The sequence below is a fragment of the Centruroides vittatus genome, unplaced genomic scaffold (assembly GCF_030686945.1).
Source record: "Centruroides vittatus isolate TY-2023 unplaced genomic scaffold, ASM3068694v2 contig_6, whole genome shotgun sequence".
Taxonomy (NCBI): domain Eukaryota; kingdom Metazoa; phylum Arthropoda; class Arachnida; order Scorpiones; family Buthidae; genus Centruroides; species Centruroides vittatus.
In genome coordinates this window covers 19212-69784 of record NW_027122364.1, presented here as the reverse complement: position 1 = coordinate 69784, position 50573 = coordinate 19212, and the positions used below count along the sequence as shown (strand labels likewise).

The 50573-nt window shown below is 34.1% G+C and overlaps 2 protein-coding genes and 1 long non-coding RNA gene across 3 annotated transcripts; 1 reads left to right on the top strand and 2 right to left on the bottom strand.

The window, feature by feature from the left end:
* Positions 1-7171: 7171 nt before the first annotated feature.
* Positions 7172-8469, top strand: LOC136979244 (U1-hexatoxin-Iw1e-like). Its single transcript, XM_067275188.1, has 4 exons — positions 7172-7259; positions 7816-7915; positions 8061-8170; positions 8248-8469. The coding sequence occupies exons 1-4, from the start codon at positions 7212-7214 to the stop codon at positions 8326-8328; spliced, it is 339 nt and encodes a 112-aa protein (XP_067131289.1). The 5' UTR covers positions 7172-7211; the 3' UTR covers positions 8329-8469.
* Positions 8470-16442: 7973 nt separating this feature from the next.
* LOC136979238 (patched domain-containing protein 3-like) lies at positions 16443-17438 on the bottom strand. Its single transcript, XM_067275180.1, has one exon. It carries the CDS (start codon positions 17436-17438, stop codon positions 16443-16445), a length of 996 nt encoding a protein of 331 aa, XP_067131281.1.
* A 7516-nt stretch (positions 17439-24954) lies between these two features.
* Positions 24955-26501, bottom strand: LOC136979243 (uncharacterized). The gene is made up of 2 exons (XR_010881362.1): positions 26029-26501; positions 24955-25032 (listed from the first exon to the last, which is right to left on the bottom strand). It is a non-coding gene; the product is annotated as an uncharacterized lncRNA (long non-coding RNA).
* Between the last annotated feature and the right edge of the window lie 24072 nt (positions 26502-50573).

The window sequence follows — 50573 nt, the reverse complement described above, 5'->3', positions numbered from 1 at the left end:
GCATCAGTGATGGTCTAAGGTCGATAGGGTATTCATTTGTTCGATAAGCCAGTAAAAACTGTAGACTTAATTACATTCTGAATCGCTAGCCACGATATAAGGGCTAAAATTAAAAATAAATTATAAAAATTTACTTGGTGAAGTAAAATGTGCGGTGGATATACATACCTGGTACAATATATTGTTCAGTTGTATTAATATACTTTTAAAGAAAATTATAAATGTAGCTTTGTAAAGAAACGTACATAAAAATAATATAAAATATTCTTTACTTTTTAAAGTTTAAAACAATCCGCTTAGTCAAATAGCTCGATACGAGTGGCCAATGGATGGAATCAGAGACGGTCCAGGTAGGTGTGCAGTGTGTGCATGCCAAATCCCGAGAGTGCCGATACCAGTTAATGTCAAATGCCTCTTGTCGCATCACTAGTGTACCTCAAAGAACGTGACAGGGCTGTTGTAGATTTTAAACGTTTCTCACCATAGCTGTAAAAATGTAAATACTGTATATCTCGGCGGATAAGACGATAGTTGAATCATTAAAAAAGGCCCCGAAAATCCGGGGTCGTCTTATAGGACAGATACAAAAAATTAGATTGAAATTTATATAAATTAAAACCATTATAAAAAACTGACAAACCGTAATTATTTACTAATAGAGAGTAGGGTATGTGCACAAAATAGAATAGCCCATACAACGTTTTTGTGAATAGTCAAGGTTATTACAATCGCAAGGCAGTGCTGCCAGATGCAAAAAATAAATTTGTTTATTTGAAAAATTACATATAGGACATAATTCCGTATACGCTATACACTATTGTTATTCAGATGATGATCGCTGATCTAAACTAAATTCATAGGCCGTTGATAGTTTGGGGTCGTCTTATAGGACAGATATAAGCTAAAACTATAAAACTTCGACGAAAATTTATACCTCGTCTTATCTGAAAGTCGTTTTATCCGCCGAGATATACGGTATGTTAAACTTAATACTAAGTAGATTGTCTCTCATTTGTTTTCTAACTAATTCGTTTTACAACCAGTGTCCACGAAAATTTCCAAAATTTACAATTTTTTAGACACTCATCGAACTGGAAAAATTTTTGTCTTTGTTATCTAATATTACGAAGAAATCAGTCTCCACTGTACTGGGCTAGAGATTAGTTCGGTTAAGCTTTTATTTAAGTAAAATTCTGGCTCTTTCAGCAGGGTTTTATTTATGTCCCCAATTCCCTAATTTCTTAATTATTTAATTACTTCTTAAGCAGAAATAAGTCGAAACCGGTTACTTTGTACCTGAATATTTGTAGTCTTGGGAAAAAGTGGAAAGACAAATTTTTATGACAACGGATGTATAAATCGTAAATTTAAGGAAAATAAATTCTGGACCTTTTTTGTACTTTGTGCATCTCATTCATTAAATTTGGTTGTAAATGATGCTGCCAAAGTAACAGTTAATTTTTTAACATTGTACAAGAATTGTACACGTTTTTTTCCTTAATCCGTGGATCTCACACCACCAACCCAATTTCAGTAGAACATTTATTTTCCGCTCTTAAAATTATAAAATCTGATTTAAGAGCTTCAACGAATGCAAACTTTATAGAAGTGATGTGTTTTTGTAAGAAGTAATTCAGATTATAACAGAGATGAAAAATAATAAATTAATCAACATGACAAAATAAGCAACCTTTTTCTTTACCAGTCTAAATGTTATATTTCTCATTCTTGACTTAGTTTAATGTATCTGTATACTTATATATTACCCAATATACTCGTATATTAAGTACTGTATACCTACAAACATTTTTATTAAACTAATTTGTTTGTATACGAATGTATTTACTATTTTTATTCATACATGTTTACCAAATACCAATGCCATCATCAAACAAGTTCAATAAATGTGAATTTATATATTCGGTAGACATGTCAAATTTTAATGTTTAATTAATTTTTTAAAATCGTTTTATTTTGTATTTTTAAAAAATAATCAGAATCGTCGTCATTATTACTTTCCCGGCTGTTATACAGTATAGGCCTATAACAAAGGAAAAAGAATGACGATCAGTCAAAAAATGACTTTCCCAAATTTTACTCTTTTGGAGTCGGGAAGCCTCGAAACGTAGAGAAGTGCAAAAACATTCGGGGTATTTTTCTGTATGCACGGAGGTTAGAATGTGTACCGACCGATTTAGTTCAACCGTTTTGAAGTTTAATAACTCCTGTGTTGACTCCGATTCAAGATCGTGCCTCCCATATAGTCTAACATTCGTACTGTACATACAGAAAAAGATCCGAATCTTTTGCATATCTCGACATTTCGAGGTGTCCTGAGTGCAAAAATGCAAAAATTTGGGGTGGGATCAATTTTTTGACCGATCGCTACACTTTTTGTCCGTTATACATAACAGCCGGAAAAGTAAGAATTATCGAATACATATTTATATATTGACTACGTCATTACTTAGAGGAGTATTTTAGCTTTGGAATAAATAAATTTCTACGTTCTATCTTTATTAGAACTACAGTATATTTATTAAAGCTTATATTCTGAGGTCACGCGATGACATTAGAATTTTCGGGCCTACTTTGTTAACAAGTCCCCCATGGTCGGAGTCGGAGTCGTGTAAAAATCTAACGACTACACAGCCCTGGTTTATTTGGTTAAGGCAACGCGAAACTTGAGCGATCTGCATCCCGGGAAGACTATTATGAGAAGCTGGTCTCTATTTAGATGTCACTAACGTGAAGAAAACCTGGAAGACTCCACGTAATATAGCAGTATGCAATTTATAAACTAATATATTTAATAACAGTATGGAAATAAATTACATACTGTTATAGTAGTTTTTATAATTTAAGTGATCAAGATAAAATTATTTTGAATGGCAGCTTAATTAGATTTGCTCAAGCTTCGGGCCTTATACCAAGATCTAAATGGCGGACTGCTGAAGACTACTTTAAGGCAAAGCAACAGGTAGTCGATCTTCCCTATCTGACGATACCTGTATACATATACAAGTATTTGTAGAACTAGATATTTAAAATTCAATTAGAGCCCAGGAAAAGTTTAGTTCATATATAACACATAGTCTTTTACTATTCAATTATTTTATTGTATTTTAAAATAAGTTACTTTTAATGTTTTAATTTAAATAAAGAATAAATAAATTAATAATGAAAATAACATTAGAAACAATAATTAGAACATATTAAACGTAAAAACACGTAAACAGATAATAAAAATATCTTCTTTACTCGCCTGGTGATTGGACATGGCGAGTAAAGAAGATATTTTTATTATCTGTTTACGTGTTTTTACGTTTAATACTGTATTTCCGCCAGCCCTATTTTACAAATAATTAGAACAGTTTACAATTTTAGTTAAAAGTAGACTTTCAAATAATTTTCCATTAATTTTAAGTATTAATTTTTACCTATTTTAAGGGAAACTAATTAAAAGATTTATTAGAGAGCGCATCAGACTTATTTAAGAGTAATAAATGAGAATTTATTTTAAATATCGCCGTATGTATTATGCATTAATTACAAGAGTTCCTGAATCAACGCTAATCTATGTAAAATCGAATGATTCTTACCTCGAAATATTTTGTATATAGGCCTAAGCGTATAGTTATGGCGCTAATACGAAGGTCGAATGTTAACAAATGACAAGTTTCCACTTAAAGATTTATTTATGTTACATCTAGAACCTGTTAAAGTTTCCTGAAATTGTTTCCTCGAAATTGGAATTTCCAGAACTTTTTATCGGATATTCTCATGATGAGAATATATTATTAGGTAAGATCGAAGTTATTTAAAGTAAAATTGCGTAAATTATCCTCCTCAAGTAAAGCTCCCTGTAGTCTGTATAATGTTTTGTTGATTTTATTAAAATACATTATGTAAATTACATTATATAGTTATATTAGAATATTGTATCAATTTAGGCAAATTAGTAATAATGTGCACTACACGCACTGTACTGTACATACTGATACAGCTATATTGATATATATATATATATATATACATATACATCAATACAGCGCCTTGTAATTGCGTGTTTCATGATTCCCTGAACGGGAATCATGAAACACGCAATTACACACACAATTCCCAATTGGGAAGTAATGGAAGTAATTGTTCCATTACTTCCCAATTGTAAACGCAAAACAAAAAAAAAATCTAATTTTGATTTAAATTGAAAATATAATAGAATAATTTTGTTTGTTTAGGTAAAAAATTATTTTTGGTAGAATACGTTAAATAACATGATTTTTTAATTTTTAAACTCACCACCTTATGAGCATTGAGTTCTTATTATTCTATAACAAAGATCGGCCAGATCCACAATTGGGTGAAGGTCTGCATAGCTCGGGCCTTATAATGGAACCCAAGTTACGCAGAAAAGATCACTTATGAACATTCTTGGTGATGCTTGTCTGAATTCGATCTGCGGTCATTTAGAGCACTAAACAGATCCGTTGGCCACGCGCAATCCCACGACAGACTACCTGTGTTTGAGGGTTTTATCTACTCGGCTACTGGATTTTTGGCTACTCGGCTACCAATTTGTTGGGCTACATTTATAAAAAAAAATTGTAGACCTATACATTCTCACTGAAGTCTGCTGTCTATCTATTCCTGATTTCGAGTGGAGTGGAGTTAAATAGATGACAATCGAAATTAGATTTGGAAAGTATACGTGCGGAAGGTCTAGATTAATTATATAAGAACTTGCGCTTTGAAACGGAAGTGACGTTTTTCAATTTTAAAATTTGACTTTGAACGGAGTTACATACATAACCGGCACGACTCAGTTGCTAACAGGAAAAGTATGATTTTATGATCTATATATTAACTGTTTACTATAATTTTTGATTTCATCTTAGGTGTGATATAGTATAATTACGTTATACAAATTAATTACTGTATCTACATTGAAATCTCTATATTTACATGTAGCACCATCTATTGGCAAAAGTTTTTAAAAATAAGAAGCTAAATATATAATTCATTGAAAACGGATACAATTAAAAAAAAAAGAAAATAAATATTATATTCACTTAATTACTGCGACAATGATATAGTAGACTCGCTATATTATTACTTTGATGAGTATCACACTTATATGGAGTCGAAACACATTGGCATTGGTCATGGATTCGCGTATGGACAATGCGCTTGCCACGTAGAAATTTCCGGGTTTTTTTTAAATCATTTTTGTGAGGAATAACAATCTCGCTCGTTTAAACGGTTTATTACCAGGAGTTGCAGAAGGTGACTTAAGTTACCATGCATTTACAACATGAGTGTACCTTGAGTGTACCTTGAGCATTTACAATATGAGTGTATTTGATTTTGTGATAGTGTCACAAAATCAAATACGGTACACTCATATTGTAAATGATTTGTGTTTGTTATCAGAGATAGGTTCAGATTACTCACCAGTTCTATTTGTACTTTCAATGATCCCATTTGTATTATTTGGAGTTTCTAATAGACAATTTTTTTTTTTTTTTTTTTTTTTTTTTGTAAATGTACAATATGGAGAGTTGAACTTAAATTTTCACTTGCTTGTTAGATTAGATAACGTTTTATCATATGAGAATCGAGGAACCCTTATATGTAATTGTCTAATGCAGGGGTGACTAACTTTTGTGTATATAAGATCTACTTTTTATCTTAAAAATATGTCGCGATCGACTTGTTGTCATAGGCATAGTCTAAGTGGGGAGAGAAAAGTGTGAAATACGTACTATGTTTATACACTGTGTTTCAGTACGAGGTACACTCCGGCGGGCTATGGGTAGATAAGCAAAATATATGTTTAAAACTATTTTTTATTTTTTAAATCACTTATTAAGTTGTCGAGATATAGGCTCATAATGAAAATAAATTTCCAGACCCAACTTTTGATATTTGCACCTACGAGTTCATTCCGTACAGGCGGTACCTAAAAAATTCGATTTTTCGACTCTTTTACAAAATTGATTTTTAGTAACTCTAAATATAATTTAATTCTTTTTATCAATTGCAATGTATAAGTTGTGATACTAGTTGTTCGTAAATATGAAAAAGTTGTTATAAAAATGCACACTACAGTTGATAATTTGATTATAAGATTTCAGTTTCGCGATTTTTTTGGCCAGGAAAATTTATTATTTTTAGACTTATTTTTTGCTAATCTACAATAGCTCGCGGGAGTGCAACTCGTATTGAAACACCCTGTATATCTACCTACGTAAAAAACAACATAATTATTTAACGGACCAATAAACTCACGTCCAGGGAAATTAAAACAACATGAGTAATTTTATCTTGAGGAAACCGTGTTTTATGTTTTCTTTCTTGCGTAGACACAACGCAATGACAGTTGATTTAAAACACTGGGCAAATTTTCATCCTTTATTCGGTTGCCCGAATAAAGGATGAAAATTTGCCCAGTGTTTTAAATCAACTGTCATTGCGTTGTGTCTACGCAAGAAAGGAAAAAAAACATGAGTAATTATTAACAATATTTATTAATTCAAATTAGCTAATTAGCTACACACACACACACACACACACACACACACACACACACACACACACGAGGGTCAAATTTGACACGATTTCCATACTTTCCCTTGTTATGTATACATAGGTCTAATAGCCGAAAAAGTAAAAATAAGGGTGCTGCTATAAAAGTTGACTTGAAAACTCAAAGAAGACCACGACAGAAGAAAGATTGAGACTGATTATTAAAATATAAAATAGGTATGTAATACGGATTTTAAAACAAATATATTTTGCATAAATTTATCTCTTAATGCAAACTAAAGTTATAATTTGATCAAAACATCTGCTATTTATTGTAGATAAAATTTAAAATGAACTCAGTAATTATCTTGGATATTTCATTATTCTATACGTTAATTTATTTTTTCGTTAATACAGATTATATAATATATTAAACAGTAACATAAAATTTTAATTTTAAGATAATTTAATACTTAATTATCCGTTGTTCTAACAAGTCTTACACAAAATATATCAAATAAAAGCATTTAAAACGTTAATAATCATAGTTTTTAATCTCGAAAGAACAATTTGTAAATGCTTATCGCATTACAAAAGATATTTTAGACGTGTCATCTGGGAAAATCCCAGGAGATGAAATATAAAAGAGGAGAAAAAAATTGAGATAAAATTAATAAACTATTATGTTCTATTTATTCCTATTGTTATTCATCATTTTGTTTCCATCACAGGTGAGAACTTCAATTATATATATATAATTCGAATATTTTCGAGAATTTTTACTATAATCGCTTGCCGATATTTTTAAATTACCATAATTCATTTTAATTATTTTGCATTATGGTAAAACACATTAAATTAAACTTAATAATGGCTGTGATCAATGGCTGAAAGGTCAATTTCATGTACACTGCTGGCCATTAAAATTGTTACACCAGGAAGGAAAGTAAATAGCAGAATCATGTTTATTGTACACATAAAGTGTAACGGACGTGATTAAATTGAAAGGTAATCTTGAGGTACAGAGCACCCAGCATGTACTGTATAGTACCTTTCACGCAAATTTTGCGTTTGTTGCGTGCAGCCTTCACAGTGTAGCAATTTTAATGGCTAGCAGTGTATATTATTTTCAGTTTGTTTTCGTATAAGATATTGTATAAAATATTTCTTTGTGAACATAATGGAGTTTAAACGAAATTATACTTAATTAAAATCAAAATTGAATTGATTAAAGTTAATTCTATTTATTGGTTACGCTATGACAATTTATCTATTTATTATTTGTAGGAAGCAAATAGTGAATGCAGGGAGGATAAAGATTGTGGGGAGGGAAGGTGTTGTATTTCTACGTACTGGGGAGGAGTCTGTCATACGTATGGAAAACTAGGTTTGTAGAATAAACTAGTTTTTTATCTTTTATATTATATATTATATTTTATTAACACTGGCATACAAATTATTCTCAGTGTCCGATAACGTGAAAGCATAAACGAATCATAATGAATATATACAAAACTTCAATTTTTTAATAGGCGACTTGTGTTTGCCGTTTTCATCTTTAGAAGACGAAAGACATATATATTTTTGTCCTTGCATAGAAGGATTAAAATGCGTACCGGAAGAAATTAGACGTAAAAATGGAGTATGTTTTAAAAATTTCGCTATTGTTAAAAAAGTTTATTTAATATATAACATTTTTATTTTAATATTTTATTTCAGAAAGTACAATATGTCAATGCTACATGCGCACATCCAAATGCCAAACCGATTAAAAATGGTGCTATTAATTTAAAATTATAAAAAACATTCAGTACTAATGTTTCTTATGATGAAATCTTAACATTAATTAAAAATTTTTTTATGATTTCATGACTCATGACGCGTATTAAAAAACTGTAGATAAATAATGAAATAATTTAAAATAAGAATAAAATAAGTTTAAAAAATACAGTAATATTTTTAATAAAATAATTTATTTTTCACGATTCGCGATGATATCAGCACTTCTTTAATATCCTCTTCTTCATCCGCTTAAGTGGAGGAAGGATGAACTAATACAATCGATTTTGTCGGAAGGTGCAGGAACTCGAAATCGATGGGAAGAGCAGAGGAATTTGGAGGATAGTTGTTCTCTCTCTGTCAGACTCTATCCCTTACGAGCGGCCATCCCATTTTGGATTTGGCTGAATACATGATGGGTTATGATAAAAGGATTTCTTAATGCCCACAAGGTGCTAAACATCACATATAATAGCAGAAAAATAGAAATTCTGCTTCTTATAAATGAACTGTTACACATTGGAACTATTGAAAAATAAGTCATAATTTGTCCTCAAGGTTATTGTATTTTGACACGCCATAAGTCCAAAAATAATATAAAAAAAAAAGACTCATAACATTCTATAAGCGTATGTGTACAAAGCAAAACACTTGCTACATTTGTCACATTTAACTTTTTCTTATTTTCAGATTCTAAAATTTACTTAAACTTTTCTGTTAGCAAACATATATTTTTATAAAACACATAGAAAATGAAATTATTTACTTTGCAGCTTATAGGAACAGAGAAAATTTCATTTGAATAATCATCATCCACTCTCACAAGCCCCACATAGGCCTATGTGGGGCTTGTGAGAGTGGATGATACGGTAATTCTGAAATAAGATTAGGCCTAATCTTATTTCAGAATTACCGTAAAAAAACTGATACTCCACTTAACAGCTTTTTTCTATATATATAATCGAGACGAGTTGATGGTGATGATAATAATAATAACTCTGCCGTGGTCACCACCTGGTCGTGGTGGAGAGCCCAGTAATTTTACTGATCCATAGGGTAATGCAGGCTGGAGCACAAGCTCCTGGTAGGGACACCCATGCCAGTAAGGTCTATGGGGAGAAATGAAGCTAAGAGTGACCACACCCACATTCTGTGGAGATATTTATTATGGTAATAACCAGATCAAAGTGTGATACCGGCTCGGACGTCGCCCGGGTTAACAAGGTCCGCGTTCGTGGGTTAGGCAGAGGCTCACGTTCGAAAAATAGGCCACAGTCTCCCCTGGTTACCGGTGGCGAAAGCAGCACCGGCCCAAGCATGGCTACTGCAATGCCCTCAACAGATGTGAGGAACCAACACAGCCTTGGTGTTTCTGTGGCAATGCATCCACAGACCACAAAGGCTGGAAAACCACGCCAACGGATGAAATGGACAGTAGAAATGAACGAGTTTATCATCCGTACTTATTACACGATCACAAAACTCGAAACAAACATGACAGCATACAGACAACAACTACACCATAAATTCACACAACAATATCCTCCCCTCACTGTTACCGAACAAAGGGTTGTTGATCAAAAAAGAACAATTATACACAACAACCTTATCTCACAAACAACACTTGAACTTATCAACAACAGGTTGCTGATCAAATACATCAACAGACAGAAACATCTAACATTAATGAAGATCATGTAACCTGTCAGGATAATCCAGCAACAAGCATTGATAATAACACACATACAACAATTACCACTAATGATACTACAGACACTTCCTCGTCCATCACTGATAACATAGACATGGATTTAGTTAATACGCTCTCACTTATATTTCAGGAAACACTCACTAAATATACAGGCACAGATCCCACACAACGACCACGAATACCAAAATTCAACACGTCAAAGGAAGTAGGAAAAACACTAAATTATGTAAACACTCACTTAATACCACACTACATTCATTCAATTTCTACACTCGCAGACATTCATACATTAGTTTATGCTGGGGCAGTCACAGTAGTGACACACCATGGACTGAAAGTACAGTCACAGACAAATACACAGAAAACACAATACTATCACAAGCCTGCCTGGCAGAGAAGAATAGAAACACAAATAAATGACATTAGACAGCAATTAGGCAGGCTGACACAATACACTAAAAGCAACATAACACCCAAATTAAGGAAACAGCTCAAAAACATTTTCAAGAAAATAAAAACACATACAAAACATGAACATCACAACACACACATTACAGAATACATTGATACACTAAAACAAAAACTTGCTGCCAAAGCACGTAGACTCAAACGATACAAAACATGTACACTACGAAAACAACAAAATAAATTATTTACAAACAATGAAAAACTCTTTTACAGACAAATTAATAACAAAGCAAACACTGATACACAGCACAGTGGCACACCAACAGAAGAAGAACTCACAACATATTGGTCTTCTCTTTGGTCCAGTGCTGTCACGCACAATGCTGATGCAGGCTGGATCGAGGAGGAGAACAGAAACTTGCACAACATACCAACTATGCCCTGTGCTGAAATAAACATACATGATTTCCAATACACTGTTAACAGAACACACAACTGGAAGACACCTGGTGTAGACAACATTCACAATTTCTGGTACAAAAAGTTTACATCACTGCACCAGGAACTAGCTAAACATCTAACACACATCATCATCAATCCACAAGACATGCCAAATTTTCTTACTCAGGGCATCACCTACATGAAACCTAAAAACAACAATACCACAGACCCCACACAATACAGACCAATTACATGTCTTCCAACACTCTACAAATTATTGACATCCTGTATCGCAAACAAAATATACAAACATGTTGAAGAACACGACATTCTAACGGAACAACAAAAAGGTTGCCGTAGAAATCACAGGGGATGCAAAGAACAGTTACTCATAGATTCAGTCATTCTACGGCAAGCACACAAACAACACAGAAACATACACATGGCATATATAGACTACAGAAAAGCATTTGACAGTGTTCCACACAGTTGGCTGCTACATATTCTACACATGTACAAAATACATCCATCACTCATTGCATTCTTTCAAAACACTATGCAGCACTGGAGAACACTACATCTCAGGATTAGTAACACTTCTATACAAACAAACCAAATTTTTATTAGGCGAGGAATTTTTCAAGGAGATTCCTTGAGTCCTCTCTGGTTCTGCTTAGCCTTGAACCCATTATCCAACATGTTAAACAACACGCAATATGGCTACAATATCAGATACGAAAAAAACAACACAGTATACACTGTCACATCTCATGTACATTGGATGACATAAAACTTTATGCATCCACACAAAAACAACTTTATCAACTCCTACAAATCACACATTCATACACCAAGGACATACAAATGGAATTTGGCCTAGATAAATGCAAAACACTTCACATAGAAAAAGGAATCCTGAAGAAAGAAGATTTTGCGCTTGGAAATGGAGACGTTATTGAATCCATGGAAGAGGGCGAGTTCTACAAGTATTTAGGATTCCAACAGGCCAAACTAACAGAACATACACAAATAAAGCAAAGATTAATTAAAGAATACCAAAGTAGGTTAAATGCTATTCTCAGAACACAGTTAAATGCAAAACACACAGTTAAAGCAATAAACACATATGTCATCCCAGTACTCACATATTCTTTTGGAGTTATACATTGGACTCACACTGATCTTGAGCAACTCCAAAGGAAAACAAGAACAACACTTACTAAGCATAAACAACATCATCCTAAATCCGCCACAGAAAGATTAACCCTTCCACGTAAAGATGGCGGACGTGGCCTGATTGACATAGTTAACCTTCACTACAAACAAATACAGTCACTGCGAGAGTTTTTCTACAAAAAACAAGAAACATCACAATTACATAAAGCAGTAACTCTAGCAGACTTGAACAACACACCATTAAACTTACACTCACATCATATGGACACAACACAACATATAAAAAGCATAGACACCATTAAGCAATCGTGGGCTCGAAAGGCACTCCATGGCAGGCATCCTTATGATCTGGTCCAGGATTTTGTTGACAAAACTGCGTCAAACAGCTGGTTAGCACGGGGATGCCTCTTTGGGGAGACGGAAGGATTCATGATTGCCATACAGGATCAGGTCATAAATACTAAAAACTACAGAAAACACGGTTAATGTTACCTTAGGTTCCGAGATGGCGGCAGTGGGAATTTTTCCCTATCTTGGCGACTGCGGCGGGGAAAAATTTTTTCCGTAGAGTCGTGACGTCGACGCCGTTGAGAATTTTTCCCCGTTCGGTTTCAACCCCGAGTTCGACGTTGCCGAGTATCCTCTAACCTCGAAACGGCGACGGTCGTGTGTAAATTTGCGACGGTAGAGGGAGCCTTTTCGTGACGTCGTGCGAGAGTAATATCGGCGGGAAATTCGTAGTGGTGTTACGAACGAATATGCAAATGCTCGATCTGTGACGTGTTTTTGTTCATTTCAATGCAATTTTATGCAAATCGACTAGTTTCCAGTTGGAATCGTTTACTGCAGTGTTGCGACGAATTGCGTATTGGAATAATTGCTGTGGTTTTTTTCTGGTTACGATATTTCATTTTTTTTCCTCACCACCTCCCCGCGTTTAGTTTATTGCCGATTATTCGATAATGAGTAGTTTTGCCGATTTGAGTTTCAACGACGAATTTCGGTCGAGTTGCACCACCCGTGATTTCTACAAGTCAATGGAAGACGACTTTTTGGAGCTATGTTTGCCTCCCCGTATCGATAACGCATTGAAATTACCGAAATTTGCTGTAAAATAGGCATACAGCCGACCAAGTCCGTTTGCATTCCGTGCGATTCTAAATGCAAATTATATCATCGGAGTAATAGAGAAAGCTGTTTCTTGCGATGTAGTAAGTGCGGAACGAAGACTTCTGCCTTTGAAGGAACATTTAAAAGTAAATTAGGCCACATTTCTTGGGGTTGCATTCTGTCGTTTATATGGCCAAGTAGTAATAAATCGAACACAGGGAAACGCCACTCGACCAATAAAAGAGCAGCCGAATCGAAAAAGAACAGGGAAGAAAAGAGCCGCACCAAGAGAAAAGGAAAGTATCCAAGCTGGCAAAACCGAAAAAAGAATGGATCGGAAAGGGGAAAAAAGTAGGAAAAAGTAGGCAACCACCATCGAAAAGTGAGTAAAAAAATTTTTTTTTTCTTTCGGTTATTTCGGTTAACGTCCGCGGAGTCTGCACAGAAATTCAAGATGGCGGCCGGAAACGCGGCCATCTTGAATCGAGGGAAAAATTTTTTCCCCGTCGCAGTCTCCAACGTAGGGAAAAAATTCCCCTGTCTCCATCTCGGAACCTAGGGTAACATTAACTGAAAACACATACTCAAAGATACAACACTCACAAATGACACATGCAGAAAATGTCATGTCATGCCAGAAACTATACAACACATCACTTCTGGTTGCAAGCTCTTGGCACAGACAGATTATCTACGCAGACATAATCAATCAGCAAATATAATACACCAAGAGCTTGCAAAGAAACACAAATTATTAGACATCCACGAGCTATACTACAAGTACATACATTCCAGACAGTATTGGAAAACAACACGCACAAAATGTATTACGACAGAGCCATAATCACAGATAAAACAATTTACCACGACAGACCAGACATCACACTCATTGACAAAGACAGTAAAATCACATACATTATAGACATAGCCATTCCAAACACTCACAATATACAAAATTCATGCACTGAAAAAAATAGCAAGTACACAGAACTCGCCCAGGAAATAAGGCATCTGTGGAGGATGGATAGAGTGATTATTGTACCTGTCATTCTCTCCTGTACAAGTGTCATACCACACAAACTACACAAAATCCTGGAAACATTACAATTGAATAGAAATACATACATCATACTACAGAAGGCCACTATATTGAATACATGCCACATTGTTAGGAAATTCCTGAATACAGACACTGATACACTTATTTAATTTTAGTTTTGGTTTGGTTGCTATGCCTTGACTTTGGTCCGGCATAGTACACAGTCACCGGTGTCAACTGAGTATAACCCACTAAACCCAACATAATAATAAGCCAGAGCCCATACGGTTAGGAGTTGAAAGTTGAAATTTGGTACACAGTTAGGGTACGTCATGAAATGTACACTAAGAAGGAATTTGTGGAAATTCCTCCTTGCGGGGAGAAGGAGACGGTTAAGAATTTTCCTGAAGAACTCGGATTCTATTGTACTGTTTTAGATGCAACTTTTTTGTGGAAAATCGAACATACGGGGTTGCAAGGCGTTTTGAACATGTAATTGATGCAAATGGATTGCACATTGAGCAAATGTTGTGAATAAAAACCTTTTGCGTATTTTCGTTTTGTGTTTCTTGTTATTCATGCGCCATTTTTTAACCTAGTGGTAAAAATTCGAACTAAGTATTTTTTTGAATTTTCCTTTTCTCATGGCCCATATAACATATATACCAAGTTTAATCAAAATACGTCGACGAGAACGGGCTCTAGACAGGTCTGAGTAGGGCAGCTTTAATTATAACCACATATTTTAGACCCATCTAAAAATTCTCTAATTAGTCTCGGAAGAGGGGGCCTAATTCTTGCACCCGGTGAAAACGGGTAAAATCGGCTATAATCTAATAAACTTAATCTTTGCTACTGTTACTTTTTGCTCGAGCAACGCCATGCTCATCTGCTAGTGTATATATATATTAATTAACTAAATATTCACTATAAAATAATCTCTAGCAGTTTATTAATTTTTAAATAATTACCTAAATTATAATTTAAATATTAATAACTTGTAATTATGACAATTGCTACTGCTGGAAAAAGTGCACGAGAGGACCTGTCTAGAATGTTTAAAAATAATAAATTAGAATTTCCGATTAATGTTGCTGAGTATATTTTAGATTAATAACAGGAACTCCCGAAAAATCTCTAAGGTCTATGCAAATTTAACGATTCTTACCTCAAAATATTTTTGTAGAGCAGATTTTTTATTATGTACTTATACGAAGATTAAATGACAAAAACGAATGAGTTTCAATCTTAAAGCCATATTTTTCTAAAGTATATTTTAGAACCGGTATATAATTTTCGAAAACTTTTTACTCTAAATTAAAACTTTAAAAATGCCATTATTTTATTATTATACTGTATTACTAAAAATATAAATACAGCTGTGTACTGAAATCCTGTCGAATGAGCCAATTTGTAATATTACAAATTTTTATAACACAACAATTGAACTAAACTGAAAGGCAATCACAAGCACAGATGAATTCAACGTCCCTTCCACATATGTCCAGTCTGAAAGGTGGTGACCTTTCTCTTTTCTATCCCCTGACCAAGCTCTTCGTTTTTCTTCGTGACCCCTCAGTTCTCCGAATTCTCGACAATCGCAGATGTGAAGTTAATGGGGAGGATTGCTAATGAGTAGCAGATTTAAAACTCTGCTTACAACTTCTTTCGAAAATACCTAACATATTTTGTAGTTTTGGTAATTTCAAGAAAATTAAATCGAAGATTAAAGCACTGAATTGTACATTTTTTGTTGCATTAAAATTAGTACTTATTTCATAATTTTTAAATACAGTACAATGAAGCATTGGTAAATTAAACAATATAGAGTATGAATTAAAATTTGACCAATTAAAATTCACTTATAAAATGTTAACTGCTTACAAGCAAATTATGTTAGAAAAACTTTTCAGTTTACTAAACACAATAATTGTTGTAAATGTCTTCGGTTTGGTCTAAAATTCGACTTGAACATGCGAAGATCTAAAGCACTCAACTGTACTTAAACATACGATAAATTTATAAATGGAATTTCAAAACTGGTCGTCCTTATTTATTCAAAATGTTGCCAAGTTATTCAATTCTACACAATGATAAAGATATACAGAATTATTAAATTGCAATGTTAAATTGAGTAATTATATTAGTATTAAGTACAGTACATGTGATTAACTACCATAAATTTTAACTTCATATACAAATATTTTCAACAATTCAATAATAGAAACAGCAATAATATATCCAAAGTGATCAGACAATATTAATTTGCTTCTTCCAAGGAATATGAACGGAATCGACGATACTAAGAGGAATGGGTAATACAATTAAACCGTTAAACACTGAGAATATCACAACTAAAACAATTACCTTAAAAAATACAATAAACAAATAAGACGGTCCGAAAATACAAAGTATTGCTCTCATGAGAGTAGATAAACATCCTTGAACAATCGGATATCCTATGCATTGCAAGGATGCTTTTATTTTCTCACTAGGATCTGTTTCTTTGCAATTTTTGTAAGCGTGAGCAATGTGCACCGAGTAATCAACACAAAATCCCGCGCTCATTATTAAAAACATCACAGAAATTAGATCTAAACCCATATTCCATGCACTTCCGTAACCCAAAGTTTGCACTTGAATACAAATAACAGTAAATAAAACAACAATACTGTAAGGTATGTCAGAAATAAATAAAAGAAATATTACAAATACCGACAAAACAGCAATTCCTACGGCTTTTAAGTACATTACAGGCATATTTAAATACTGATCGTAGAATACAAACCAGAAGTTATAAACAAACACATCATATTTGCTGTCAGCTGCAATTTTACGTAATTCTTCTAATAAAAATTTTTCATCACTTCCGCTTCTGACGTTGCGATATGCAAACAAACATCTCGATGCTATAATTTGATCACGTTCCTTATTCCACACGATATCACTTTCAAATATTCCATTGTGAAATTTTAAAAACACTTTTTTTAGTCCTTCTAGAAATCCCTGCGTTGTGTTTACATCAAAATCTTTAATCAAGTAATTTATTCTAGAATCACGAATATAAGACAAATATTCTCTCAACCAACATTCAGTATAATTGGGTCCAGTCGTGAAGGGAGCACTTTCGAATGTTTTTAAAATGTTTTCTATATCAATTTGAACGGTTGCATTTGAATAATCTAGAGTTGCATTAAACACTAGCATTACTCTCTGAAGATAATCGGTAAAATATTGATAATGCATTTTCATACATTTCTCACCATAAGAATGGAATGGAAAAACATTAGTATAATCCATTCCTTGTTTTATGGAATTAATATTATAAATTGCTCCTGCTAATAGACAAGTGAATGAAAATATTATTAATACTTTTATAATGTTATGACTCAAAAAACCACCCAATTTTTCGGGGAATTTTTTCATTTTCTTGATGACTTTTAGAATTTTTTCGATCTTTGATGTTTTTCTTTCTTCAATAGAAAAAGTATAAATTAAATATATTTGTAAAATTGTAATAAACCTATATTTAATTTATCGTATGTCTTTAAATATACTGTTTAATTTTAATGCAAAAAATTCTGCTAATGGATTCAAAAATGAGTAATCTAATGGATTCAAAGATAAAACGAGTATTACCCGGTGCAGTAGATATTTGCACAATTTATGTAATATTAGACTATTATTTAATAGTAATGTTTATACTTAAAATAATGAATGTTGCAAAAACTTAAGGAATTTATTTTAATATTTAAACACAAATAGTAATAGCAAATATTAGCGTTATTTCATACTTTTTAAATGTTCCTTAAAGTTTTTCTCTATTTATAACGTTCAAAACATTTAAAGTAATAATGTATTTACAGTCAAACCTGTTTTTATGCGGGGGGATAGGGACCGCATTAAAAAAACGCATTAAAAAAAACGCACGAAACTTCACGAGGGGCTATAAAAATAGTTTTCGCAACACAATTAAAAAATATTTTTTATGCGGTCAATAGGGACCGCATAAAAAAAGTCTCACATAGAAAATAACTCAAAACCGTACGAAATAGAATTTATTGACAACAGATGTCAGCACTTGACTGCATCGTCTGGTCTATCGTCTGTTTTACATATTTTTGTCCAGGTGGTGTTTTGTTGACTTAAAAAGTAAATAATTTCATTTTTCGCATATTCATGCAATAATATTACTATAATAAGTGCATTTATGGTATAATAAGTTTATTTAGCTATAATAAGTCAACGTGAGACATGACGTATCGCACGAGACTAGTCGCCAACTATACCGCACAAATTAAAAATCGCACGAAAAAAAACCGCACAAATTAAAAATTCGCATTAAAAAAATCGCACATAAAAAGAGCGCATAAAAACAGGTTTGACTGTATTTTTATTTGTTCATCTTTATATAAATAATGTATCATTCTCGTATAGGTAAAATATTTTGTATTATACAGTTCATGTGCTTTCTGAAAATAGGAGAACACAATCATTAAATGTTAGATACTATTGCATTAATAAAATGCTTGTGTTACAGATAGATTGTCCACAGGATTTTCTTTTAATTTTTTATTGAATTTTATCGTAAATGTTTTTATAGCACATTTTTCATTACTATTTTTTATCTTTCTTTTTCTGTACGTTTTTCAGCCGTAAAAGCAATATAAAAACGAATCAAAACAAGCAAGTTCTTTAAAAATTCAAATGATAAATAATTCATTTTATTGTCAATTATTTAATTTTTTCCTATTTTCAAACAATCGGCTGTTATTTCTAAACGTGATCTTACATAATTGCTATGCAAATAAGAAAAACTATTTACTGATATGTTTGTTCTCTTCATAACATTAATTCCTTTCAAATTCACGAAATATTAGATATGAGACGTAACATTTCCTCTTTGTAGAATATAAATAAACAGATATTGAAGATTTTTCATATCTTGCATAACTTTTTATAAATAAAATATAAAAATCTTACCTGACACATCTGTACGAACGTGATATAAAAAGAGAGAATGAAAGTTATGCTTTTCTCTGTATCCGTCGATTGCCATCACCGCACCAAAGAAAAATATCTGATAAATGTGGGAGGCGGGGCGCCATCGGACGGCGAGGGACGAAGGCGAGAGTGGGACGGGGCGAGACTTGGGTGTAGCCAGACGACGTTTGAGAGGAAAGGCGGGAAGAAGACGGAAGACGAGTCCAGACGGGACTTCATTTTTCTTTTCCACTAAGACGAGACGATTCAAATTTAGTGTTCAATGTTTATGTCGTTAATTGTAATGTCTAGTGTCACAATTAAATGTTAGTTTAGTAAGCAATTAAGTGTCTTTACTGGACTAAACACAAGCGAAGTTACAAAAGTAGGAGACAAGACGAAAAGAAAGTCCTACAAAAGTGGGGGCTCGTCCGGGATAGGAATAGGCTTGGATGTGGATTAGGCTCAACTCGAGAAGATTCGACGAACTGTGCTTTGGTTTTGTAGGTACACTGGACATTTACGGACATTTCTGTTTTGTTAAAATTTCGACGGTGGACAGTCCGAAGACCTCCGGAAGAACTTCGACTTACATTTCGGCAAACCGTGAGTAATTCTAAAATTCTATTTTAAGATGGCGACGCTCGTAGAAATTATCGGCGAAACGCTAAAGTCGGCCTCGACAAATTCGATAAAATTGTTGCATCAACTTGTATTCGAAGAGATTGGAGATAGAAATAACAGAAAAAGATTGAGAACCTTTGGTGGATTCAATTTTCCATCCAAAGAGGACGAAAACCTAAAAAAGAAAGTGCAATATATTAATGAGAACTTTCGATTAAACGATCTGGTTGTTTTGTGCAACTTGTTAAATGTTAAATATGACGGTACTAAAGACGAAATCGTCGAAAGGCTTGTTCTTTCTCTTTCTGACTTAAGATCATTGCAATCAAATCGGATCTTGGCAGACGTTGATACCGAAGACGAAGATGTATTAGAAGTTCAGTCTGTCGATGATTCACCTGGCAATAATTGTCCGCGCGTTTCGGATATGAGCAAACTTTCCATTAACTTTCATGACGTGAAAAACGTAATCAAACCTTTCGATGGTAGTGAGTATTGTTCTATCGATAAATGGCTGGTTGCATTCGAAGACTTTGCTAAAATGATGACTTGGTCCGATTTACATAAATTTATATTTGCAAAACAATCCTTAACAGGGTTAGCGAAATTATTTGTCGAAAGTCAAAGCGGTATTAATTCCTGGGATAAATTGAAATCGGAATTAAAAGCGGAATTTGGTAGTAAATATAACTCAGCGCGATTGCACGGTATGTTGGCTAAACGCCAAATGCTCTCCAATGAATCTGTGCAAGAATATTTCTTTAAAATGCAAGAACTCGCTAGTCATGGAAAAATTGAACCTGACGGGTTGATCGAATATGTTATTTCTGGTATACGTGACATACCCAGCAACAAAGCGATGCTATACGGAACAGATAATTTAACAGAATTTCGTGAAAAGTTGAGAGTGTATGAGAAGATCCGGTCTGCGTATTCTCGTTCGGTTCAGTCTAAACCGAATCTACCTACAGAGCATCGAAAACCCCAGCCTTATCGGAGTAAGCATGACGGTAAAACTGTCAAATGTTTTAATTGTAACGAAATTGGTCACATTTCGAGTAATTGCTCGTATAAATCTGAAGGTACTAGATGTTTTAAGTGCCAAAGATTCGGCCATAAAGCTAACGCTTGTCCTCAAAAAGAAGTAAACAAAATGGGACTAAGCCATTTCTCTGGATGTAACAACAAGATTGAAACGGATGCTGAAATCCTAGGTGCAAGAACAAAAGGACTCGTCGACACCGGGTCGGAAGTAACGATGATATCGAGGCATTTTTATGAAAAAGTAGGAACTCCGAAATTAAACTCAGATAATGCATCTTTAATTGGATTAGATGGGAATAGTGTTTCTCCGTTAGGTTTCTTCGAAAGCGAAATAAAGATCGACGAATACTCTCTTCCTGCAAATATTTACGTGGTAGAAGGTGATCTATGTAATTCTATGATAATAGGAACAGATATTCTGAATAAACTGAACTTCTCTATAACAAACTACGGATTCAAAGTCATGGGAAAGCGAAGTCAAAATACTATTCGTGTTAACTATACTCGAATTTTTGTTCCCGATGGAAAGTCTGCAGCTGAATCAACACTCGTTAGATCAGATGACGCCCCTAGAAAGGAGCAGATGTCCCTTTCGCATTCCTCTGAGAAGGGAGAGGGAAACGGTTTTCAAAACATTAAATCACTTGGCGAGCGACCACCCCTTGTGGTCAGTGACACAAACGACTTCGGCGCAAATAAACAAGAAAAGTTGACTTCCAAATCTGATACATTTTCGATGCCTTACGATAGAAGCAAAAAAATACAATCAAGTGCAGATATGGGCAGATTGAACCGTTTTAACCATGTTTCGTTCACCGACGACAGGGAGTATGATTTAACTGATCCTTCAGAAGCTGAGAGCGAAAAAACATGCTTTTTGAGTCAATTGGCAGATGCGACCGATTGTCAGATAGACTTAAGTCACATTCTGGACACAGAACAACGACAGGATTTGATGAAACTAATTACAACCTATGAGCCAAATAAGGTTAAGGATACCGGGTTGAAGATGCAAATTATTTTAACTGACGAAATCCCCATTAGTCATCGCCCACGTAGAATGTCATTCGAAGAACAAAAAATAGTAGAAGACCAAATCCAAGAATGGCTAGACGGTGGCATAATCAAACCTAGTTGTTCGGATTACGCTGCGCCAGTAGTTTTATGCAAGAAGAAAAACGGAAAAATTAGATTGTGCGTCGACTTTAGAAAGTTGAATCGGAAAACGGTCAGAGATCACTTCCCCTTGCCTTTGATTGAGGATGTGATAGATCGTTTGGAACAATCAAAAGTGTTCACGTCGCTCGATTTAAAAAATGGATTTTTCCATGTTGACATTGATGAGAAATGTAGAAAGTATACCTCTTTCGTTACACACGAGGGCCAGTACGAATTTTTAAAGGTTCCTTTTGGCTTGTGTAATAGCCCAAGCGTATTTCAACGTTATATTTACCATGTGTTTAGACCGTTGTTACAAGATAGAACTGTAGTAATTTATATGGATGATATCCTAATACCGTCATCAAACGCACAGGAAGGGTTAGAAAAGTTGAAGCGTGTACTGGAAGTAGCTTCAGAATATGGGTTGGAACTTAATTTCGAGAAATGTCAATTCTTAAAGAACGAAGTAGAATTTCTCGGTTATGTCATCAAAGACGGAACAATTAGACCTTCTCCGACTAAAACAGCAGCCGTTCAAAAGTTTCCACAACCCAAAACCGTAAAACATGTTCAAAGCTTTCTAGGACTCACGGGTTATTTTAGGAAATTCATTCCCCACTATTCGAAGATAGCAAAACCCTTAAGTGATTTACTTAGGGATGGAGTAAAATTCAGATTTGGTTCAGAGCAACTAGAAGCGTTCCAAAAATTAAAGGACATGCTATCACAAAGTCCAGTTCTCCATATTTTCAAGCGTGGTGCTCCATTAGAATTGCATACAGATGCAAGTTGCCTTGGGTTCGGAGCAGTTTTGCTACAGCAAGCTGACAACGGAAAGTATTACCCGATTAATTATATGAGTAGGAAAACATCACCTCAGCAAGAAAAATATAACAGTTACGAGTTAGAAGTACTCGCGATAATCGAGGGCTTGAAAAAATTTCGAAACTATTTGTTGGGTTCCAAATTTAAAATAATTACGGACTGTGCTGCGTTCCAACGAACACTCGGAAAGAAGGAGCTTACCCCAAAATTAGCAAGATGGTCTTTATTACTTGACGAATTTGACTATGAAGTTGTCCATAGGAAAGGCAGTCAGATGAAACATGTAGATGCACTAAGCCGCAATACAGTTTTACTAGTTACGCGCTCTTCCGACGAAATAACGACAAGGATTGTGTCTGCGCAGGATACTGACGAGGATATAAAAGTTCTTAAAGATTCAGTGGGAAAAGGAGAGACAAATGACTACGTGCTGAAAAATGACGTTCTATACAAATACGAAAACGGACTAGAACTGTACGTTGTACCCAAGTCGATGCAGACTGACTTAATCAAACACGTACATCGGAAAGGTCATTTCGCAGCGGCGAAGACGGAGGATCTTCTAAAATGCAATTTTTATATCCCAAACGCTAGAAAACACATAGAAAACGTCATACTGAACTGCGTTGACTGCATACTATATAATAGGAAAAGGGGGAAAGGTGAAGGCTTATTAAATCCTATACCAAAGGGAGACAGTCCTTTGAGCACATACCATGTAGATTTTCTCGGACCACTACCCTCAACGAACAAAAACTACCAGCACATATTCACGGTAGTAGATAGTTTTACTAAGTTTGTGTGGTTTTACCCCGTTAAGTCAACAACTACACGAGATGCTTTGGATAAGTTGAGGATCCAACAAGCGGTATTTGGAAACCCGTCTCGTATTGTCACGGATCGTGGAACTGCTTTTACCTCCAAAGAATTTAGCGATTATTGCACCAACGAGATGATTGAGCACATTACGATCGCCACAGGTATCCCTAGAGGAAATGGACAGATAGAGCGTATGCATAGCATCTTGATCCCCGTTTTGGCGAAACTCGCGCAAGAAGACGCTACAAAGTGGTACAAATATGTTTCAGACGTCCAAAGAATCATCAATAGTACACCAACGCGTAGTACCAGATATACACCTTTCGAAATTTTGATCGGTACCAAAATGAAAAATAAAGAAGACCTAAGAATAAAAGAGATCTTGGAGGAAGAATTTTTAAATTTTACGATGCAAGATAGAGACAAGATCCGAGAAGATGCCAAACAAAACATCCTGAAACTACAGGAGGAAAATCGTAAATCTTACAATAAGAAGAGAAAACCAGCTCCCAAATATCAGGTTAACGACCTTGTTGCCATTCAAAGAACTCAGTATGGGACAGGACTCAAACTAAGACCTAAGTTTTTTGGGCCTTACAAGGTTACCTCGACGATGCCTAGGGATAGATATGCGGTTGAGAAAATTGGTCATCATGAGGGGCCTAATGCGACTGTTACTGCAGCTGACCACATGAAGCCATGGCCCATTGACCTTGACTGACATCAAGAACTTTTTCTTATGTTTTTGTGTGTGTGTGTGTGTGTGTGTGTGTGTTGTTTTTTTCTTTTTCTTAATTTTCCAGTCGTCTCTCCGAGGACGGAGAAAATTGCAGGATGGCCGAGTTGTGGGAGGCGGGGCGCCATCGGACGGCGAGGGACGAAGGCGAGAGTGGGACGGGGCGAGACTTGGGTGTAGCCAGACGACGTTTGAGAGGAAAGGCGGGAAGAAGACGGAAGACGAGTCCAGACGGGACTTCATTTTTCTTTTCCACTAAGACGAGACGATTCAAATTTAGTGTTCAATGTTTATGTCGTTAATTGTAATGTCTAGTGTCACAATTAAATGTTAGTTTAGTAAGCAATTAAGTGTCTTTACTGGACTAAACACAAGCGAAGTTACAAAAGTAGGAGACAAGACGAAAAGAAAGTCCTACATAAATATAGTCGAATAACACGGATATGGCGCTGTATATACTGAAGATACGAATGTTTCTATAAGGAGTTATAACTCCTAAAATGAATGATATAAAGTTGGTTAATGAGGTTATCGTTATTGAAATACAGACATTAGAAAAGGTTTCACTCATTCTTTCTTTGACGCTATGGTTCTTATTCGTTCGTCTCCAGGCAGCCAACAATACGAAAGAATCGTCCATCCCGATACCTGCATAAACAATTTTACTAAAGTTTTTACTAAAATGTAGACAAAATGTCCGAATTTAACAGAATAATAGTACAAAATATATATAAAGTAGCAGGTAAGTCCTGCATTGCCCAGACTAAAAATAAGTATAAATATTAACATCACAAGATTCTTTTGTATTTCTAACTTTTCTACTATGATGATACATTATAGTATTTGATTTATATAACTACAAATGTTATCTTATGGAAGAGTTTATCATACCAAATGACGAATCTAACATATTTTAAAACATTTCTAAATTGTGTACAGTATAAAAAAATTAAAAACTTTCTTAAATGTGTCAGGTTGGTCACTTGCTGTGATAGACTCTTACGTAAGGTAACCTTTGTAGTTATATTAATCAAATGCGTTATTCACGTTTATTGGTCAAGCGGACAGCGTTTTTTCTAATATTAACTATAACAAATTGTTCCGTTCACAGTAGAATATTATATGATAATCTGCTAACCAATGAATCCAATGAACATTTCCGTGATACAATATACATATTAACAATTCATTTGTTTTTATTTGTAATATATATTGTTCACTGTAGCGTTATCTGAAAATCTGTTATTAAAGAAACTTTTATATGGATCCGATGATATAAAGCAAAATACATGCCAACTTATATCTATCAATACATACATACATATTCATTTATATAAAAAGAACTTTGTTTTCGTGTATTTCATGGTTGTATAAGTTAGAGAACCTTAAAAAGTAAAGAAATGCAAAAGATCTGAAGATCAAACTTTAAACTTACAACATTTTCTCTCTGTTTCATAACAGCTGAATAAATAGTAACATTACGATTGTATTTTAATATTTTATAATCATTTCGTCAGTATTTTAGATTTCGCATTTAATACATTATCAACAAATTCTGTACTCGTAAATGTTTATATATAATTATACTTCATAAATGCAAATTTTTCTATTTATCTTTTATAAAGATTAAAATAGAGCACTTACCTATGGTCAGGAAAGCAACAGCAACGTTCGTATCAACGTACTCTACATTACAGTGTAACAGTAATCCGAAGGCAGCTGCTGTTCCCAGCAAAGGACTGAAATAGGCAGCAATTCCGATCAACGGTTTACTACTTACAGCATCGAACGTTAGACAACATACAAAAGAGAATGATGCCATAATAACTCCAGAAATAAATAAAAGTGGAAGACCTAGCTCGGTATTTCTGTTCGGCTCTACGTCGTAAGTTTGTCCAGCGGTCATAAAAACTTCAATATGTTGAAAGTTTACACTTGATAACGTGTTCAAAAATGCGCTTTCCCATTGTAAACCTAATTGTTTGTTTTCTATTAAATTATGATCCAAGTAGTAAAATAGACGGAATGCTTTAAAATCAACGACATAACCATCGTCGTTCGTTGATACTCCTCCGATATGCTGGGCAGATATTCGTAGTTGAAAACCATTTCTTTCGTATGGGTATCTAACGGAAAAGAATTGAAACTATAACGTTTAAATATTAAAATGCAACAAAAATGTCATGCGTCATAAACGTTTGCATCGACTACAAATATGTAATTTTTCCAGTAGTGTTATTAATAATTTTAATAATACGACATTTGTCAAATGTATTTTTATTGGTTATGTTTATCGAAATTGGGAAGGAGAATGAAACAGACACACTTACACTCTTCACCATTATATATATACAGACACATTATTAAATTTTCCATTTGGTTATCTTTTTCAGGATTCAGGAATCAACGTGATTTGATATGTTCTCAAAGATTCCAACCTCGATCTTAATTAATAGTAAATCACATTTCAATTGTGTAATTTAAAGACATGATATAAAGCAAGTTGGTTTGATTTTATTCGATTACGTCAACGCGACACTTGGGCGATCTGCCGAGAACTGACCTCCGGAAGGTCTTTTATGAGAAACTAACGTGAAGGAAACCCAAAAAACTTTACATGGCCAGCCTGTTAGTGTAGCGCGAACCCACGACAACTAGGCCTGATCAGTTTTCTTCTAAGTTGTCCTGTAAAGTTACTTCATTTACTTCAGTTTACAAGTTTAATTATTGATAGGTACCTATTGTTGTATACCTTATGCATTACCTGTTAAGGCCGCCACACACGTTCAGGAAATCCTTTGAGGAAAAACTGTGCAGGCCTGGCCTTGAGGAAATCCAGAATTTCCTGTCGCCTACACACGAGGAGAAAAATCTCTCAGTTAAATGGGTTCGATTCGTGGAAAGTGCACGTGTTCAAATCAAACTGCCACTTTGTATTCTTTCAATTTGTCGTTCGACATCGTTTTGTTTCTCCTGTATAAATCTTTTTTACATTATCGCAAGTACAATTTAATCTATACACAACTCCTTTACATTTTAAAACATTAAATGATTTTTTTAATAAGGTTATTTTTTCATTCACTTTTAAAATTAGCTCATTTGAAAATTCATTACATAATTAATTAGCTCTACATATTAAACCATTTCTCTACTTTACTTTGTCTTGTTGTTAAAATATTATTTCAAATGGTCGTGTTTTAATTTATTCCGATATTAGAAAAAAAAAAGCAAATATAAATAATTCTCATCCACATCCGATATTAGTACAAATTGTAAAAATTATTATCGCAAATTAATTTTATAATTAAAGTTTAATAAATTATTTTTAATTATTAAAAATGATTATTATTCAAATGACAGATAGTGAGCAACAGTTTATATACTCAAATTTGGTTAATACCAGTAAAAATATTCTTTACTATTTCAAAATCATTTATTCCTGAACTATTACCGTAACAAACTACAAGCGCCGCTTTCAAATTACTCTGTAGGAAAAATTTTCCTTTCCACTAAAACAGTTTATTAAATGACAGAAATTTCTATCTGTATCACAAGATAGGACTGGTGCATTCTTAAACGCATCTAACTCAGTTGAAAAAAATATAAGATCTGCTCTAGAGGTACAAGTCTCAGATAGACATTTTGCAAAATTTTTTATTAATAGCCAAGCTGCATTAGTTTTCACGAATTATTATATCTTGCTGCTTCTCTACCAGAAGCTTTATAGATACTATTTTCAGTTTCATAGAGAATATCGACATCGCTCATCAGCAGCCGTTTTTTTATCTACGTTTCAGTAACAAGATTTATATGCTTAAAATATTTTTCAGACATATGCAAAATTTGAATCACCCGAACATGTCGTAAGCAAACGTAGAATTTAAATTTATTTAATAAAAGTATCTTCACTAATTAACCTTACCGATTGCATCAATTGCGTAATAAAATACACCTTCTAGCCGTTTACTCAAATTGGTTACAGTTGTAAAGATGACAGAGAAACATCCGAAAGAGTTTCTTCATACATCGATGTTTTTCAAGCCATAATAACAGAGTTTTCGTAAGATATAAGAAAACGTACTGCTTATTCGGAATCACGAATAACTCTTCCAATTGTTGAAGTGTTAGTGTTTCAATTTCTTTGCAAAGCACCGATAGCTTTACGATTAAATTTTCCTGCTATTATTGTAACAGCGAATCTCCTCAACGATCTGTAGTTTTATGCACAAAAGCTAAAATAGTATTATCTAAATCAGTGGTTCTTAACCTTTTAGTGATAAGGGACCATTTATCAAAATTTTTCTCTTGCCATGGACCACGAGCTGTTTGGCAGTAATATAAGTGCTTATAAGGTGGTTCTATAAATTAAACACGTACAAAATTATTCGGAACCAAGGCTATTATATTATCTGCGAAAACATTACATTAATTATATTATTTTAGTGCAATTTTTGTAACTGCATAGTGTTTACCAACTGCTGGATTCTTTGTTCAGTGCTACTCAAAACCAAACGCATGTCGGCACTGGCATCCAACTGATTTCGATGTTTATTTTTAATTATCAAAAGCACTGAGAATCCTTGCTCGCATAAATATGTGGTTGAAAATAAAGTTAGATACCGTAAAGCGATTTCTCGAATTTTAGAGGAAACAATAGCTTATTGGCTCCAAAAATCTTCAAGATTAATTCCTGTCTCAAAAGTATCCTTGCAGTTACTATCGTGTTGCATTTCATTTATCTCTTCTTGTGTTTCATCCGGCACCTCAGAAATATTGACTATGAAAAGATTGCGGATCAGTTTCCGAATACCTTTGTCCTTGCAGTCAGGAAAAAAACGATTGAATTCATTTTTCAACTTTTGCAAATGGAATGTAATGTTCTTTTGTATTTGTCCTTTAATCTCAGCACACTTCTCTGTGCTTTCTATATCCGTTACCGGACTACGGCGACACCTGGCGCAGGTTAGTAAGGTTAATAACGCGCCAAGATATTTACTAGGGAAAGTTAAACCCAGAAAGGTTTCCCGTTGCCGTCTCTGGGACGCGATGTTACGCGTGGGAATAATGCCTTCCGGGAGGTCTTTTAAATGAAACTGGCCCCTATTCTGGTGTTACAAACGTGGAGAAAACCCGGAAAACTCCACGTGGCCACCCAGTCCGAACGCGGCGGGAACTCTCGACCAAACTCCCAGCGTTTAGCACCGCTCGGCCACTGGTGGGCATCTCAGCACACTGTCTGTCAATAATAGGGTTCAATGTATCAAACGCAGAAAAATTCTCTCTTTCAACTTTGCTGATCAATACGTCGATTTTACCGATAAACGCACTGATTTTATCTTCAAATGCAAATATATTGCTAGTGCCTTCCAATTTCATATTTCCTGAGCCTTGCAGTTGAAAGTTCAATTTATTTAGTTGTGCAAAAAAATCTACTAAATAAGCAAAATGTATTTGAAATTTGAACTGACAGAACTCGTCGTCATTAATTTAATAATTTTAGGATGACTTCACGGACCACTTCGGGTGCATTCAGGGACCACCAGTGGTCCACGGACCACCGGTTAAGAACCACTGATCTAAATCATACGCGATCCAGGCTATGTCGTTTATGCCCATATAAAAATAAACTACGAAAAATAATATTAAATATATTTAAACTATGAAAAGTGCAAGACTCGTTGAAAAGCCGCGATACAGCATGTGAAGTATTTCGACATTCGTAAGTCAGTTTGGGAAAAAAGCTTTAAAAATGATATATCAAGAAAGCGCCTTGCATTAAAATAAAGGAAACCCCCACAAATGTATGAATATATATAAAATAATAATCATGGAGCATTTTGTAGCAAAAGGGCATTGCAAGTCTGTATAATAATTTTCAAGAGCACGAAATATCTGAAACGAGAAAAAAGATGCAAGAAACTGGAAGAATGCCAATTGATATGAATACTATAAAGTGAAAAGTGCGAGGCCTGGAAATTGCATTTAAAGAGAAAAGTGTAAATTTCCAACCAGGTCAATAGTAAAGAAAACAAGTTGTATAATTGTTGAATTGGCGACACCGGACCTTGACGTCGACGCTCATAAAGAGTAGCGGAAAAAACAAAATTTTAGATAAAAAAATTCAAAAAGAAAAATATTAACAATTTCAGACGCAGTTTAGAAAGCAAAACGAAACTAGAAAAATTTTAGAATGAGCGTGGGTGTCATGGTCATTGATTAAACGCGATCAGAGTTTAAAAGATGGTGTCGACCTTTCCCGCGCCCTAAACGGAGTTCCATTTACACCTGGAGACAGGTGGGAGACTAATTGGGAAGCGAGGAGAAAAAAGTTTAGCCAATTAGCAACAAATGGATCTCGAAAAACTTATAAAAACTTCGACTTCAAAGGAAAAAGGAGCTTTCTCTCTAGAATACATCTGTTGTGATCGTCGCCCTCTTCCAGTTTTTTGTATGCTTCAGCTCGCCGCTATTTTGTGCTTCTTCCCGTATCGAACATTGACTCGACGTCGCCCCGGGGCTCCGTCAGCGTTAAAAACAAAAGGGAAAAGAACTCGTAAAGACTCGTAAATCAAACTTTGGACTTCCGAACATCGACTTAATTGTGTAAGCATTGTCTCCTAAATAAACGGTTTCCTTGTGAAACACTTGTTTTTTCTGCCTCCTCAAAATCACCACCCGCATACGTATAGACCTTAGCTATCCCGACAGTTGGGAATAAAACCCCCCATTTCGGCGAACTTACAAGAGCATGACAAAAAATATTTCACAACAATGATGCAGTTAGCCAGTAGAAGTAGCTAAAAGGTTCAATTGTCATTGAACATAGGTAAGACACTTAAGAAGATAAACATAAAGAAAAGAAAAAAGAAGAGACTCCAGATTACACTGCCGAAAACCAAACGCAATGCAGAATGGCTCGTAAAAAATTTGTAGCAATTGTTTGTAGCAAGTTTCGTGGAATTTGTTGTCACCCTGCACTCCCTTTCTCTAAGTATGTGAACCTCGATCAGGTGTCAGGCGGGTGACATAACTTATGACCTTTATGTAAACACTTGTCCACTTCCCCGCGCACTTTCTTTCCTGTTTTCGAATGGATTAGACGTAGAAATAAACTTTCTTTGTTAAATGTTAACTCTGATTTGACTGAATCATTTGCATTAGTCCAACAATCGGTTATGGGCCCAGAGAACGCAGAAAACGCAGGAAACGTTTAAAGAACAAGTCACCCAAGTGATATCTTGTTTCCGAGTAAGGCTTCCGAAGAAAAATACTGAGAGAACAAAGAAAGATGGCCGAGAAAGCTAAAGGATTGAGTTCAATACCCAAGTTAAATGGATCGAACTACCTAATATGGAAATATATAATAAAGAATCTATTAGAAGGTCAAGATCTGATGCACGTACTCGAAAGACCCAAACCAGAAATTCCTGGAGAAACAGCCACTCCCGAAGACAAAGCAGCCTATGATACATGGCGGAAGAAGAACAGCGAAGCTCTTAGAATCATCACATGCACAATGGAAGAACACGAGGTTAGTCTAATTTTGAATCTAAGCGTTGCACGCGATGTTTGGGAAGACCTAGAACGAAGATACGAAGGTCGATTAGACACTAAACGAAAAATGTGTCGATCAAAGCTCTCGAAATTAAAAATGGAGAGGGACGAAAACTGGAAGGAATATATTAGAAGGGCTCGCGAACTAAATGAAGAAGCCAAAATGGTAAATTTAGGAATGGAAGAAACGGAATTGATAACTTTAATAACCGACGGACTGCCCCCTAAATTTCATGATATTGCCCGAAAACTCGAAAGCATAAAGGACGCGACGATGAACGACCTAGAATACGCCTTCCAAAAGGAAGAAGACAGAGCAAGCATTTCTCGATCCAACGAACGCGAATCAGCTTTTCGTTCAAGATCCCAAAAGGGCAAATACGTAAAAGAGAAAGGATGTTTTACTTGTGGAAAATTCGGACACAAATCTTCAGCATGCTGGTATAACCCAGAAAACTCACAGAAACACGAACAGAAAACCGACCGATATCGAAATTGCACGCGTGACGTCGGAACAAAAGCGAGAAGAGAGAAATCGGAAACCAAAGTCAGATACGTCGATGCTAAGCCTACTCGGGAAAGAGCTTGGTTCACGCGAGACGAAAGAGCCAACAAAGACAAAGAAGAAGAATGGGTAATCGACTCCGCTGCTACATCACACATGACATCAAATAAAAACTGGATCAAAGACATAAATCCGGACACACGAAGTATTCGAGTAGCCAGTAAAGACCACATATATGCCAACGGAAAGGGAACGGTGATGGAAGACAATATGCCCATAGTATTAAAAGACGTCCTATATGTTCCAAAGCTAGATGGACACCTCCTCTCTGTAAACAAATTGGTTGAAGATGACTACACAATCATTCTTGATAAAACAGGAGGAAAAATCATTTCCAAAAACAACGAACAGATAGCGAAAGCGATCCGAAAAAATGGCTTTTTTATTCTAGAGGCTGATGAAAGAAATTCCGCTAAACAAGCCATCACTAATGAGCTAGAGAGGAATGAAAAATTTCTATGGCATAGGAGACTAGGACACGTAAATGAAACATACCTCGACATAATGAAAAGACAAAACTTGCTTAGAGGACTCGACTACAAGGAGACAAAAATGGTCCAATGCCAAATATGCATACAGGCCAAACACTCTAGAAAACCGTTCAAAGAAACTAAGGGTAATAAGACGAAACACCCCCTAGAACTGATCCACATAGATCTAGTAGGGCCGATGCCTGTCGAATCGCTCACCGGCGATAGATACATGATGACGATAGTAGACGACTATAGCCGAAAAATATTCACAAATTTCCTAACATCAAAGGATGAGACAGCCGATATGCTAGAACTCTTTATAAAAACGATGCAAAACAAAACAAACAACAAAATAAAAAGCATCAGAACGGACAACGGCACGGAATTCGTAAGCCGAGAATTCATTCGTATATGCAACGAACATGGAATACAACATCAGTTAACAACAACATATTCACCGCAAAGCAACGGAATCGCCGAAAGGGCAAATAGAACAATTCTCGAAGGGACAAGGGCTTTACTAGTAGAAAGTCAATTACCGAAAATCTTTTGGGCCGAAGCCGCACGAACGGCGACGTACCTAAAGAACTGCACACCCACCAAACTAGAAAAGGGTGCATCCCCCGAGGAACTATTCTCTGGAAATAAACCCTCAGCATCACATTTACGAGTATTCGGATGTCTAGCATACGCATGGACCCCAAAGGTAAAACGAGACAAGCTAGAGCCGAAATCGAGACCAGTCATATTTGTAGGATACTCCAGAATCAGACGAGCATACAGGGTATACGACCCAAAAACGAATAAGGTGGAGGAAACCAGGGACATTAAATTCATTGAACATCGATTGGGAAGCAAATTGTTAAACAGCTCAGACGGGGAAACTAGTAAAGAAAAACAAACATATCAATGGATAGAGATAGATCTAGGCGATATGAACGAAAACAACGGCCTCACACCCATCAGTACAGAAAGGATAAGGGACGACGATATACTCAATGAGGAAACCGACACAAATGAAGAACCCAACCTTAACCAAAGTGAAGACACCAATATTCAAATGCCTAGAAGATCAGATAGAATCAGAGAACAAATCCAACGAGGAATCAGACCAAACTACGACGAAAATTTCTCAGATACAGACGAATGGAGTGATACGGATGTGGTAAATATGACGCAAGATTTCACACCAAATACCTTCGAAGAAGCAACTACTTGCCGAGAACAAAAATCATGGTGGAAAGCCATGAAAGATGAATATCAATCACTAATAAGACACAGAGTATGGGACCTAGTAGATAGAGAACCGAACACTAATGTCATAAAATCAAAATGGGTATACAAAAACAAAATGAACCCGGATGGATCTATAAATACGAAAAAGGCCCGACTAGTAGCCCTGGGATGTTCTCAAAAGTATGGAATAAATTACAAAGAAACATTTTCACCTGTAATGAAATTAGAAACGCTAAGAATCCTGTTAGTAACGGCAATACAAAAGAATTGGAAGATAAGTCAATATGATGTTAAAACAGCCTACTTGCATAGCAATTTAGACGAATGCATATATATGGAACAACCGATGGGATTCGTTAGAGAAGGAAAAGAATCAAAAATATGCAAATTAAATCGCTCCATCTATGGCTTAAAACAGGCTGGAAGAGCCTGGTTCAGGACGATTACTGAACACCTGTGCCAAAACGGGTTCGAACAATTAAAAGCAGACCCCTGCGCGTTTAAATACCAAGCAGATGGAAACACCCTATACTTAGGATTACATGTTGATGACATGGTAACAATATCCTCGAATAAGCGAATCGAACACGAAGCCATGGGAAAAATTGCGAAATATTTCGACTTAGTTAACCTAGGGAACCCTAAATGCGTTTTAGGAATAGAAATAACGAAATCCGAAGATGGAATAAAACTGACGCAACAGAGACAAATAAAAGAGATACTTAGAAAATTCAAAATGGAGGATTGTAAGCCAGTAAACACACCCATGGATCCCAACCAACGATTAGACGACAGTGAAGGATCACCGTGTGGAAATAAGAAACATTTCCAAGAAATTTTGGGAAGCGTGATGTATGTCAGTTTAACAACGAGACCCGATTTGTGCCAGCCGATCAGCGAACTGTCACAATACGCACAAAATCCGAAGGAAATACATGTCCAAGCAGCGAAACGACTGATACGATATTTAAAAGGAACCCAAACTAAGGGAATCGTATACAAACGTGACCAAAACACCAACTTAATCGGATACGCAGATGCTAATTGGAAAGACGGAAATGCAGGTCAACGTTCGAATAGCGGATACCTTTTTCTACTAGGACAGAACCTCTTATCATGGAAATGCAAGAAGCAAAATCAAACGGCGTTATCAACATGCGAAAGTGAATTGACGGCATTAACCGAGGCTACGAGAGAATCATCATGGCTACAAATGATCCTAAATGAATTAGAAGAGAAAGGTTCTAACCAAACAACCACGATTTATAGCGATAACCAGGCTGCGATTAGTCTGATCAACAACGGAAGTCCTAACTACAAGACGAAACATGTAGTAAGAAAAATAGCCTATGTACACGAAAACGTTAGATCAGGTAATGTTGTTATTAAATACATCCCAACGGAAGAAATGGCGGCAGATTTTTTGACAAAACCATTAAACGCGTTTAAATTGAAAATCTGTTTAGACAGAATCAATGTGAAATAAACATTGTATTAAGTGAGAATAAATGTAAGCACGAAACTTCCCCAAAAAGGGGGGATTTGTAGCAATTGTTTGTAGCAAGTTTCGTGGAATTTGTTGTCACCCTGCACTCCCTTTCTCTAAGTATGTGAACCTCGATCAGGTGTCAGGCGGGTGACATAACTTATGACCTTTATGTAAACACTTGTCCACTTCCCCGCGCACTTTCTTTCCTGTTTTCGAATGGATTAGACGTAGAAATAAACTTTCTTTGTTAAATGTTAACTCTGATTTGACTGAATCATTTGCATTAGTCCAACAAGTACATTTTTTAAAATAATCAAATTTAAAAAAATTAAATGGCAAAAAGAAACAACGAATATTCTGGAAAGTTTTGGATTACTTTAATAATTTTTAGATCCTTCAAGAATGTTCCAGAATATTCTATATTATTTTAGAAGCTTTTGGACGTTTCCGATAACAGATTAACTGACGCAAACCCTATAGTGCACGCTGAACCTAAAGAGGTGAAATTTGGTACACAGTTGGGGTATGCCGTGAAAACGCACACTAAGAAGGGATTTTTCGAAATTCCCCCCGCGGGGGGATAGAGGGAGAGCATTAAGACTTAACCTGAAAAACGGCTTCTGCTGTACTATTTTAGATGCGATTTTTTGTTTTTAATTACGTTTAGTTTTCATTGAGTACTTAGGAGTATTAAATTGATAATATTTCAGACATTGTTATAAATATTTTTATATATTTCGATGTTTTAACCAAATGTTCGAACCGTTTTAAATTCAAATTTGTTTTTGCATATTGATTCGATTATAGTACGATTGTAAACGGTTCAAAAAATTTATCAAATTAAAATCAGTTCGTTTGATTCTCAACAATTATCATCATTCTCAGCGGTAGGTGTTAAATAACAATTACTATGGTTGTTGAAATTCTGAATGTAAATAGGGTTTGCTTGCAAAATCCGCGCGAGCGAAGTCGCGGGTAACAGCTAGTATTTAATAAAATTACATACATTTCTTCTCGGTTTGCGTTTTAAGTCATAATTATCGAACTAATCGTGTTCGAGTTGAAGACTGATGGTTCCTCTTTGATTATGCATGCGATCTCCAGCACATGACGTTAAAAAAATGCTCTTTTATAAAAAACCCTTTTCCAAAAATAAGGTAGTTCAAGCAGTTTTCTGCTTTAGAATCGTATTTTATTGTTTTGTTAAGGCACAGTTCAGAAGTTTTAAAATCGGATTCTTTAATTTTTTTCGAATTTTTATATTCGTAAAATTTGATTTTAAAAACACTAAGACCGGTTTGTCTTGGCTCAGGTACTGTACAACATCCTTGAAACATATCCTGACGTCGTGTGCGAGTAACAAACATTTTTAACTAACTTCATTGGTTTACAAATTGTCTTATTTCATAAAAATATGATAATATAAAATCAAAATATTTTTACTTTCGTTATATTTAAACCATGCGTGTAGATTTATTCGGAACAAACAACGAAATTAAAATAAATATAATTAATAATTATGTAGTGATATCGGACCTCCTCGTCCTCCCTCACTTGCGGTTTTGTCGGAACGGCTGAAATCCACCTGCATGCGGTAATAACAAGTTGTAAAAAGAATAATAAATATAGACAAAGAACGATAAAAAAAAAAAAAAAAAAAAAAAAAGGATAAAGAGGCAGGAAGAGGGACAGTAAGAAGTGTTCCGGACACGGGAGAGAGAGGAAGGGCGAAGTGCTGGTCCCTGAGTGTAGAATAAAGTTTTTGTGTAGAAATATCTGACTGTTTTAATTTTGTGTGACGAACCGACGGGGCGGAATCCGTTGATTCAGAACGAGTTCCCTACAAGTTATATGCATACTATAAACAAACGAGCAATTATTTATTGTGACGTCGTCACAATGCCGGGCTGCAATTTTTAATCATAGTTTTCATTTATTTAATTTCAAATATATGCTCTTTCCTCCAAATTACTACTGCTTGCCCGGGTACATCATACTTTTTCGTTAGCAAAGGAGTCGTTCCGTTCATCAATTAATTACTTTCAGCGAAAAATTTTTTATTGAAATACCGCGACTTCACGTTTTGCATTAAACATTCTTGTATAGTTAATCGGGATCTCCTAATTCTACGGTTTCTGTATCTAGTCTCGTTTTTTCATTCCCTATCTCTGTTTACTAGAGTTAGGAATGACATCGGACGGACGAATTGACACATACGAATATAGAAATTTATAAGTCCACAATTTTTAAACTGCAGTTCAGAAATGTTAATCTTAAAAGTAAACCTATATTCATATTTATGTTGTTTGCACTTATATTTTATTTTTTATTTTTATTTGTTTTGTTGTTATTGTTGCTTTAATAACTGTAAGAATTTGTAAACTTTTAAACGAAAAGAACTCAAATGCCACGTATTATGTAAACAGAAAGTAAAAAGTTGTAATTTCTATTTGTTATTTTCCATTGTTGTATGGCAAGGCATCATGGCCTTTTGTTTTCTAATTACGCTATCCGGATCTGTCTGATCTCTTCCAGAGCTTATTAGTATAGTTACAAAGATTTTGTTAATGTAACTGTTAACGTGATTGTACTGTAAGAAGGAGTTGTAGTCCCGCTTCGGGCCGATTTTTTTCTTTCAGAATTTTGTAAATTAATTATTCGAATATTAATTTAATGATAATTTTTAAATTTAGGAAGAGATAGCGCGTAACACCTGCCTCTACCGCCAAATTACCTAGTATTTGGTTAATAGCCAAACCTCAACAAGAAGCCTTTAAAAATGCAGCTTTTTATTAACTTTTCGAGAATTCGAACGTCCGATATGGTTCCGAACAAATTTCGTTTTCTATAAATCAAGGTCATTCAAATGGCCGAAAACGTTCGTAAAAGTTAATAAAAGCTGCATTTTTAAAGGTTTCCTGTCGAGGTTTGATTATTATTTCACTGCTGTTTCAGAAGAGTGTAAATTTGGTTAATGATAATAGTAGGGCTTGTATATCCGACAAGCGTTTGGCGTTAATATATAACTATATGGTTTGGATATTTATATGTCAATGTAAAAAATATTATAAAATAATAGGTCCAAAAACGTAAAACTTTAAAATTCGTATAAATAACATAGTTTATTATGTACACATTTTTTTTTATATAATAGAAACTATAATGGACACATGTCACGTAAATATCTAATGAATTGCTACTCGTATTTGCCAATTATCATTGTTGTATAATTAACTATTGGGACGTTGCTAAACAGGTCGGTTGTTTAAACCTGATTTACAAGTCAAATTTTTATTTATCTGTACAAAAGTACATGGGAAAACAAGACTGGCTACGGTAGCTGTCTGTAGCAATGGAAATAACGAATACAAATTTCAACTAAGTGTTTAAGTATTTGAAACATTTTAACTATTTGAAACATTTAAATTATTGTTGTCTGAAACTTTAGAAATTCTTGTAATTCTTAAAAAAACAAGAAAATACGTTAAAAAACGAAACGAGTGCTAAAAACTTAGATAAGAATATAATTTTGCTATTTCGATTTTTTTTTGTTTTGTAGTATAGTTTTTTCTTTTTTGAATCTACTGCTAAATTACTTAGTATTTATTTACGATTCAGATTCTGTATTCCACGTTCGTGTCCTGCCTTAACGAAAAAATTGTCTTATAACGGAAGTAATCAAGTTGTCATTAGTATTCTATTCACAATACACTAAAATTCTGAAAACAACATGTCTTTAGAGTGTTAAACTGAAATACTAAAAAAATATATACAATTAATTTGCTTTGCCTCAGATGTAAACATCAACATAAACATGAAAGGACTTTTCAACGTTATTTGTATAATGATTTTTCGAATTAAATATAATTTTAGACGAAACAGAATGAAAATGCGTTAAGCTTTAAAATGGTGAACAAAATCCCCCCCCCACACACTAACATGCATACATACGGAAATTATTCCCGAATTATTATTATTGTTATTATTTTTTCGATTCTCGATGTTTTAAGGTGTCCTAAGTCCAAAAATGTAAAGTTCTTGGGGGCGCTCGTTGTTTTGACTGATCGCCATACTTTACCTCTGTTATATATTGATATAACAGAGGTAAAGTATGGCGATCGAAAAATAAAAATAAAAAGTCTCTGTCAGGCTTGAGCATTTGAGTATTTCAATAATACGGATATTTTCATATGAATTTACTGTTATATAATAAAAATATATTTGATATATAGATACGCGCCGCTTAACCACTGGATACATTCCAAAAAATATTCACTGAGCGAGCATCATCTAGTATGCTTACACGAACTTACATGGCTTAGTTTACTACTGATGGCTGTACGTAGCCCAACTGTAACACAATAAGTGTTTATGTATTTAACCATAAAACAGGTGCAGGTGGAAGGCGACACACCACAAGTTCGTGTTTTTTGTGTATCCATTACCACTTCTGTACTCTCATAGATATGTGACATCCACACACGCCATGAATTCTTTCTTTTAAAAGTATAATGGAAATACATTACATATTTTATCTTGAGTTTTTTATCTTGAGACAGTGAAATAATTCAATTCGATCTCATTATTTCGGAGAAAGGTTTAGACAAAAGTTGTAGGGTTTTGAAGGGGCAATCAATTGATAACCTTGGATGTGACCTTCAAGGTCATTTGAAGGTCTAGTCTGTTTTTTCAATGGAAATACATATTTTTGATCCTGGCTATGAAAAGAGAGGAAAAATTCACAATTGGATATACCCTTGACCTTAAGGTCTAGGTCAAAAAAATAATATTGACCTTTGACCTTGAAAATTATACGCCATTTCTAATGGAAAACTATACTTTTTATTACTGGAATAGGCAAGGTAAAAGTTACATTTTTTCGTGACCTTATTACTTTGACCTTTAAAAGAATTTACTACTTTTAGCACTACCCAGGAGTAACGATGTGGATGTAGTAGTTTTCTACTACTACATTTGTTTAATAGAGGCAAGAAACATCTGTCCTCTATTAAACAAAACAAACCGCAGCTTTCTACCTAGAGTGGGGGAGAAGTTATTGCCATTATTCACACTATGTCTCTAATTACTTAGCTGGGAGAGTAGTGGATTGTTATCGTGAAGCGACACCGATTAGTCAGCTGTACGACTGTGTCAGTCGTAGAGCTTTGCTCTTACTTTTGTAAAATAATTAAATGTATTCAAAATATATATGAATTCATTTGACAAAAATTTTAAAGCCAAATTAACAGCGCGAACACTTTCCATAGACTTACTATAGGAAGGTGAAGTTTCCCGGGAATATTTATCGCTAGATAGTTTTAAAAACATATTTACTCGTTTAAATATTGTCGAATTAGCTGATTTAATGTCAAAGTGCATTAAATTAGTTAATTAGAATTAAAAATCGATTTAAAAAGCGAATTTACAGTGATTGTTTACATTTTACTTCGAAGGTGAAAGGCGGGGCTTTTCGCGGAAATTTTTTCGTTTCATAAGTCTGTGATTAGTTAAAGTAACGTCAACAAAGACAGAAGAGACTCAATAAAACTGTAGAAGAAGTTTCCCTTTGATTGTTTTTAGCCAACTGTGTAGTTAACTGCGAAGATTTACTGTAGAATAGTAGGGGATGTATTTACCAAAATATTTATGGCCCAGGGGTGGTAACAGAACGTTTATTGGCTTAAACAAAGTCAATCGACATACAGAAAAGCGAATCAAAGCTAAGATCTCTGAAAAACTCGAATATAACGCAAATTAATCAAAGTTTTTGATTAATATTTAATTGGACCGATCGGTCCGTTTCGCATCACCGATAAACGAAGAAGTCACGTGATACGGACCGATCGGTACCTAACCGTATGGAAAGGGTTAAGGTCACGTCATTGGAGTCAGAACGTAAAAAAATGTTAAAAATAGCTATTTTCATTATTTATAGCTATAATTTTACTAGCTTTCATGTTATTTGACTTTACCTTAGACCAGATTTCTTATCAAAACCTTCCATTCGAAAAATTTACCGGGAAACTCATTACGTCCAGATATTGCGTAATCTCAGGAAAAAATTAACCAATCGTTGATTATAGTCTATTATTGTAGTCAATATTCACTATTTTAACAGAAAACATGATGAACTTTGACCTACGAGCCACACACCTTTGCGGTTAGTCAGGAAGAGAGAAACAGTAGATTGTAAACAAGTAAGTAACACATCAGACTCAGGGGCTCTATAAGGGTGTAGTCTGTTTTGTATAAAAGATAACATATCACTCTGCAAATAAAACGGATCTTTTTAGGTTTTTTATAACGCCGTTTTTCGAAAATTTAACATTTAAATATTATTTTAAATTTGTGTTATATAATAAATCAAATGATGATAAACAGTGATATATTTGTGATGAAATAAAAAACAAAAAACAGATCGATTCTAACCCGATTTTTATTGGAGACATTTACAAGTGATTTTTTTTATATAGGCCTACTTTCTCTTATTACGTAACGGCGATCAATGTTGGCTTTCCCGGAAAATTTATAGATGGTGACAAAACATTTATTTATTTAAACAGAAAAACTCACCTTGGGAAAAACTATCTGAACTTAGATCGCAGAAAAACCAAAATGGGCCATGTTTGACGGTTTTTCGACAGGAAACATCTTTTCAGAACTGTCTACATCAGGGGTCGATTATTAAGCTTAAACTAAGAGTAAGGGAGAGCTAAGGATCAAGCTTATCCGTCTCACTAATTGTCACTTACAAAAATTATTACAGGTATACCTCGAGTTACGTCGTTCTCGATTATACGTCGTTTGTCAAAAAAGTATATGGAAAAATAAAAATCAAGTTTAAGTCATTTTATTCGATTTTACATCCGTCCGCCACAATTATCGAAGTCATAATATCACTAGAAAAGCGTTAAAAGCACATAAAATCATATTAAAATATGTACTGTGCAGTACATTTACAGTAAATGTTAATATAATCACCATAAATCCTAGAGTACGAACCATGAAAACATTTGTGTTTCTGTGTTGTCGTCTTATTTAGCGGTCTTTAAGTGCTCGTTATTGACGTTTTCCACCGTAGTTTCGACTGACGTCGTAACTACACAAGTAAATTCGATTTACGTCGCCTCTCCTGGAACCAATTACCGACGTAAGGCGAGGTATACCTGTATTAACAAATATACAATAAATGAAAAAAAAAATGCAAAATTAAAAGAAATGTATTAAAATAGTAAGTGCTTTGTTTCGTTTTATTTAAAATATTTTTACTTCAATTATGGGTCAAAAATATGTATTTTCCATTGAAAAAAAGATTTCACTTTCAAATGACCTTGAAGGTCAAGATATAGGTCACATTCAAAGTCACCAATTGATTGCGCCTTTGAAACCCTACAACTTTTGTTTACACCTTTTTTTCAAAATAATGAGATCCAATTAAGTTACTTCATTGTCTCAAGATAAAAAACTCACCCTGTATATGCGGTACCTTTAACTTCACCTTTATGATCATTGCTGCTTGTAAATATAGGTCCAAACTACAGCTTCATTCCATTTCCGAAACATAACACGAAAGGAAAGTAAACCGTGTTGAACCGTATCTGTTTGGTTTTATTCGATTAAGGCAACGTAACACGCGAGTGATCTGCCGAGAGAAATGCCTTCAAGTAGGTCTTTTATGAAATATTGGGCCTTATTTAGTCATTACTGACGTGAATAAAACCAGGAAAACTCCACGTGGCCAGCCTGTCGGCCTTCAACCAACTACCAGCATTCAGTCTTCTCCACTCGGTAATAGTGGGCTGCTTTATATCGTATCGATAGATTGATAGGCAACAGGTATCTACTCATCTTTATGAAATCTCGGTTCGTGTATGCGTTCCTTTGTTAAAAGAACGTCGTTATTTGACACATAACTGTAGTTTAATAAAATAATATTTAACGTATCAACTACATAAAATGTATATATAATATTTCTATAATTATTAAGTTATATAATATGATAAATATAAACATTTTATTAATAGATTTTTATAATTCATGTATAAATTTCCGTTTTAAAACTTAAATATATATTTTTTTAATTCTAAAATTTCAAAAAACAACCTGTTAGTTTTTTTTATAAAGAGCATATGTGGATTATATTTATTAAATATTTTTTAAATACAGGAATATAAACAGATATTTGGCTATAAAATGCAAAGAAATAACGTGATCTTTGTCTTTCTAATAGCATCAATGACGGAAGTTTCTAAGCCACTGTAGTACGTCAGAATTGATCGTGAGCTTATGACCTTCAAAGATACATCTAAGGAAAGGAACAAGCTGCTAAGTGAGTAAACCAACGGTGTATATTATTGGTTTGCTTACTTTGCACACCTCAGGTTTAAATAGCTATTTTAAAAGCCCAAACGACTTCCTGTAACCCCATACTGATAAGTGTTTAATGACAAAAACATTAAACATTGATTGTAGGTCACGCCTGAAAAATGGGCTGACCATGTCGAGTTTTCCATGAAAAGTCAACCTATGAGGAATTTCCTTTTGGCGAATTGTCTTTACGCTGAAGTCGTTTTTATATCTAAATTTATCAAAGTAAAGTAAATCTAAAAGCCCCAAAAGATTTTAACATTATCGTTAAACTTTTAACGATATTATAGAAAATTATATACTTTGAAATTATCACTAAGTATAATTATGGTTCATGTACTGTATGGAGCCTTCACGACCGTCGAGACACAGAAAGCTAAAAATGTTTCCCCGAGCATACAGAAATTTTAGTGGCTCGTAATGGTTCCCAATCTTAAAATATCATGTTACGTTTGCTAAAAAAAATCTTTAAGTCTGTTTTTATTAATTGAATAAAGAAGAAATATTCTACGTATTTTATTTGATCAAAACAAAAGACAAAAGTGGCAAAGAAAAACCCCCCTCTAATTGCAAAACAAGAATGATCTGATGTTATATGGGGCTCCAGGAATCCCTGGGCTTCATATATTTTCTCGAAGGCCTTGGGTGCCTTTATTATTACGCAGGGCTTACATATATAATAATGCATTAAACTTAAATTTTCACAAAGTGTGAAGGGGAAGAAATCGAGGTATTCAGGTTTATACCCAGCAAAGCATAATTGATGAAGGAAACATTTCGAAAAGTTTCAAAGAGAACTAGTTTTTTTACAAAATTTTTAAAATTATATTTATAACAATAATAATAATTACTATTATTACTTTCAATATTTCCTCTAAGTAAATATTTTTGATAGTTTTCACAGAGGAAATACAAATAATACGGAGTAAATTACTTCCTGCATTTAAATGAAACTTTCTAAAATGATTTTTAAAATGAATTAATTAAATATATACAGAAAAAGTCGGGCAATTTAGCATTTCTCAACGTTTCAAGGTTCCGAGTCCAAAAATAACCTATAAGAATCTTTGAAGGTAATTTTTTAACCGATTGCCATACGAAAAAGTAGATATAGCCTAATATATAAAAAATATTCGAGAAATTCAGATTTTAATATTTAATAACTCATTAATATTTGCTAATGCAGATTCGATTATTATTCCTTAAAAAAAAATCTAATATACCAAATTACTAATGAATATTCATAAATAACAGAAACGAACTAACGGGAACACAGACAACGTTTTTAAATTCTAGTGACTAAATTAATAATTCAAAATTTAATAATAATCATTAACCTCTAATTCTACAAGGCTAATGAATTTATAAACATACAGAAATATAATACCGTTCGAGTTTTATAAACTTTAAATATATAATAATACAGAAAAATAACGTATAAATAACAAATAAAATTAATTAATTTATTGTTCTTTTTAACAATTTCTGAGTAGGCCTATTATAAAAATATGTTACGAAACACACTGTAATAAAACTGTAATACTGCTAAATACTCCCCTTGACTCTGAAAAGTAATAAAAACAATCTCAACGTAATTATTATATTATTCATTATGTACATTTTAAAGATTTTTTTTCGTTGTTTTATTTGTTTTCTTTAAGCTTGCTGTTGTTTCTACGCGAAAAAAAGATTTATGTTTGTGATACTTTGTGAATAAATTAAATTCTGTTCTCGTATTTAATAAAATTTCGTACATTTCTATTCGGCTTGCGTTTCAAGCCATAATCACAGCAATTAGTTTTTTTTTTTTTTTTTCATATCTAACACTGACTGAAACTTCTTTGGTTGTGCAAGTAATCTCCTGCACATGGCGTTTACAAACAGTGTTTTTTTTTTTTTATAGGAAATTCTTATTCTAAAAATTCTCGAAAACAAAAGCGGATAGCCACATATTTAACATTTATCGATGTTAATTTAAAATGTTTATTACCTGCACATGACGTCGCTCAAGGACAGAATCTGGGCTAGGGCAAACCGGTCTTAGTGTATCGTTATTGATAATTTTCAAAATCGAATTTATTATCATTACATATATAAACATAAAAAACATTTTATTTAAACATTTAAATAAAATTATCAAATCCGATTTTCAAAATTACGAACTGTACGTTAATGGAAACAAACTGCTCGGATCTAGTCACGTGCCAAAAGTTTATCGCCTGAAAGAGAGATATGATGTACGACACTGTTTATTTTCTCTCGTTACTTATGACCCTTTGAATTCTTGCTACTTTTTTAACGTCTAGTGTCGCTTTAGTTCTTCGTAGAATAAAGACGTATAGAAGTTTTGTCTGTCTCTTGTTTATATCCTTGCTGACTCAGTTTATACAAAACTTCACCAACAAATTACTAACAATAAGAAGGACTATTATTTATTGTCTTTGCCTTGGTTTAAGTGAAAGATTTTAGAAAATAATGGAAATTTTGCAAAAAATTGTTCACTTTTAAATCTTAGAAAATAATTTTTTCTTTAACCATTACAAATTATAAAATTATTATATAAAATTCAAAAATTATGGAAAAATTTTACGATTACCGAAAACATTGAACAGGTTAATCTTTTTGCGTCGAGTAGTCTCTGATAGGTGTAGGACCTTCCATTAATTAATTATGTTAGATTCACCGATTGGCGTAAATTAATCAAAACATGAAATTAATTTGCGTTATATTCGAGTTTGCAGCAATCTTAGCTCTAATTTGTTTTCCTGTAGGTGAACTTTGTTTAAGCCAATAAATGTTTTGTTACCTCCCCTGGCCATAAATAATCTGGTAAAAACATCCCCTATCACTATCAGAAGAAATCAGGCAGCTAATTGGCCAGAAAATCTAAGGGAAACTCCTTTTAGACTGTTGTTGGCTATTATCTGTTTCTGTTGACGTTATTTGAACGAATAGCGATAGTCTAGCTATAAATTGCCACGGAAAAGTCCCGCCCTCTTCAGCAATGATCTTGTAAATAGAATGAAAACAAACGCTATAAATTCTCTTGTTTTAATCATGTTATGAGCTATAAGTTGTTAATTAAAAGTTATTTGATGGTGTTTAGACGAGTAAACATGTTTTCAAAATCATCTATCAATAAATATTTCACTTACTTATATTAAGTCTAAGGAAGATCCTCTTGCTGTTAATTGGCTTCAAAGTTTTTCTTTATACGCCTATTATGGTCTAATTGGTAATTTTTATTATGACTAAATCAATTTCAACCAATGAGCGTTCTTTCCGAACAGTCCGTTCAGGATTTCCCCGCGAAGAACCATTGTCTTTTAACACATCCAGACTTAGGGGCCTTTTTATACTCTCTTTGAGTGGTAAAGGGCCTTAAACCACAAATAAATAAAAAAAAAACACATCCAGACTCTGGGGCTCTATAAGGGTGTGGTCTGTTTTGTATAAAAGATAACATATCACTCTGCAAATAAAACGGATCTTTTTAGTTTTTTTATAATGCCGTTTTTCGAAAATTTAACATTTAAATATTATTTTAAGTTTGTGTTATATATTAAATCAAATGATTGTAAACAGTGATATATTTGTGATGAAATAAAAAACAAAAAACAGATCGATTCTAACCCGATTTTTATTGGAGACATTTACAAGTGATTTTTTTTATATAGGCCTACTTTCTCTTATTACGTAACGGCGATCAATGTTGGCTTTCCCGGAAAATTTATAGATGGTGACAAAACATTTATTTATTTAAACAGAAAAACTCACCTTGGGAAAAACTATCTGAACTTAGATCGCAGAAAAACCAAAATGGGCCATGTTTGACGGTTTTTCGACAGGAAACATCTTTTCAGAACTGTCTACATCAGGGGTCGATTATTAAGCTTAAACTAAGGGTAAGGGAGAGCTAAGGATCAAGCTTATCCGTCTCACTAATTGTCACTTACAAAAATTATTACAGGTATACCTCGAGTTACGTCGTTCTCGATTATACGTCGTTTGTCAAAAAAGTATATGGAAAAATAAAAATCAAGTTTAAGTCATTTTATTCGATTTTACATCCGTCCGCCACAAATATTGAAGTCGTAATATCACTAGAAAAGCGTTAAAAGCACATAAAATCATATTAAAATATTTAAAGTAAATGTTAATATAATCTATACAACCACCAAAGCCGAATTATCGGGCTAGAATCGGCTATAATAAATAAATATTTAATAAGACAATTTGGGACTAGAGCTTGGCGTTAGAAGCCATCTCTTACTAAATTTAATAATTATAATTTAATAAAATTAAATAATTTAATAATTTGGAACTGGAGGAAAAAAATATCGGCCGAAGCGAGACACGAAACCGCAACTCCTCCTATCCGCGCAGAGACGTTACCAGTCACGCTACCCGGACCTTCGGTCCAACCTCCTCCTCCAGTTCCAAATTATTAAAATTATTTAATTTAATTAAATTATAATTTTTTTTACAAACAAGAGACAAGTCGCTCTAAAATTTATTAGACGATCACCATTTACACTGATGTTCCAGAACAATTCTATAGACAGCCGGACCTTCCTTTTTAAGCTACTCAACTGCCTACTCTTTAAAAAGTTCCTTTAAAAAACACAGAAAAACCAATAAAGTTAAAAAATCTTTAAAATTGGTATGGTAATCTTACGACATCTCTTTAGGTCATCCTTATCCCGTCGAGATCTCGGCTCCTTTTATCCACTGAGAATTTTAGCGCTGTTTAATGTAGATTATGCCGATATATCCCTCTGGTGACGATTTTTAAATTTAAATTTTTGTTTAATTTTCGTCGGATGAGTAAATATTTTTTTACAAACAAGAGACAAGTCGCTCTAAAATTTATTAGACGATCACCATTTACACTGATGTTCAAGAACAATTCTATAGACAGCCGGACCTTCCTTTTTAGGCTACTCAACTGCCTACTCTTTAAAAAGTTCCTTTAAAAAACACAGAAAAACCAATAAAGTTAAAAAATCTTTAAAATTGGTATGGTAATCTTACGACATCTTCTTTAGGTCATCCTATCCCGTCGAGATCTCGGCTCCTTTTATCACTGAGAATTAGCGCTGTTTAATGTAGATTAGTAGGCAGTTGAGTAGCCTAAAAAGGAAGGTCCGGCTGTCTATAGAATTGTTCTGGAACATCAGTGTAAATGGTGATCGTCTAATAAATTTTAGAGCGACTTGTCTCTTGTTTGTAAAAAAATATTTACTCATCCGACGAAAATTAAACATAAATTATAATTATTAAATTTAGGCACATTATTTAAATTTTGACACAACGTTGCATTCGAATACGCAAGTGTTTGTATATAATATACACGTCTAAATTCCCCCTACTGGGGGGAGATGGACGGGATTAAGGCTTACCGTGAAGAACTCGGCTTCTATTATACTATTTTAGATGCGGTTTTTTGCGTTTTTAATTGCGTTTTAATAGGTTACGTCAACAGAATATACACTAAAAAGGGATTTTTCGATAATCTCTTGCGGGGGAGAGGGACAGGATTAAGGCTTACCGTGAAAAACTTGGCTTCTATTATACTATTTTAGATGCGGTTTTTTGCGTTTTTAATTGCGTTTTAATAGGTTACGTCAACAGAATATACACTAAAAATGGATTTTTCGATATTTCCCTGCGGCGGAGAGGGACAGGATTAAGGCTTACCGTGAAAAACTTGGCTTCTATTATACTATTTTAGATGCGGTTTTTTGCGTTTTTAATTACGTTTTAATAGGTTACGTCAACAGAATATACACTAAAAATAAATTTTTCGATATTTCCCTGCGGGGGAGAGGGACAGGATTAAGGCTTACCGTGAAGAACTCGACTTTTATTATACTATTTTAGATGCGTGTTTGATTGCGTTTTAATAGGGTACGTCAAGAGAATGTACACTAAGAAGGGATTTTTTGAAATTCCCCCCACGGGGGAGGCGTTATACATTTATAATAGATACATTTTGAGCCACAGCAACGCGTGACCGGGTCTGCTAGTAATTTATAAAAATTAAAATTATAAATATGTTTACAAAATAATTGACGATATCTGTTCGCAATAGTATTGTAAAACACACTGTACTTATAGTTTAGCATTTCTGATAAATTTTAATAAATATTTGAATTTTCGTATATTTTATATATAAAAATCGAAGAAAAAAACATAAATTTGTAAAACTTAATAAAAAAAATATCTGCAACTTCATAACGCATATAAGTATGAGAATCCATCAAAAAAAGATAGTTAATAATAATTAAAATCGAGAAAAAAAAATAAAACTTTCAAGGTAAGGTAATTTCTGTGGTAAAATGTGAGGTAAGCGATCACATGACGCCCGTCTCCCCATCTTCTGTAACTAAAACGGTCGAGGTTGAAATAAAAGCCTAATCACCAGTAGAACTAAAATCAAACATCGGCGCGTGTCTAGAGCAATAAACTTGAACGGGAGCGACAATGAAACACGACACTTTGT

Coding starts and splice junctions, on each gene's coding strand:
- LOC136979244 (XM_067275188.1), top strand. CDS start 7,212: ATGTTCTATTTATTCCTATTGTTATTCATCATTTTGTTTCCATCACAG. Junction 7,260..7,815: donor TCATTTTGTTTCCATCACAG/GTGAGAACTTCA, acceptor TATTATTTGTAG/GAAGCAAATAGTGAATGCAG. Junction 7,916..8,060: donor TCATACGTATGGAAAACTAG/GTTTGTAGAATA, acceptor ATTTTTTAATAG/GCGACTTGTGTTTGCCGTTT.
- LOC136979238 (XM_067275180.1), bottom strand. CDS start 17,438: ATGCATTATCAATATTTTACCGATTATCTTCAGAGAGTAATGCTAGTG.